Genomic DNA, 72,089 nt, shown 5'->3' with positions numbered 1-72,089 from the left:
ATTCAAGATTGATCCTTGAAAATAATGATTTTTCTAAATTAGGAAATACGATTCCCAGTAGGATGGAGAGAAATTTTTAAAATTTGCCCATTCTATTCTGCAAGATTTGGACATCCATACGATGGATCTCTCATCACTTCAAGGGGTCCACTATGATATGAAAAATATATGATATTTGAAAAACCTCTAACCAATCAAATGGAATCATAGATGTAGTAGCTAATTGAGAAATGTATTTTTTCACATCACATAAGTAGTCATTTTAACTAGAAAATGCTTGATTATGGGTTAATCAAATTTAGTGTCGTGGTAGAAATAACAATTTACATTTATCAACACAAAACATTTCCATTGGAAGAAAAATATATTCTCTCAAATTTGTATTGATTAACCCCAAACATTGCAGGTAGAAATAGAAATGGTACCAACACTACAAGGAAAAAGGTTTAAGGCAGCGGTTTAGAATTGGCGGTTTTAGAGACCTCCGCTACAGCGATAACTTACAAAACCGAAATAGATAAAATTAAAAGTTGGGCGGCGGTTTCGAGCATATGGAACGATGCTTTCTTTTTTGAACCGGATTTGAGTTCTCCTCGACAAATCAACAAAACCCAAAGTGAAGAGAACGATCGGTGGCTCCATTCCATCGTTGTTGGAGTTCTGGTGCATGGTGAAATCGTGAAGCTCAACATTGTTGGAGTTATCGGTGTTGTCAACGAGATCAGTTTATTCATCCTAGGTGAGTCATCTCCCTTAGTTCAGCTTTGATCATAATATTTGATATTGAGTCCGGGGAAGAGAGGGGTCTATCCTGTCAGGCCAAGGAAGGGACTTCGGCTCAAGACTGATGAGGTTATCATAAAAGGGTCTCATCTTCTTGTCAGCCATCTAGGGCTAAAGCACCAGACCGGTTCAGTCATACTAAGCTCTCTATCAAGAACATCTACGAGCTCGTAGCTCAATATAGGGTTCCATATCAGTTTGGATATTCCCTTTCCTTTGGGTAGCACCCATGGGAGCATGATGAAGATGAGGCCATTGTCTTCGAGGAGGCCCTAAAAGAGGTCTCTGGTTCCCCCTTCATCCACTTATTCCTGAGGTGTTGAACTACTATAATATTAGTTTAGATCAATTCCATTCTAACTCTATTAGGACCCTGATCGGCACCATCTCCTTCTATCACCATGTCGGCTTCCCCCTAGATCTTAAGACCTTCGTCGGCATATGCCATATAGAGAAAAATCCTTCCAATACTCTCAAGATATACAATTGCTACTTGTCCTACCGCCTTGGGTGTAAGCTGCTAACAGCTTCCTTGACTGAAGTGGCAAATGGCCGTTCTTGATCACCTGGAGAGAGGGAATGAAGGACATCGGGGATGAAATTCTGAGTGAGCAGATGCAGATGAGGGTACAACTCCTGATAGACTAGAAGTCAATGCTGAGTGAGTACTTGGTCGAGGCTTGGGCATTTCCCTTCTTTTTCTTCTTTACTTTTTCTCTCTTTTTTTTTATAGTTCTGCTCACCCTTAGATTTCTCGTGCCAGAAACTGCCGTGCTAAGTGCTACCGAGGTCATGCTAGTAGTTGACCTAGTCAAGGAAGACTAGTTAGAAAGGATCTCGCTAGAGCCCGAGGTCGCTCGTGCATCCGAGGAGCCCCTTCCACCACCTGGGATCGAGGCAATCGGTGGTTCGAACACTGAGGCCATTCCCGAGGAGAGGCACACCATCATGGACTTTTGGATCGCCCTAGTGAAGAGCAAGGAGGAAATCTTTCCCGAAGAGGTCTTGGTGAATCATGTCCTAGTGAGCTTGGTGGAAGAGGTCTTCCTGAAGAGCTTAGTGAATCATGTCCCGAGTAGAGGCACACCATCATAGCTTGTAGCTTGTTTACATGTAATTAATGACGTTCTCTCCTACTCTGATTTCATTGTTGTATAAGGCTATATTTGGTTTGAAGGAAAAGGTAGGGAAAGGAAGGGAATACAGGGAAACCTAAACAAATCTTGTGTAGATTTCTCTGCATTTCCCTTCCTTTCCCTACTTTTTCCTTCAAACCAAACATAGCCTAATAGTTTCGTGATTCTGATATTATAATTAAGTTTTTAAGACAAGTGATGCAAACTTACATAAAGCAAAGAAATCAGATATCATAATCATTTCAATCAATGAATTTTTCTGCAAACATATATCCCTAAGTTGATGATGGCAGTCAAAACTTTAGCAAATAATCAGATGGTTGGGAAATTTTAATTGGTGAAACTCATGGCTATGATCCTTTCAAAAGGAAATACACAATGTGCATAGTCATATCTGTATCTGTTGTTAACAGTTGAGATTTGGAGAGAATGTGACTATTTTTATTTATTTTTTTAATTGGGTTCATTGAACGTGATGGATAGAACTAGAGGTGTCAATGGACCAGTTTTAGATTGGATTCGTTTAAATCAAAATCAAATTGGATGGACCACTAAGACATTGAATTAGACCAGTCCAGACTTAATGGTCCAAAGTATTTATTGAATTGGATTGGACCTGGTCCATCACTCTATCCATAATAAATTTATATTAGATTGGATTGGACTGAGCCAATATCTAATCCATTGATAGAAGATAAGAATATAGATGTCAATGGACTAGGTTTGGATTAGAATTGATCTAAATTAAAAAAATAAAATTGGATGGTCCAGACATTAAATTGGACCCAGTCCATTTATAATAGACTCACATCGAACTAATATTAAAAAAAAATATAAGAGAAGAACAAATAAATGGAACCAACAAAACATACCTGCGGATTATTATTTTTACATTTCTGGAAAGGGTGGAATGAACCATGCCTTGATACGTTTCAAGATGCAAAAAGGGGTAAGCTATAAATGTAGAACCCTTTACCTGCAACTAACATATGTTATTTTGCACCTGTGACTGTGAAGAAGGGAGACGAGAGAGACCCATTGGGGGAGAAGAAATACATTAGAGATGATAGATTAGGGCTTATATTTGATGAAAATGGTTATTTGGGTGTAAAATTACATAACTACCCACGTTTGATGTAATATATCCACATTTGTTCGTTAATTATTAAGTAATTTAGCAAGAATTGACATTAACCATGGTTTTTAAAACCGGATTGGATCAGATGGTCAGACATTTTTCACCAAAACCAGATTTTTATCAAAAAAAATGTTGGTTTCGTCAACAAACCACTAACCCGGGTGGTTGAAATGTTTGAATCATTCAACGGTTCTGACCTTTTTTTTTATTTTTTTAATTTTTTTTGTCAGAACAGGCTGACAGTTCAACCTGGGAACTGGACCCCTAACCGGTTCGTTATCCGGGTCGATTTTAAAATCTTGGTTTTAACTTTTAAGAAAGACTCGTGCCTTTAGAACAAAAATTATATCCAGAAATGAATGAGAAATTAAAATGGATTGGCCTCAAACAGGATTCTCATCCTAAAAATCATGAGAATTGATTCTTTGGAATGACGCCAAATGGGGTCTTAGATAGCAAGGACAACACCTTTGGAGAATTGATTCTCCACCAAAGATCAAGTTGTTTTTTTATTAACAGAAAAGTAATTTTTTCTTTATTTTGTTCTTTCTTATGAATCCAAAGTGAATGTTATTTATTCTTGTGTTTTTATTTGATTAATAATCATATTTTCTATTCGAGTTTTAAAGAACATGATTCTAGAAAGCTGAGATTTAACCAAAATAAAAGAGAGAGAAAGAATAGGAAAAAATATTTTTATTTTTTGTAATTAATAAAAAATTGAAGTTAACACAAATATGAGATTTGTACTTTGTACCATATTTAGGACTAGAAAAAGATAAACTTTACAAATAAGTCTCAGTTTGGAAGGAATACAAACACAGTATAAATACATACAAAATAATACAAAATATAAGATTTTACTCTCCTTTCAAACTAAGCCTGCATTAATTATTATTCGAATTTTGCTCCAAAATCCTCATTCTAGTAATTATTGTTCTTTGTTTGTTCATACTGTCCCTCATTTATTAACGTCACCAAGTCTGAGGCCACGGCACTGGTGCAGCTATGAAAGAGAGAGAGAGAGAGAGAGGAATATAATGCTTTTAGAAAGTGTGAGCCCAAACAATAAATAGTGCTCTCTCTATTCCTGCTCTCCCCCTGTTCTGATGTCATCCATGGTGAAATTGATTTTGTTAATTTTCTACAAAAGAGGATTTCTGCTCCATGATGATTTTTGCTTTGACTTGATAATTGACTTTTGGATAAATTCATGTTTTAGTTGCTTGATGATGTTGCATGATCTGACTGCTCCTTGCTGGAAGATGATCTGGCTTTCGGTCGGACGGCGAGTTATGTAAATCTACAAAATAGGATCAGAGAACCCGGGGTGGCTAGCTCGGCTAGGTCATTCCGATGCTTAAGTTAGTAAGCTATAGTGAGCTGAGATAGCTTTGAATGTAGAGAGTTAGAGAGATAGAGAGCAGAGAAATCACACGTACCTCATACCATCGGGGTTGGAGCCTTTATATGGTTGAGTAATCGTGGGGCACACGAAAAAGTTCTGGGATATCCCGGATGTGGAGATGGAGTTTGCTCCGCTTCTGAAGGAACAACATACAGGTAAGGCTTATCTTGTTCCTCCTCCAATTCCGGCAGAGTGAGGATAACTGCTATCGTGATCCCGGAAAGGTTGGGGTCTGTTAACTTATCGTGATTTTGAGGGATTCGGGAGTTGTTGGAGAGACCTCTGGAGTTGGTTACGCGGGAGTCAATAATGTGTCTGTTTGAGTTGTTGGTTCCAAACTGGTACTTTGGCCTTTTAGGTCCAAACTGGCTTGAATATCGGGGTGCCTTTATGCCAAGGTGAGACCTGCATCAAGGTGGCTTTGCTCCGAGGTGATCCTTAAGCTATGGCCTTTGTGCCAAGGTGACTGAATACACGAGCTCCATTGTTGCAAACTGAACTTGTCAAGCTGAGTTGTCATCTCTTGGTCAGGTCATGTTCACGTGTCCCCTTTTTACTAGGTTGGGCCAAATCACCCTTCAGCAAATGCCCTCCACTCCCCGAACCAGGGGTCTCGACCCGGTGTGGGGAGTTCATGACGAGTCCAGGTGGATTTGGCCCGAGGTCCAGGTGGCTTGTCGGGCGAATCGCTAGTTGGACCTATTTGGCCACCCAGCTCAACCAAGAATAACCCAGGTTGCGTCTAGTCTACGTGCGGACGTCACGCGATCTATAAACTCTGCGGATGTCAAAACACGCGCTAAACCGATTTCAACCTTGGGGTCGTGTAGTCGGTTTTCCTAGGAGCCATTGGATCACTTCAATCTCGACCATTGATTGTTGGACACAGCGGCTATAAATAGGGGGCCCGAGACTCATTTGCTTCACCACAAGTTCACTAGCCTTCGATCTGAGGTCACGTTCAAGTTCTTTAGCTCGGTCACTTCAGTTCGGTGTCTTTTCGAGGTCATTTTCCTTCAATTCGGTATCTTTTTGTTGAGTCTTCCCTAGCTCTCCTTTTCAATTCCATGTCTTTTCCATGTCTAGCTTTAGTTTTGATAGTCTTTTAGATGGGAGCGGTGGATCCGCTGGAGCCGAGGTGGGTACCTCGGCTTAGGTTGTAGATCACCATACCGAAGAAGCTACTTTGGGTCTAGATGCAGTCCGCGATCCTCTTGAGGTGGAATCACCCCGGGAGGTGCAAGAGGCCTCAGGTGATCTGGCGTCCACCTCGCATTGAGGTCGCATCCATATAAATTTGGCCCATTGATAATGACGGCAGACAGGCTTCTATCCTTAGTAGCTCGGTATAAGCTTCCAGACAACTTGGTCTATAGTATTCCCCTAGGTAACTTTCCCTAGGAGCACGATCACGACGAGATCGTGATCTTTGAGGAGCAGCTCATAAATGGTCTTCGTCTTCCACTTCACCCCTTGATTGTCAAAGTTATAGAACTTTTTAACATTACCATAGATCAGCTGCACCCGAACTCCATTCGTAATGTAGTAGGAACCATCTCTCTCTTCCACGACTATAACCTTCCTCTTGACCTTGATATCTTTTCTTCCATTCTCTCAATAAAGAAGAACTCCTGTGTTTTGCCCGAACACAGGCGAACTGTCCGAGGAGACAACATCTTCAGAGCCCGCCCCTGCAACTGCCACTTCTTTAAGCAGCGATGAAGTAGCTCGGAGCATACTCCAAAGTATAGCCTTCTCAAGAGCCAAAGCACAGTATATGCCAAGGAGGTCACTAGCTGGGTCGAGCTGCTGGTTGCTCAGCTCGGAGCATGAGCGGCTACCCATTGGATGGTGGTAAGTTCTATCTTGACTTACAAGTTCGAGGTGCACCTGAAGCGAGCTCTTCTCTTGGCAGGTGAACTCCTCTATACATGCCATGACTTACAAGTTCGAGGTGCACCTGAAGCGAGCTCTTGCAATGGAGTCTTCTTCTCGCGAGGCTCACGCCGAGCTAAATTTGGTCCACAATAAAGTTAACCAGTTAAAGAAGGATGCACAGGCTAAAAAGGAGTTGGTCACACTACTCATGTTCAAGAAGGAGGAGATAGTGGGGCAGAAAGCGGCGTTGAAGAGAGAGGTGGAGAACCTCAAGGCCCACATAAAGGAGCGAACTGAGATACTCCTTCAAGCTGTGGAGGAGGCCTAAGTCATGGCCATCGAGGAAGTGATCAAGTTGGGGATGGAGAGCTACCGCAAAGGCTTCAAGCATTGTAGGTGGCTGACCCGACGTGAATTCTCTCAGCTCGACATTAACGCCATTACTACTTCGAGGGTCACAGAGGAAATGGCTGCCAAAGCTGCTGAGGATCTGGACTCTGAAGCGGAAAGCGACAGTGAGCTGCTCGGTGACGTCGAGGAGACCAGTGCTGATGAGTGTATGGACCCTCCTACTGAAGCCTCGGACAAGGGCGAAGAGCACCGAGATGAATAGAGGCTTATCTCCTATATTGTATACCCCGGGCCTCCAAGCTCGGTTTATAGTGAATTTCTTCTTTTTTTTGTACTCGAAGTTTGATATCAATGAAATACACTTTTTGACTTATCTTTGTCCAAAAATGTTTCAAGTGTAAATAATTCTTGAATTGATGAACTAAACCAAGTAGGAGTAGTAATGTGTAGGTTACCCTGAACTGTTGAGCTACCGAGTAGGACTACAAGTAGGGATAACTGCAATAAAATTTTTCCAAGTGTAGGTTACCCCAAACTGTTGAGCTAACGTGCTAGACTTGGAGTAGGGGCAACTCCGCATAATGCACGCTGAGGTGAGCGGATGGGCTACTCGCTTAGATGTCAGTTGTCCCTTAGAGCTAGTGAGTCCAACCTATTATTATATGCCGAACTAGGCTAGAAGCCGTAGGGTTTATACCCGATCTGTCCATGACTTGGGCATGAGGGCTGATTTGCCTATGTCGAATAAGTGACTAGGACTTGTCTGCCTATGCTAAAGAGGCGACTAGGATTTGTCTACCCATGCCGAAGAGGCGACTGGGATTTATCTGCTCATGCCGAAGAGGTGACTAGGACTTGTTCGTAGTGTCAAGGTCATGTCCTGGGGGTGGTGACCTAGCGTGGAGAGTTCATGTCATGCCAGGTGAATTTGGCTTAGTTCTCATGCCACCCTATCGGGCGACTCGTTGGCCAGACCGATCTGGCACTCGATTCGTTCGAAAAGAAAACATGGGTTACGTACAACTTACGTGCGGACATCACGCGATCTAGACTTCGTGGGTGCCAAAAAATGCGCTAAACTGATTTTGCCTTGGGAGTCTCGTAGCCAGTTTTCTTGAGGACCGTTAGATTGCTTCGATCCTGGTCGTTGGCGCCTGGGCCCATTGGCTATAAATACTAGGGGACCCTAGTCATTTTCTTTTGCCACTAAGTACCTTTCATCTACCGTGAGCTCGCGTTTGGGGTCTTCAGCTCGGGTCTCCCAGTTCATTCCCTTTGATGTCTAGCGGGGACAGTCTTTTAGACGAACCCGAGGTGGGTACCTCGGGTCAGGGTGACCCTGCCGCCACCCGTCCTTCCCATGAGGCTTGGGTGACTTCGGGTAAACTAGCGTCTACCTCTCGTCGAGGTCAGGTACCAGACCAGCTCAGTCCATCTGTCATGACGCAGGAGAGGCTTCAGCACCTCATCCATCAGTTCAACCTACCCCAGGAGTACTCGTACAGTCTTCCCACCGGCAACTTCCCTTGGGAGCACGGTCCAGATGAGATCGTAATCTTTAGGGAACAACTAGTTGGCAGGCTTCGTCTCCTGCTCCACCACCTTATTCCCAAGGTGTTGAGGCACTTCAACATCACGCTGGACCAACTCCACCCCAATTCTTTTTGGAACCTGGTCGGGACTATCTCCCTTTGTTCCGAACAAAACTTCTTTGTAGATGTAGATATCCTCTACTCCATCCTGTTATTAAAAAAGAGTGCCTCTGGCGCTCCACCCGAGCACGAGCAGACCTACTACCTATCCCCTCGCTCGGGTTTCAAAATGCTACACAAGTTCCCAAGCAAGGTCCCGGCCTGGAAGCGGGACTACTTTGTAATCCGGAGTAGCACGGAGTGGCCATTCCTTACCAACTGGAGGGTGGCCACTCAAGCTCCCAGCATTGCTCTTAAGCGGAAGACGTGGGAGATCTTTCATTCATGGGCTTAGGTTGGGTTCGATCACAAGGACTACATTGCAGAAGAAAATCTCATTCAAGTTGATTTGAGCCCAGGTAGGTCAATTTCCACTTTAGCGTTTTGTTTAATCAGCTTAGTGTCTTCGAATTTTATTGACGTCGAGCTCTATTGCAGGTCCCGTGGAGGAAGAGATGATTACCGATTCGAGGCTCCTCCGTCAAATGAAGAAGAGGAAGAAGTGGGCTGCCAAGAAGGCGCGCATGGAACCCTCGAGGACCCCTACCCCTGAACCTGATCTCCCACAGGTCCCCTCTTCGGGATCCGAGCTCCCTAATGCCCCTATCATGATAGACTTGGAGGGGGACTTAACACCTTGGGGGCCTGAAATGGCAGCAAAGTCGATTGCTGAGCCAGCCGGGGTTGCCGCTGAAGTTCCAAATCCCATCGGGGCTACTGCAGAGGTTTTCGAAGGATTGGCCCATCGTGTCACGGATACGGTGGCATCCAACTCGGGGACTGAGGAGGAGGAAGAGAGCATCATGAATCCTGATGTCAGCCTTGAAAGAAGTAAGAGGGCTGTTGTCACTGTGGAGGTTGTAGATTGGGCCGAACTCTCCCCTAGTCAGCTCAGGGCCCGCACTGCAACCCATGCCATGGTGGTGAGTTCCCTCCCTAATAGCTACCTCTCTCTCTCCTTTCTTCCTTCTTCTTTCTTTAGTACTAACCAACTTCCTTCTGCCAGGTGTACACTGCTGTGCACACACTGACCTTTCAGTCCAACAAACAATTGAGGCATGCTTTGGCTGCTAAGGAGTCATCTCGTGCGGCTCACACTGAGCTAAGGGCAGCTTGGGGCAAGATTCACCAGTTGGAGAGTGATGCTACCACCCAGAAGAGCTTAGTCGAAGCCCTGCTATTGGAGAAAGAGGACCTGGCCCCCGAGAGGGATAGGCTGATGGCCGAGGTGAACGGGCTCAGAGCAGGTCAGGAAGCCTTGAAGCTCGAGGTGGAGAGTCTCAAGGCATGTCAGAGGGCTTTGCAACCTGAGGTGCAGGGGCTCAAGGAAGCCAAGGGGGCCTTGGAGCACAAGGTGGAGTACCTCAAAGCTGACATCAAGGAGAAGACTGAGATCTTCGATGAAGCTCTCGGAGAGGCGAAGGCCCAGGTCATCATCGACTATGTGAAGTCATCTAGGTTTCACGATGTAATGTTGCAGGCCTACCGTAGGGGGTTCAAGCTTGACAGGTGGTGGATGAGGCACTCATACCCTGACCTCGACATAAGTGCCTTCACCACTTATAAAATTACTGACGACATGGCCCATCAGGCCGCGGAGGACCCAAACTCCGACGATGAGGGCAGCAACGAGGAGGCCGATACTACCGACCCAACTGACACCCCTGAGGAGGCCCCTGAAGAGGCCCCGAGTAAGGTTGATAGGCCTTCCAAGTAGTTGTGTGTTACTTGTATTTTCTTTTCTTGTTTCTTTGTACTCGGGATTTTGTAATGAAATTACACTCATGCAATGAGAGTATATATGTATATTCTGTTAAGCGCTTGTGTGATTTATTTCTGCCGGTGTGTTTGCCTTATCCGAGCGGTTGAGTTAGTAAATTTAATTCCTGAGGTGAGCGACCCTTTGCCGCTGTCTTCCTACAATTAGTAGGGGTCGTCATCAGGTTTTAGCGAAGTACGCCAAGGTAGGCATAGTAAGGCGCATGCCTGACCTGCCTGTTTGGCAATTTAGGTTAGCGTTTACCTCTAGTAGCGTATACCGAGGTAGGCTAGGAGTCGGAAAGTTTATTCTCGAGACGCCTTTGGTTTTTGGCGTGCTAAACCCTTTGGTCTTCAGTTAACCGAGTGCGTTGACCCTTAGGCTGGAAGGAGTGACCTGTGGTCACTCTAAACTGTTTTCCTGGAGTCAGCCCCTACTGGGGGAGTGACTGGAGCTCGTGCTGCCGAGGTCGTCGCTAGTTCAGCAAATTGGCCCTAAGGCTAGAAGGGCGTGGCTTGCGGTTCACTCAATTTGGTGGTTCACAGGTAATATAGTCTTAGGTTGACGATATTCCATGCCCGAGGTACTTGTTTCCCTTCTAGGGTTTCGAGTTTGTATGTTCCTTCCCCGAGTACTCGCTTTACTTGGTAGGGCCCTTCCCATTTCAGACCGAGCTTGCCAACGCCGGGCTTAGCCACCATAACCTTGTGGAGAACCAAGTCTCCAACGCAGAGAGTTCGCTTTTTGACCTTGGCGTTATAGTACCGAGCTATCCTTTGTTGGTAGGTCGTGGTTCTAATGTATGCGAGGTCCCGCACTTCATCTAGCTGGTCGAGGTTGGTACGTAGCTCGTCTTCATTTGCTCTGTCTTCGTATGCTTCCGATCTCAGCGAGGGAACTTCAATCTCGACTGGGATGACTGCTTCGGTACCATATGTAAGGTTAAAGTGAGTTTCTTCCATGGCAGTTCTTTTCGTGGTACGGCAGGCCCAAAGTACACTGGGTAGCTCATCCGTCCACAGTCCCTTAGCTGGTTCTAGGCGCACTTTCAATCCTCAAAGGATAGCCCTATTTGTAATTTCCATTTGGCCATTCGCCTGAGGGTGCGCCACTGAGGTGATGTTCTGCTGAATTCCCATGTCTCGACACCAATTCTGGAACTTGATGTCCTCGAACTGCTTTCCATTATCGGAGATCAGTACCTAGGATAATCCTAAAAGAATGGTAGGATCCATCTAATGGACGCCATGAAGGGTGCGGAAAAGGGTGGGCGAATTTCAAAAATTTTCTTACCTTCTTCCAACTGGGAATCATATTCCCTAAATTTAGAATACATTATTCAAGGATTCTACTTCAACCATAATCAAACCAGATCTGAACCAAAAGGAAGCAGGAAAGATTATACCTGATCCGGAGAAACAATATCTCCCAACGTTGGTGTTCACGCCCAAAGAAGAAACCAAGATCCGCTCCTGCTGAAGATGACACACCTGTGGATGGAACGGAACCAGCAGGCTGCGTCCTACACACTGGATTCTTTGCAAGAATCCTCTGGAAACCTTGAACACCGAATCCTTTTTGTCTTTCCTGCAAGACTGTTGTCAAGAACTGATTTCTTGACTTCCTGTTGCTGCAAAGATCCAATCTTCCAATAGGGAATGGCGGCTACTAGAGGAGGAGAAATCCAAGGACGAAGAGGGAAAAACTGTCTCTTCTCTCTGAGGTCTATGAGAGATCAAATCTCAATTCACAGGAGGCATTTCTTGCCTTCACAAAACCCTAGTTCGAAATCTAATATTTCTGTTAGGGTTTTCTCCTCTTTCTTCTTGATCAAGAAACCTCCCAATATTTTGGGAGTTATCCCAATCCAAATCAGTATTTGGATAGGGAATAATCTTAATCATATCTGCAGATTGAGTTAGTTAACTCTTGATCTTATCAGGAGGTTACCAGATTCAAATCTAATTTGAATTTGGTCTCTTAGAGTAGATAAGGTTAAAGACCCAATCCTTTTACTAACATTAATCTCAGATTTGCCCCATGAATAGGTGATCATATCAGCCCAGTTCGAGATGGGCTTTTGGCCCATTAAGTGTTCAGTGTTTAACCAGTTTCCAATCTGTTGCCCAGTTGGGCTTCTTTTTATGGCGTGGGACACAAGCATTGATCTACACACCAGCCACATGGGTTCGGCCTAGCCTTTATTACAAGGCCCAGCCGAATTCATTAAAAGACTCAGAGACCCCCTTGAGCCCATCACATGGACCCTATGGGCCCAACACTTACATTAAGTGGTCCCTGGGCCAAGCCATCTTATAAAAACCCAGGGAATGTGGGCAGGTGCAAGATTAGCCCATAAGATATTATCCTAAATGGTCTTACACTTAACCTCTCAGCCCTTAATGATCAAGCACTGCTCGACAAGAGAAGACCTCTCTCTCGGCTGCAAGGAACAGTGCCACACTCTCCACTCACATGGATCCCGGGAATTAAAACCTTATGCAAATCTTTTGAAATCGTACATATACATATATATATTAATTTTGCAAAACAAAATTCCAACGATTGAAATCAACTGCCGGCAGTTTGGTTTCCATCAGAGAGAGTGCATTCCCAATCATTACCATTGTTCGACAAAGGGGCTGATCATGACACTATGACCACTCACTCAGATGAATTCTCAGACTGCCCCAACATGTCCAGGTTTTTGACCCCCATTAAGGATCCCATTGATTGACACATCAAAGACAACCCGATCCGACACCTAGTGATGTGTCATAATCGAGTCTAGGGGTCAGGTGTAACTTTCCATTTTTGCCCATCTGTGTCCAAGGTCTAGGGCAATACTGGAAATCTGGTCCGGTTCAAGGGTTCAAGCAATCTCATACTGCATGTGCCTTGGGTCATACCCTGATGGCCGAAACAAGCCATCCCAACACTTGGTGGCACATCGGTATCAGCCTTGGTAGGATAAATCTCCCCAGACTTATCCAATGGCTATGAACATTTAAAATTAACACAAGTTTCTATAAGTGTCTAGTTTTAGGGTCTTACACAGAATTATACCAAACAACATGAATCAAACATGCACTTTTAATTTATTTCCACTAAATAACAAAAGTACATCAAATCCGATTGAAGCTAAGGGCATACAAGACTGTCTAACAGCTCCCACTTGCACTTAGGTCCAATCTGGTACAAGCCGGAGTCCCATACTTTCCACGTGTTTCTCAAACACCTTCTATGTTAGTGGCTTAGTCAATGGGTCTACCACATTATCTGTAGATGCTACCTTCTGAATTAGGACGTCCCCTCTACCAATGATCTCCCGCAATACATGGTACTTCCTCTCGATGTGCTTTGACTTCGAGTGGGCCCGAGGCTCTTTAGCTTGGGCGATCGCTCCATTGTTGTCACACAACAACGGGATGGGTGATGTGCTGGATGGAATCACTCCTAATTCGTGTATGAATTTCTTCATCCACACGGCTTCCTTGGCAGCTTCACTTGCAGCAATGTACTCGGCCTTGGTTGTGGAGTCTGCAGTGAACCCCTGTTTGTTGCTTTTTCAGCAAACAACACACGATCCTATCGTGAAAACATACCCAGATGTAGACTTTCTATCATCTGGATCCGACTGAAAATCGGCATCGGTATACCCCAGAACTTGTAGTGAACTACCATCGAATACCACTTAAAACTTTGTTGTCCTTCGAAGGTATTTAAGTATGTTCTTCACAGTAGTCCAATGCTCCTGCCCTGGGTTAGCTTGGAATCTGCTTACCACACTCACCGCTTGAGCTATGTCTAGGCGAGTGCAGAGCATGGCATACATGATGCTCCCTACGGCTGAGGCATAAGGAACGTCTCTCATGCCCTCAATCTCCTCAGAAGTCTTGGGAGACATCTTCTTGGAGAGAGTTACTCCATGTCTGAAAGGAACATTTCCTTTCTTGGAGTTTTCCATGCTGTATCTTTTGACAATTTTGTCAATGTAAGCAGCTTGGGATAATCCAATTATCTGCTTCGATCTATCTCTATAGAGTCGAAGACCCAGTATATATGAAGCTTCTCCAAGACCTTTCATGGAGAACTACTGTGATAGCCATACCTTGACCGAAGTCAACATTCCTACATCATTCCCAATGAGTAGGATATCGTCCATGTACAATACCAAAAAGGTAATCTTATCCCCACTGGACTTCCTGTAAACACAGGGCTCATCCGGATTCTGCTCAAAGTCAAATGTTTTGACGGCAGAAACAAAATGGATGTTCCAACTCCTAGAAGCTTGCTTAAGTCCATATATAGATCTATTGAGTTTACATACCATGTGTTCCTGACCAGTAGCAATGAAGCCTTGTGGCTGCTGCATGTATCTTCACTAAGATCTCCATTTAGGAACGCGGTTTTGACATCCATTTGCCAAATCTTGTAGTTATGGTATGTTGCTACAACTAACAGGATCCTAATGGTTTTAAGCATGGCCATGGGTGAAAAGGTTTCCTCATAATTGATACCTTCTTTCTGAGTATACCCTTTTGCCACCAAGTGAGCTTTGTAGGTCTCAATCCTGCCATCGGAGCCCTTCTTCCTCTTGTAGATCCATTTGCAACCAATTGCTTTTACCCCAGAGGGTGGATCTACTAGAGTCCAGACTCCATTAGTCTCCATCGAGTGCATCTCAGCTCTCATGGCCTCCACACACTTCTAGGAATCTATGTCTAACATAGCTTCCGCGTAAGTCACGGGATCCTCTTCACTAGTCAAGGCTTCCACCAGGTAGATATCCTGGCCATAACCATATCAGACTGGTGGTCTGGATACCCGGGTGGACCTTCTAGATTGGTCACTACCTGGAACTTGTGGGACATCTCCCACTACTCCTGAGCTCTCCTCATGAAGAACTATTTTCTGACGGTGAGTGTCCATGATATATTCGAATTCTAAGAATTGGACGTTCCGACTGCAGAACACTTTCTGCTCACTTGGGTCATAGAATAGATAACCCACTGAATCCTTTGGGTAGCCTATAAATAGGCAACGACTGGTTTTGGATTCCAACTTGTTCGCACTTGTTCTTTTAATGTGTGTATGACAACCCCAAATGTTTAAGTGTCTTACACTTGGCTTCCTTCCGGTCCATAGTTCATATAGAGTTTTCGGAACTGATTTGGTTGGAACCCGATTCAGCACGTAGATAGCAGTCTCTAATGCATATCCCCAAAAGGATGTGGGTAATTCTAAGCATACGAGAAGTGACCGGACCATATCCAACAAGGTCCTATTCCTCCTCTCTGAAACACCGTTGAGTTGAGGTGTAGCTGGAGGAGCTAGTTGTGACACTATCCCATTGTCCTTTAAGTAGTCCCTGAATTCATCAGAGAGATACTCGCCACCTCGATCCGATCAAAGGGCCTTAACTTCTCTCCCTAACTGTTTCTCGACTTCCTGTCTGAACTCTTTGAACTTTTCAAAGGATTCGGATTTGTGTCTCATTAGGTACACGTAACCATATCGTGAAAAATCATCTGTAAAGGTGATGAAGTACACGTGTTGATTCCGTGTCCTAACACTCAGGGGACCACATACATCAGTATGTATTAGGTCAAGTGTGCCTCTAGATCTTTCAGGCTTACCGTCAAATGGCCACATAGTCATCTTACCTTGAAGGCAAGGCTCACAAGTGGGAAGATTTTCTATAGTTAGAAAATCCAAAGGACCATCCTTTACCAATCTTGTGATTCAGTCAACACCGATATGGCCAAGTCGGTAATGCCAGAGGCACGTTGGATTAACTGTATCACGATTCCTTTTCTTGGGGTTTTCGATCGACGTAGTTTCGGTTAGGTTAGTTTCTAGAGAAGGATGTAGAACATAGAGACCATTCTCCAGTTCCCCGCATGCAATGAATTTGTTATTCCGTTTAACAGTAATCATATTACTAAAATAAACAGTATATCCATCAGCACACAGTTTAGAAACAGAAATTAAATTTCTTCTCAAGTTCGGTACATAAAGACAATCTTTAAGTACAATGACTCCTTTTTTAAAAACTAATTCTATGGTTCCTATCGCCGCAGCTGCAACACTTGCTGTCGTTCCCAAAATTAGTGTCACTTTGCCATCACTCAATCTTCTGCTAACTTTGAACCCCTGCAGTGAGTTACACACATGAGTTGAAGCCCTGGAGTCAACACACCAAGACATAGAAGTAACTAACATATTAGTTTCTATGACACAAGTTTTGATCTTACCTTTCTTAGATTCCAGGTAGGTAGGACAGTTCCTCTTCCAGTGGCCGGTTTGTTTGCAGAAGTGACAGACATCAGATGCCTTGTTCTTCTTCTACTTCTTGGGTTTGGTAGCTTTCTTCACGGGCTTCTTTGCCTTTCTCTTTTTCTTGCCCGATTTTTTAGCTTCAGCAAGCATAACCACAGGCTCATCCTTCTTTAAAAGATCCTCGGCCCTCTACAACATATTGCTGAGTTCCTAGACGCTGACATTCAGCTTATTCATATTGTAGTTCATAGTGAACGCATTGAAGGAAGAGGGCAAAGAATTCAGGATGGCATCCACTTACGTGCCAAGATCTAGCCCGGATCCAAGAGCTTTGAGTTCGTTAATGTATCCCATCATTCGAAGACAATGGTCATGAACTTTCTGCCCTTTGGACATCTGCATGGTCATGAACAATTTCAGCAACTTCTGTCGAGAAGAACGGTTATGCTCTTCATACATTGTTCTTAGACTGTCCAATATGTCCTTGGCTAGTTCAATCTGATCGAATTGCCTCTGTATTGAGTTGTCTAATGAGGCAATGACAAAGCAACGGGCTAGGGAGTTCTTATCCTTCCAATCTTGGTAGTCCCTCCAATGGGCCTAAGAAGCCCTATCACATGGACGTTTCGGGGCAGGATTTTTCACCACCTTATCTAACTTTTCAGAAGTTAGGGCCAGCATAAGATTTTTGTACCAGTCGACATAGTTTGGGTCCTTAAGCTTGTTATCGTCTAGAAGCTTTGCAAATTGACCGTTTGCCATTTTCTGATAAAACAGCAAAGACGTTAGTCCACAACCTTAATTTGATTCATGTTATCTACATAGATATGGCTTTTAATCTATGTTCCATTCCCATTTATTCATCTTTGAGATTTTCCCTCCTTTCTCAGTGACGGAGACGACGGAATGTCTCTGGAAATGTGGGAAATCACATAGGGTGTGTGAAGTCAACTGTTTCAGCTACATAACTCCACCACCTTTCTGTCCAGTGAGTGCACACCCATCATATTCAGGTTACGCCAAGGTACCGTGAGAGAGTTCCCATTTTCAGGTGAAGCCCCTCCCACATCGGTCTATGATGCCCCTATCATCTAATGAAACACTCTAACAGATCCAACAACAAATGGATAGCCCAATTTTATGGTGTGTTTCCTCATTACTGATGGACCCATCATTGTGCTAATGACAGAATGCCTTTATAGAGTCCATCATATGGATCTCTCTATCACACGCACTCATATTTACTAGAGGGAACAAAATTACGCCCTAGTTCTAATTTAGGTCAAACCAAAGTGGCTCCCACTAACTTTCATAAAGTCAGATTTCTGGTGGGCCTTAAACGGCTAGGGGTTCCGTACGCATACTTTTTTAGGGTTGTGGGGCCCACCAAGAAGAGAGGGGGTCATCCAATGACCTTAAGGGACACCATGACAATGATGTGCATTTAGCCATTGTGTGCGCAAGAGCCACTAATGAGTCAACATGGGCCAAGTGCTTATGGCCCATGGTCGCAGCACATCAAACATCCAAACATCACATGTAAAGGAAGAATTGATCCAATCAATTAACTACTGTAAAGCCCATCGAATAGCCCATTTAAAAAACTAAAGCATTAACAATTAATGTCTACTAGGTGTATGGGCTGAATTGCAGTTAGCAGTTCGGCCCATACAGCTTTTCTCACAATAATGGGCTTTTGCAGTTTTAACCCTTTAAAACTGGGCTTTACAGGTGGGCCGAATTAATCCATGTAATTGAACATCAGATTTGGAATAATAAGTGTGAGAAAAAAGGACTGAAAAGCAGCCCCTTTCGAATCTCAGATTCGGTCCAAACAATTTTGGTCCAATCTAGTCCGAAATGGTCCAAAACTGATTTTCAATTCAAGAATTAATTCATGAAAGATATGAAATTAATAATTTTGACTTTAGACAATCAAAAATCAAATATGGAATGTTCGTACCACCTGAAAAACAAAGGTTAATCACAAATGTTACAGTTTCATAAACTGTAAATCATAGTAGGCGATTTCTCCATCTGAAAATCTCCAGTGCCGCCATCTTCTTCCTTGTTCTTTAATCAAGAAAATAAATAAAAAACAGAAATCCTATTTCTATTAATTAATTACATTCTTGATCAAATTCTATACATTCAATCTAGAAAAAAAATTATTTACAGACCAAATTGAATAGAGAAAAGAAAAAAAAAAAAGAAAAAGGGTGCACAAACCATCTGCACCAAAACTGCACTGCGATCTCCAGGTTCGAACAGTCCATTAAATCAAAATAAATAAAGAACAATTCTAAAAAAATTTTGGATTTAACAAAATTAATTTCACATCAATCGCCCTTAACAAGAAACCATTTCTTTAAGAAAAGAAAGCAATCTGCGCAGATCTTGGCAAAACATCTTCTGTCCATCTACGCAGGGTCAGATCTGATTTTCTTTTGGTTCAAGATTCGAACCTGTGGCTCTGATACCACTGAAAGAATGGTAGGATCCATCTAATGGACGCCATGAAGGGTGCGGAAAGGGTGGGCGAATTTCAAAAATTTCCCTACCTTCTTCCAACTAGGAATCATATTCCCTAAATTTAGAATACATTATTCAAGGATTCTACTTCAACCATAATCAAACCAGATCTGAACCAAAAGGAAGCAGGAAAGATTATACCTGATCCGGAGAAACAATATCTCCCAACATTGGTGTTCACGCCCAAAGAAGAAACCAAGATCCGCTCCTGTTGAAGATGACACAGCTGTGGATGGAACGGAACCAGCAGGTTGCGTCCTACACACTGGATTCTTCACAAGAATCCTCTGGAAACCTTGAACACCGAATCTTTTTTGTCTTTCTTGCAAGACTGTTGTCAAGAACTGATTTCTTGACTTCTTGTTGCTGCAAAGATCCAATCTTCCAACAGGGAATGGGGCTACTGGAGGAGGAGAAATCCAGGGACGAAGAGGGCAGAACTGTCTCTTCTCTCTCGGGTCTGTGAGAGATCAAATCTCAATTCGCAGGACGTGTTTCTTGCCTTCACAAAACCCTAGTTCAAAATCTGATATTTTTGTTAGGGTTTTCTCCTCTTTCTTCTTGATTAAGAATCCTCCCAATATTTTGGGAGTTATCCCAATCCAAATCAGTATTTGGATAGGGGATAATATTAATCCTATCTGCAGATTGAGTTAGTTAACTCTTGATCTTATTAGGAGGTTACCAGATTCAAATATAATTTGAATTTGGTCTCTTAGAGTGGATAAGGTTAACAACCCAATCCTTTTACTAACATTAATCTCAGATTCGCCCCATGAACAGGTGATCATATCAGCCTAGTTCCAGATGGGCTTTTGGCCCATTAAGTGTTCAGTGTTTAACCAGTTTCCAATCTGTTGCCCAGTTGGGCTTCTTTGTATGGCGTGGGACCCAAGCATTGGTCTACACACCAGCCACATGGATTCGGCCCAGCCTTTACTACAAGGCTCAGCCGAATTCACTAAAAGACTCAGTGACCACCTTGAGCCCATCACATGGACCTATGGGCCCAACACTTACATTAAGTGGTCCCTGGGCCAAGCCATCTTATAAAAACCTAGGGACTATGGGCAGGTGCAAGATTAGCCCATTAGGTATTATCCTAAATGGTCTTACACTTAACCTCTCAGCCCTTAATGATCAAGCACTGCCCGACAAGAGAAGACCTCTCTCTCGGCTGCAAGGAACAGTGCCACACTCTCCACTCACATGGATCCCGGGAATTAAAACCTTTTGCAAATCTTTTGAAACCGTACATATACATATACATATATATATATATATATATATTAATTTTGCAAAACAAAATTCCAATGATTGAAATCAACTGCCGGCAATTTGGTTTTCATCAGAGAGAGAGGATTTCCGATCATTACCATTGTCCGACAAAGGGGCTGATCCTGTCACTATGACCACTTACTCAGATGAATTCTCAGACTGCCCCAACATGTCCAGGTTTTGACCCCCACTAAGGATCTCAGTGATTGACACATCAAAGACAACCCGATCCGACACCTAGTGATGTGTCATAATCGAGTCTAGGGTTCAAGCAATCCCATACTGCATGTGCCTTGGGTATTACCTTGATGGCCGAAACAAGCCATCCCAACACTTGGTGGCACATCAGTATCAGCCTTGGCAGGATAAATCTCCCCAGACTTATCCAATGGCTGTGAAAATTTAAAACTAACACAAGTTTCTATAAGTGTCCAATTTTAAGGTCTTACACTGAATTATACCAAACAACATGAATCAAACATGCACCTTTAATTTATTTCTACTAAATAACAAAAGTACCTCAAATCTGATTGAAGCTAAGGGCATACAAGACTGTCTAACAAATCCGAAGCAGCACACTATGTTCTTCCAAAAGAAAGTTCTACACGTTCCGAGTTGTGATTGTCGTGAGAGGTTCAGCTTCGACCCATTTTGTGAAATAGTCCACTGCCACCACTAGGAACCTTCTTTGCCCTGTTGCTGATGGGAGTAGCCCAAGTAGGTCAATCCCCCATTGTGCAAATGGCCATGGGCTAGTGAGGTATTTCAGATCGGCGGCAGGCCAGTGGTGGATGTTAGCGTGCTTCTAGCACTTGTCGCATTTTCTGACAAGCTCGGTTGCCTCTGCTTTCATGGTTGGCCAGTAATACCCTTGTCGTAGTGCTTTCTGAGCGAGGGCCCTGCCCCCCAAGTGTCCACCGCACAGGCCTTCATGAGTGTCGCGGAGGACGAGCTTGGCTTCCGAGGGTCGCAGGCAGTGCAGGTAGGGGAGCGTGTAGGATCTTCGGTATAGCCGTCTTTCTATTACGACGTATTTGGCTGTCAGGCGCTCTACCCTCCTGGTGGCATTATGGTTTGCGGAGAGGGCCCCGTGTAGCAGAAAGCTCGTGAGTGGGTCAATCCAGCTCGGCTCTGCTTGAACGATGGGAGCGACCTCCTCTGCCCCCTTAAGAATGCTAGGCCGAGGTAAGTTTTCTATATACACAGTCTTCATGGTGTTGTCCCCCGTGCTAGCTAATCATTACAAGAAATTGGCCTCAGCGTTCTCTAATCTCGGGATTTTCTGGATGAAATGTGACCGAAAATTGAGCAGAGTTTCTCTCACTTTGGCTAAGTATGCTACCATAGTTGGTTTGCGGGCTTCGTACTCACCTAGGACTTGATTTTCCAGGGCTAGCTCAGCTAGCAGTGCCTCGTATTTTGCTTCGTTGTTGGATGCCATGAACTCAAAGTGTAGCACGTACTCCTGTTTCACACCACTTGGTCCGTACAGGACAATCCCAGCTCCGCTGCCCTGTCAATTCGACGAGCCATCTACGTGAAGGATCCAGGGTTCTTCATCCCAATTCGGGCTTGGCCAAACTAGGAGAGATTCTGCATTGGTTGCTACTTTGCGGTGCTCGAGTTCAACCGGTCCAGGAACTCTGAGCTCTCCCATACCGGAGGCCTCGTGTTCTACCGGCCTGGGGACTTCGGAGCTAAATGTGCATTCTACAATGAGATCTGCCAAAGCTTGGGCCTTGATAGTGGTTCTCAGCTTATACTAGAGCTCATACTCGCTGAGCTCTATGGCCCACTTTGTGAACCTTCCTGAGACCTCGGGCTTGAGCAAAACTTGCCTCAAAGGCTTATTAGTAAGGACAATGACGGTGTGAGCTTGGAAGTATGGGCGGAGCCTTCGGGCTGCTATAACCAGTGCATAAGCTAACTTTTCTATCTTTGGGTATCTCGTCTCCGCTTCCTACAACATTTTACTAACATAATAGATGGGTCGTTGGACCCAATCTACTTCGCTTATTAGTACCAAGCTGACTGCCTCATCGCTCGTCGAGAGGTACAACTCTAAAACATTGCCCACTTCGGGCCGGGTCAAGACTGGAATGATGGCGAGGTCCCTTTTGAGCTCGTCGATCGCGAGCTGGCATTCTTCAGTCCATTCAAAGCCTTTGCATTTTATGGCCATAAAGAAAGGCAGACAGGGATCTACGGACTTGAATAAAAAGCGACTTAAGACGGCCAATCGGTCGTTTAGCTTTTGGACCTCTTTTAGCTTTCGAGGTGATTTCATTTCTGGGATGGCCTTAATTTTGTCTGGCTTCAATGCCTTGCCGATTGATGATGAACCCTAGGAATTTACCCGAGGTGACACTGAAGACGCGCTTATTTGGATTTAATCTCATATTAAATTTACGCAAGATTTCAAAGACTGAGTGCAAATCTTGTATTAGTTCATGAGAAAACTAGGTTTTGACAACCATGTCATCTACATAACACTCGACCTTTGTGCCAACAAGTGGCTCAAACAACTTATTTACAAGTCTCTGAAAAGTAGCCCCTGCGTTCTTCAGCCCGAAGGGCATGACCTTGTAGCAGTATAGGCCAAATTCGGTTATGAAGGTGGTCTTTTCCTCATCTGTTGGATCCATTTTTATCTGGTTATAGCCTAAATAGGCATCCAAGAAGCTTAACAACTCATGCCCCGAGGTCACGTCCACTAGGCAGTCAATCCTGGGAAGTGGGAAGCAGTCTTTTGGGCAAGCCCGATTCAGGTCGGTGTAGTCGATGCACATGCGCCACTTACCATTTGCCTTTTTCACTAGAACGGGGTTGGTTACCCAGCTCGGGTAATGGACTTCCTTGATAAAATTGGCTGCAAGAAATTTCCTGACCTCCTCGTCGGCTGCCCACCACCATTCTGGGGCTAGGTTGCGCTTCTTTTGTCTAACGGGCCTAACTGAAGGATCAGTGTTAAGTCTATGAGTGACAACATCGGGGTCTATGCTGGGCATCTCTACCGCCGATCATCTACCGAAGTCGGGATGGGGATGGTCTCCTCGGTAGGCATAGCTCACTCCGCGGGCTGCTCTATGGGTCGTCCCAGTTCGAGGTCGTCAGCTACCTTGGTCTTTCCTTTGAGGGCGGTTACATAGCATTTGCGGGACTCGAGTTGATCACTCTGTGCCACTCCGACTCCGAAGCCTGTAGAGAACTTCACCGCTAGGTGGTAGGTGGAGACCACTGCTCGCAAGACGTGGGTGATAGGTCGGCCTACTAACGTGTTGTATGGAGAGGGGGTTGCAACCACCAGGAACTCGTGGTTGAGCCTTACCACACTGGGCCAAGTACCGACCTCCACCGGCACAGTGACTTTCCCTAACGGTCTGACCTCCTCGCTGCTGAATCCCACTAGTGGAGTGCTTGCAGGCTTTAGGCCACCCTCCAGGATCTGAAGTTGATCGAAGGTTGCCTTGAAAAGGATGTTTGCTGAGCTGCCTGAATCTACCAGGACACGTTTGACTTTGAAGTCGTTGACCTTGATCTTGATGATGAGTGCGTCATCATGGGGGTAGTGGACTCCTTACGCATCGTCTTCAGTGAGGAAGATCGGCTCCTCCACCCCTGGCCACTTCAGGGCAGTTTAACTCTTCTCTGGCGGCTTCGCAGGCTAATGACCGAGCTGTTGCCAAGGTGTAGCCCACGACAATTAATCCTCCAACGATTACGTGGATGGTCCCTCAGACTGGCCTCTCGTCTGGAGGCTGTCCCTGCGGCTACTCCGCCTATCTGCTGGACTTGGGAGCTCCCCCGTGTCGACCTGCTATATTATTACTATTGCCATGCTATACAAAATTTCTCAAATATCTACGACGGATGAGCTCTTCTATCTCATCGTGGAGGTTATTACAATTTTCGGTGCTATGACTATGATCTCTATGGAAGCTACAGTACAAGTTCTTGTTCCTAACACTAGGATCAGCCTTGAGGCGAGGTGGCCACTTTACATACGGGGTGTCCTTGATTGCCATGAGGATCTCAGCCCGCTTCGTGTTGAGGGGTGTAAATACCCTTTCCGCTGCTGGAGTTTGAAAAGGCTGGACTGGCTGTGCCCCCCGAGCTTGATCCTCGTCTTTCTGGTTGATCTCATCCTCTGTTCCTATGAACCAATTTGTGAGCTCGAGGAACTCAATCACGGTTTTGGGTTGATTGACGACCACGTGCCATCTGAACTCTCTATGGGTGATACCTCGTTTTACTGCTGTAAGCTGAACTACAGGGTCCAAGTTGGGTATCTGTAGGCAAGCATCATTAAACCTCTTGATATAGCTCTGGATGGAACCCCCTCCCTCTGGACTATGCTGAGGAGGCTTTCTTGGGCCGTCGGGCATCTCTTGCTAGTGACGAACTGGGAGGTAAAGACCTCCACAAACTGCGCCCAGCTCTTTATTGAGCCCGGTGAGAGGTTTCAGTACCAAGTGTGGGCCACCCCTTTGAACATAGTGGAGAAGGCCACGCACATGAAAGATTCGCTTGCCCTAGCCAGATACATTTGGGACTAGAAGACATCGACGTTGTCGTTGGGGTCGAAGGACCCATCATATTTGTCCAACGGTGGGAGCTTGAAGTCTTTGGGCAGGGAGACTACAAGAAGCTCCGAGGACAGAGGAGAGGGGACCGAGAGAAGTGGTGTGGCTCTCCCCTCTCCTGAACTTATTTCTATTTTGCCATTGAGCTCAGGTAGGTTGGGGACGGTGGTAGTCCGGCAGGCCCGATGACATCTTCGCTGCTTCTTGGTCGGCTCAGCATTGGTGCTGCTGGCCTCTGTATTGCTGAGTTCAATGGGCCCAGTGGGAGGCAGGGATGGCTGTCGGTAGCTGCGGACAAAAGGACCTTGCTCCAGGTCATCAGCTAGCATTTCGAACCGGTTCTCTGCTAGTAGAGGCTCGAACTACGAGTGCCGGGGTGACACCGGCCTAACAGGCTGGGAAGCCTCCGACCTGACTATGGGCCGCGTGACGGGGGTAGGGAGTCTTCCCTTCCTTCCATGGGTTGATGCCGAAGTCTCTCCCCATTGGGAAGGGAGTTCACTGCGGCATTGAGGCTTGGTTGGCTGCGTCGTCGGATGTTAGGGAGGGAGTGAAGGGAACTATTGTTGGTATTGGTACTGAGACACTTGGTGCAGCACTTGCTGCTGGTGAAGTTGAAGTTGTTGGAACAGCTGCATTTGGGCCTGCATGGCCTGCATGCACTGCATCAAATCTTCGAGTTGGCCTTGGTCGGCCACTGAAGGGAGAACGGTGGGTTCAGTGAAGGTCATCCCGGCTACAGGGGGCAGCGGGACGGTTACGGGTGCCACTATTACGGGCACGTTCAAGCTAGAATCCCGTCCGCAGAGAGAGGGATGATGAACTACCCGATAAAAATGGTGGGTAGTTGGAGTTGCTCCTCTGGGGTGCTCCGACATTCGGAGTTGCTAGAAGAAGCCATGGGTATCAGTGGTGCTGGTGAGCAAAAGAGGGAAGTTTCGCAGAGATTAAAGGGAGGCTTTTTGAAGTGTTTCCCACAGATGGCGCCAAATGGTGCTACACGATCTGGGCACTCCTAGCTGGTTGTGACCTAGCTTCTGACTGGAAAGAACGTTACATGAGAGGAAGAAGAAAGTGAAGGGTTCCCGGGGAGTAATCCCGGTGGGAACACTCCGATGGCTAAGTTTGAGTTGGGAAAAATCTTAAGGAGAGTAGAGAGTAAGAGTGTTCAAAGTGCTTAAGCTTAAATACCTTTTCTATGTGCGAGTTAGAGTTCTTTTATGTTGGAGCCTGGTCATACTTGGCATAACCGCCACTGCCCTTGCCGTTACTACCAGGGCAGGTGTGGCAAGCGTAGGTTTCTGGCACAAACTATCCTCACCAGGCATGGACTTGACAAACGTGTCATGCTTTCCAGAGGAGGCAAACAGAATGCCACCTGGCGAGGGATCAGAGCCTTGCCACTGGGTCCGGTGGGTATGGATGTCAGACAGGGCTCTCCATAGCCTACCGAGCTACCGTGCACCGAACTGTCTCGGGCAAGTTTGTCCCTGTACTGAGGTGCCAATGTGCCTGCACTAGGGGGAAGGAGGACGGTGCTGTCCCGAGGTGCTCGGGGCACTTAGCTACAAGCCAGGGTGCCTCCTCTTTGGGAAAGGAGAGCTTCGGGCCCCTCAGGGGCAGATCGGGCCCTGGGGGAGCTCGGGAACTTCCACACTTGGTGGGAGTCAAAATTGGCCAAGCTTCAGTCCCTAGCGAGTTGCTTAACTCGCCGAGTGGCCAGCATTGGACTCGGTGTGTCTTGACGTGGCTCATTGTGACACTAGCAAGTGCACAAGTTGTTCAAGTAATAAAGTAGTGAGTGAAGTATCGTTCCCACGAGGATTTAGGAAACAAGTATCAATACTAAATTGAGTACTTATCTGATTAACAAATAAGTCAAAACTTTAATGAAAGCTAAAAATCCTAAACTAAAATCTATCTAAATCATTGGCCCAGTTGCCTTCAAATCATGTTAGAAGAGTAAGCAGTAGATGTCAATCTCAGAATTCAGAAATCTATCAATTTGAATCATTCGAATAAATCATGATTGAGCCTTGGTTTGGTCTGACCCCAAGCTCATGAATAGCCTCTTTCGAGTGCACGTTCAATCTATCCATGAGTGATGATCCTCATATCTCTATCAAAGATCTAATCCTCATGCATGCATTTCTTCAAACACATCTAAGGTATCAATTCAAAACTAAATTGATCACCAACTGAATTGTGCAAGTTATCTCTAATCTTGCATCCAATTCAGTTCTTGAATAGTAGATCTGAATTCCTAAAGTCTCTCTCAAGCACTTTTGGAATTCCAAGCTTTAGATCCATTCGGCCAATCTGAAATTTGCAGATCTGAATTCTCTTTCAAGCAATTCAGATCTTGCAATCTCATATCTGAGAATTCAGATATGAGTTTTGAGGTTAGTTGGCCGAATTAATCTACAATAACACCCTTATTCAAGAAATTCCAAGTACAATTCATGACTATTTGAATGAATAAAAAAGAATTACATTGCTAAACTGAAATTTTACAAGCTGAAATACATCAAGGAAGAATGGAAGGAGAAAGAAGAAAGAAAATATAACAAAGAAACTGAATTCAAATCAAAAGAGAATGAAACTACAATTGATTTATTACAAAAGATCTCTGAATCACAAATCCCCAATTTCGAACTCACCTTCTCTTCTTGTTTGCTTGACTTAAACTTCCTTCAGCCCTTCTTCTTCTTCTTCCTTGCGCCTAGCCTTCTTCTCTTCTCTTCTCTCAAGGTGGCTGAACCTCTAAGAGTGGGAGAGCCTTCCTCTCAAGCAATTGAACACCCCTCCCCCCTCCTAGAGGCCTCCTTATATAGTTTTTCAAGGGGGCTCTTGCCCCTTCTTGGAGACTCTAGAATGAGGTGTATTACACCCCTTTCTTGAACTTTCTAGAGCTCTCTTGAAAGCCTCCTAAGGGCTGCTATTTAGGCTGCACTTAAGCTCTCTTTTAGCACATGATAGCTATACATTGAGCTCTTTTTTGGGCTGAGAATGTGCATTCTTTGATGGGCCAAATTCTACTCTTAGCTAGGCTTTCTTTTCTTGGGTTTTCTCAAGGAATCCACTTGCTCTTCTTGGGCTGAAGTGCTCTCTCTTGTTTCCACAACCAGGCTGGGTTGAATTTGGTCTTTTTAAACATTCTTTCCTCGCCTTTTTCCTTCATTTTCTTGGATTAATTACCCCTGAAACTTATTATTAGCATTAAGCTAAATTAAGGCAAACAATTAATAAAAGTGGCATAAAAATTCATGCTAAAGTCCTCAAAAATTATAGATAAATTGTAGGTTCATCAAATACCCCCACACTTAAGCTTTTGCTTGTCCTCAAGCAAAAACATCAGCCATAAACTGAAAATTCCCCCCTTCTATTCTCACCATTTACCGGGTGAATGTTTAGGATAGAAATGCATTGAGTAGTCGGGGAACTTTTGTAAGTGTTCATCTCTTATTCTTGTAAATTACCATTTAACATATGTATATGATCCAAGGAAAGGAGAATATGAATTTCTTTAAAGTCCATCATTCACTCCCAATCAATATATAAATTAGCTCCTTAATTGTCAAAGTTAATAATCTAATTGCTCTAAGTTTCAAGGAGAATATGAATTTCTTCAAAGTCCATCATTCACTCCCAATCAATATATAAATTAGCTCCTTAATTGTCAAAGTTAATAATCTAATTGCTCTAAGTTTCACATCTGTAATTATATCTTAATGAGAATTCAACTTTAGTATGCCCCTCTGAACCTCAGCTGTCACCAAAATTACTTATTTGTAGGGGTGAGTTCATTTTATGCCCCGTCTCACCCTTTTCTTCTTCTTTTAGTGTGAGTGCATTTTATGCTCCATCTCACACTCTTCTTTTTCTCTCTATTTTTTTTTTGGGTGTGAGTGCATTTTATGCTCCATCTCACATTGGTCACATGCTTGAGGTAGATAACAAGACTCATGTTCTGAGCTGCTAGTTTTACTATTCAGATCAAAATAGCAGAGTCAATTTGGGTTGAATCTCATGTATCAGTAATTCAGATGTGCACTAGCTTCCTTAACCATTAACAATGAAATCAAGTGCTTTTGTACACATGAAATTTTTTTTTTGGTGTGAGTGCATTTTATGCTCCATCTCACACTGGTCACATGCTTGAGGTAGATAACAAGACTCATGTTCTGAGCGGATAGTTTTACTATTCAGCTCAAAATAGTGGAGTCAATTTGGGTTGAATCTCATGTAGCAGTAATTCAGATGTGCACTAGCTTCCTTGACCATTAACAATGAAATCAAGTGCTTTCATACACATGAAAGGTAGTTAAGGCTAATTATGCTGAAAAACATATTCTGCTCCCCCTTTTTTTTCTCATGCATATATGAAGTTGGGTCATTTGCAAGAATAAAAACTTAGTAAATACATTGATCTCCCTCAACTCATTGTATTCCTTCTTAAAAATCACCTAATAAATAGCAATGAACTTGGGGGGTTCCAGTTTACTTGGATATGTCATTGCCTGCAAATGTATGTTGGGGTGAATGAGGTGCATGGCTTCAGCCCCCAAATTCTAGTTCTCAGGCTCATTCCCCCACACTTAAGATGAACATTGTCCTCAATGTTCGTAGTGTTAGGGAATCACACTTGCTAGAGCAAACTGAAGAAAAGAAAAGGATGAATAGTGTCCTTAAAGAATTGGAATTTTGAGAAAGAGATCTTTATTTTGCTAACTAATATTCTAAAAAGATAAATGACAAAAAGATGCCTTAACCTGTTCATGAGCAAGCATAGAAGATCATTGGTTATCAAGATAAACAATGGATGGAGGGGGTGATTTCTATAGCCCCATGGGAAAAAAAACTTGTGAAATGGTAAAGAGTCCAAACCACCTGGATCTCAACTTACCTGGGAACAAGTGAAGATGGGAATTATATAACAATACCTGCTGGCCTACATAAAAATCCCGTCTCAACAAGTTCTTATCATGCCAACTTTTGATTCTTTCTTTATAAACTTTGGCATTCTCATAGGCGGTAAGTCTGAATTCCTCTAATTCATTCAATTGCAACCGCCTTTTAGCCCCAATGGCCTGAATGTCAAAATTTAAGAATTTAAGAGCCCAATAGGCCTTGTGTTCTAATTCAATTGGTAAATGGCATGCTTTACCAAAGACCAATCTGTAGGGGGATATGCCAATGGGTGTTTTAAATGCAGTTCTATATGCCCACAATGCATCATTTAAATGCAGATGCTATGGTCTTTTCTAGCATTCTTTTGAGTTCCCTGTTAGCCAATTCCACTTGGCCACTAGTTTGAGGGTGAAAAGGAGTAGCTAATTTATGTGTAATTCCATATTTCAGCATTAACCTCTCAAATTGGCTATTGCAGAAGTGAGTTCCCCTATCACTAATTATAGCTCGCAGAGTGCCAAATCGGGAGAATAGCTTCTTTAGGAAGTGTACCACCCTCCTTGAGTCATTTGTGGGCAAAGCCATGGCTTCTAACCATTTAGATACATAATCAACTACAACGAGGGTGTACTTATTCCCAAAAGAATTTGGGAAAGGTCTCATGAAATCTATACCCCAAACATCAAAGATTTCACAGATCAAAATATTGGAAAGGGGCATTTCATTCTATCGGGAAATGCTTCCCGATCTCTAGCATTTGTCACATGTGGACACGTACCTATGGGCATCTTTGAATAGTGTGGGCCAATAAAAACATGATTGCAAAACTTGGCTATAGTGTGACTAGCTCCAAAATGACCTCCTGCTTCTTTATCATGACAAAATTGGAGTACCGACTCCATCTCCTCCTCAGGGACACATCTCCTTATTATCTGATCTGCACACAATTTATACAAAAAGGGTTCCTCCCACATATAGTATTTTACATCAGAAAGGAATTTCTTTTTCTGTTGATATGAAAGGTTAGGAGGGAGGACTTGTGCAGCTAGATAATTAGCAAAAATCAACATACCAAGGATATGAGTATTCCTGTATTGAGTATAGTTGTTCATTCGGAAATTCTTCTTGAATGTTGCTTGTTATCTCCTCTTTTGAGCTTACATTGTCCAACCGGGAGAGATGATCAGTAGCCAGGATTGTAGCACCCTCCTTGTCTCTAATCTCAATGTCAAACTCTTGCAATAAAAGGATCCACCTGATCAGTCTTGGTTTTGAATTTTTCTTGGTAAGCAAGTGCCTTAATGCCGAGTGATCTGTGTATACAACAACTTTGGACAATATCAGATATGAACGAAACTTGTCAAGTGCAAATATTACTGCTAGCAACTCCTTTTCTGTGGTGGTGTAATTGAATTGGGGTCCATTCAAGGTTCTGCTAACATAGTAAATTGGCTGAAAATGTTTGTTCATTCTTTGTCCTAAAACAACTCCTGTAGCAGAATCACTCGCATCACACATTAATTCAAATGGGAGGGTCCAATCGGGTGCTACCATGATAGGTGCATTGATTAATTTGTCTTTCAAGATGTTGAAAGCATGAAGGCATTCATTTGAAAATTCAAAAGTCACTTCTTTCTGAAGCAAGGTAGATAATGGTTTGGCAATTTTTGAGAAATCCTTAATAAACCTCCTATAGAATCCGACATGTCCTAAGAAACTTTTCAAAGAACAAACAGATGTTGGGGCTGGAAATTTTTCAGTTGCCTCCACCTTGGCCTTGTCGACTTCTATACCTCTTTGAGAGATTGTGTCCAAGCACTATGCCTTCTTGCACCATAAAATGACATTTCTCCGAATTCAACACAAGATGTGTTTCTTCGCATCTAGTAAGCACCTGTTCCAGATTATTCAAACATGCATCAAACGAAGAGCCAAAAACTAAAAAATCATCCATAAAGATCTCAATAAATTTTTCAACCATATCAGAAAATATAGACATCATGCATCGCTGAAAGGTTGCTAGGGCATTGCATAACCCAAAGGGCATCCTTCAGTATGCGAAGGTACCATATGGGCAAGTAAAAGTGGTCTTTTCTTGGTTTTCTGGTGCAATTGGTATCTGGTTATAGCCTGAATATCCATCCAAGAAACAATAATACTCATGCCCGGCTAGCCTCTCTAACATTTGGTCCATAAATGGGAGAGGGAAATGGTCCTTCCGGGTGGCTTCATTTAATTTTCTATAGTCAATACACACACGCCATCCGATGACAGTTCTAGTAGGGATGAGTTCATTTTTCTCATTTGGAACAATAGTCATACCCCCTTTCTTGGGCACAACTTGCACATGGCTTACCCAAGAACTATCAGAAATAGGATGAATGATCCCGGCATCTAACAACTTAATTATTTCAGCCTTTACCACTTCTTTCATGTTGGGGTTTAGACGCCTTTGGGGCTGAACAAAAGGCTTGCTGTCCTCTTCCAACAAAATTCTGTGAGTGCAGATTGATGGATTAATGCCTTTGATATCCTCTACCTTCCAAGTTATAACATTTTTGTGTTCCTGCAGCACTCTTAATAATTTTTCTCTTTGTAAGGGATTCAGTGCTGCGGAAATTATTACGGGGAGATCCGATGGTTCCTCAAGTAAAGCATATTCTAAATGGGAAGGTAATTGCTTCAGTTCAAGGGTGGGGGTTTCTTGGGATGATGGCTTACCTGATGGTCCAGGCAATTTGCCTAAGTTTTCTAACTTGAGAAACCCCTTTCCCTTGAATTGAGGCTTATCATTTAGGTATGCTATCACGAGGTTTATTTATTCATTTTCTCCTTTTTCAAGTTCTCCCTGCTGGAGGTGGAGTTCAAGAGGATCAGCTAATCTGCTTACTTGGAAGCATCCATCAATTGTCAATTCAATGGCATCAATCATAAAACAAGAATCATCACTAGAGGGTGCATGTTTCATAGCATCAAACATTTTAAAAATTATCTCCTCATCTTGTATCCTAAGGCTGAGTTGTCCTTGTTGGACATCAATCATTTCTTTCCCGGTAGCCAGGAAAGGTCTCCCTAGGATAAGCGGGACCTCTACATCTTCTTGCATGTCTAACACAATGAAATCAACTGAAAAAATGAATTTGTGAACTTTAACTAACACATCTTCTATGATCCCCCTAGGATGTCTAATGGATCTATCAGCCAATTGTAATGCCGCTCTAGTGGGTTAGGGTTCATTCAACCCAAATTTCTTGAAGATAGAATATGGCATTAAATTGATGCTAGCTCCCAGGTCACATAAAGCTTTTTCAATTTTTAAACTACCTATGGTACAAGGAATAGTGAAACTCCCTGGATCTTTAACTTTTTGAGGCAGCTTGTTCAGAAGGATAGCAGAACATTCCTCATTTAAAGCAACTATAGCCACATCTCCTAGTTTCCTTTTGTTTGCCAATAATTCCTTCAAAAATCTTGCATAGTGTGGCATCTGGGCTAAAGCATCAGCAAAAGGAATATTAATATGTAAACTTTTAAATATTTCAAGAAACTTACCAAATTCCTTCTCCATTTTCTGTTGCTTCAGCCTGTTAGGGAATGGAACTTGTGGCTGCTGGTGCATCCCTTGTTGTGCGTCAGGTTGTTCCTTCTTCTATTATCCAGTCCCAAGGCTTGTTTCTGCCTTGGGTTCAACCCAATTCTTCTTTTTTACTTCGGACAACTCTTTTCCACTCCTTAATGTAATAGCTTGCATCTGTTCTCATGGATTCACTTCAGTGTTGCTTGGAAGAGTTCTCGACAGTCTAGAAGAGACTAATTGTGCCAATTGCCCCACTTGGTTTTCCAGGTTTTTGATTGAGGCTTCTTGGTTCTGAAACCTAGTTTCTGCACTTTCTATAAATTTTGTCATCAGTTCCTCCAAATTGGACTTTGGTTCGGGCTGATGATAAGTTTGGTGGAAAGGCTTGGAAGTATGCTGATTTGGCTAGGATTGGTTTGAATGTACCCTCCATCTTGGGTGAAAGGTATGGTGACTCTGGTAACCCTACTATCTTGATGAATTGCTAACATAGTCGACTTGTTCAGTAGATGGCCTGAACTAATTGCCAACTTGGTAGTCAATACTGATGTGGCCTCTCCCACACAACTCACAAGTAAGAGGCTACACATGCATGACAGCTATTTGCATTTCATCTATTTTCTTACTGAGTGCTCCTATTTGTGCAGATAGTGTCGTATAAGTATCAACATTATGCAGGCCTTGCTACTTCCTAGTTTGAGTCCTTTCAGAATGTAATTGATAGTTATTGGCTACCATTTCCTCAATAAGTGCATGGGCAACCTCAGGAGTTTTATTATTTATGGACCCTCTGGCTGCAGCATCTAGTATGGTCTTATTTGAGTCGGTAAGACCATTATAGAAAGTCTGCACTTGCAGCCATATGGGAAGGCCATGGTGAGGAACTCTCCTCAGCAGCTCCTTGTATCGTTCCCGTGACTCGTATAAAGATTGCCCCTCTTACTGGAAAAAAGTAGTGATGTCATTCCTCATTTTAACAGTTTTAGAAGGGGGAAAATATTTAGAGAGGAAACGGCTAGCCATTTCATCCCACGTAGCTATTGATCTTGCCGGTAATGAATTCAGCCATGCTTTGGCTTTATCCTTCAATGGGAATAACCTCAGCCTAATGGCAACATCACTTACCCCATTGTGTTTGAAGGTGTCACATATTTCTAAAAAGTTAGAAATGTGTGCATTGGGATCTTCATGGGCCAAACCATAGAATTGCACCGTGTTTTGAATCATTTGTATGATGGCCGGTTTGATCTCAAAGTTTTTAGCAGTAATATTGGGCCTGATAATGTTGGAGGCAGCCATGGTGAGGGTGGGCTTGGCGTAATCTATCATAGTTCTTTGTTCAGCCATTTTGTGTGCTTCTTGTCTAACTTGCCTAGCAGCTCTCAAACGGACACAGAGAGTCCGTTCAATCTCCGGGTCGTAAAGGATCTCCTCTAGTTCAGGTCTGCTTGTCATAAACTATAAAGGTCAATGCAATAAAAATGCCAATATTCACAAAATAATATAAATAACTAAATTTATTACAACTGAAAATGTATAGTAAACTATTGGAATACAAAAACCTACATCCTAAAATAAATAAATGAAGATAACTATACTAAAAGCAGATCTTAACCAACATCTTATTCAAGGTTCCAATATGCACATCTTATCTGCAGCAACTAAATTCAGATTCAATTCAACTGAGTTCAAACCTACAACTTTTTCTTGGTATTGTTGGTCCATAGATAAAATAACAAAACATAATTCAGATCTGAACTGTATATCTCATATACACTCATTGGTATTGATGAGACTGAAATGAACACTATTTTTGTCCCCAAATTTTCATCTTTTTACATTATTTTAGCACTTAAATGAACTCATTACTCTTGTACTTCGATTCAGGGCAATAAAGAAGGCAATTGGAAGAAAACATGGCAAATCGGATGATTTTGCACAGTTTCGGCGACACTCAGTAATCTTGGCCTAACTCTCAATTCCGGACTCCGAATTGGACAATTAAAGAAGCATTAGAAAGATGAAAGGAATGCCCACTTTTTTATATTTTGGGTTTTCATAGATTCGGCACGCATCGAGTACAAAAACGAGCCTGTAGTCGTAGCAAGTTCGTAGTCAAGCCCATTTCACAACTTAAGCCCAACTCGCAGAAATACCATGAAGCAGCCCAAGTTTTAAATTAGCCCAACTCGAATTCAAGAGTCAAGAGTCCAAATATCGAATGTAATCTCTAAAGACAGAGTCTTATCAGATCTAAAGTCTTGAATGTAATCCTAGAGAGATTGATATTAGATCATTAGATAAGAGATAGGATAGGATTAGTTCAAAGAAGATCAAGACTCCCTAAAGATAAGATGATCTCCAAGAAGGAGTTGGAAAACAACACTCTCCTTGGCTATATAAAGAGGGGGGTGAACCATCTCTGTCATCACTCACTCCAAGATCCAAGAGATCATCAAGAATACCAAGAAGCTCAAGAAGGCAGTTCGGCTATGGAGAAGAAAAGCATGGAGATTGTGCAGATCATGAGCAGCTAAGCTTCTTTTCTGGTTCAAGGGGGGAGGTTCGATTGTGTCATTGTCAGGTTCTGTAGTTAATTTATTTTCTTGCTTTTTAATTCAAGTATTCATTGATTCTTGTGCATATTTTTATTGGATGTTGATATTAATTAGTTTGACAAACTGAATTAATGTTGATTTTCCTACTGCTATCCATGATTTTGGTGATCCGTAATTGTCACGAATAATGGTGCAAGTAGCAATTAGGTTGATATCTTTTTGGGTCAATTGCTCGTGACAGCCTTTGATCAATGTTTTAACATGGTTCAACCTAAAGGAATCGATGGAACAAGATTCAGCAATTGCAGCTATCTCAATTATTGTTATTTTGGTTTAACTGTTTTCATAAATCTTAATGCTATCATTGTTTAATATGGATGCTATCGTACCCAGTTGAGTGGTGATAAATGTTGATCGAATGCTAGGTTTGGTAAACTGAATTAGGAAAACACAAGGTTTATTATGGCTATGCTAATAAATCTCAGGTTAAATGCTTGAATTGTACCTAGGATCGATGGCCAATCGATTCAACCTGAACTCTTGAACCAAAATTCGGTAAGACTGATTTTCCTTTGTTTGTTTAGTTTGTTATTACTTTCTTATTCTTTTAAATTTTAGTTATTAAATTTTCCACTCAATTACTTTATCCATTCGGCTAAGAGACTATTGACTTGCTCCCTATGGGATTTGACCTAGCACCACTTTTACTACAAATATCTTATTGTGGGACTAGTACTAATTTTGAGGGCTTCGGCAAACCCGTCAAAATTTTAGTGTCGTTGCCAGGGAGCAACTTTAATTTCTTAGCTATTACCTTCTCTTTGTTAACCTCTTTTATTTTATGACTCGTGCTTCTCAATGAGGTGAACTCGAGTACAACCCAGAAATTGAAAGAACCACTCATCGTTTAAGGAAGGAGGCTAAGCAAAGGAATGATCGTTCACCAAAAAGGGTGAACTTAGATTGCGAATTGCCCACTTGTGATTTTCCCATCTTTGAAGAAGGAGAAAGAATGGCTGACAGAGAGAGGACATTGAGGGAATTGGTTGCACCGATTATGAACCAACAGCCCTTATGCATCACGTACCCCATTCTTGATGTAGCTTTTGAATTGAAATCTAGTTTGATACAATTATTGCCTATATTTCATAGTTTTTCAGGAGATGACCCTCATAAGCATCTAAAGGAATTCCATGTCGTCTGTGCAAGAATGAAGCCCCAAAGTATGACCAAGGACCAGGTAAAACTCATAGCCTTTCCATTTACTTTAAGAGATAAAGCAAAGGGTTGGTTGTATATTCTTCCTCCCGGTTCAGTACACACATGGGATGAGATGAATAGGATATTCTTGGACAAATATTTTTCTGCATCTCGGGCTGCAAATATAAGAAAAGAAATATGTGGAGTTCGACAATTTGGTGTTGAGACAAGATGAACTTACAATTTATCTATAATTTTTGAGGACTTTAGCATGGATTTTTATGCCGGTTTTATTAATTTTTGCCTTAATTTAGCTTAATGCTAAGAATAGGTTTAGGGATAATCAATCTAAGAAAAGGAAGGAAAAAGGCAAGAAAAGAAGGTTCAAAAAGACCAATTTCAGTCCAGCCCGGTCGTGGAAGCAAGAGAGAGCACTTCGGCCCAAAAAGAGCAAGTGAATTCCTTGAGAAAACCCAAGAAAATAAAGCCTAGCTATGAGGAGAATTCGGCCCAGCAAGGAAAGCCCATTTTTAGCCCAAATAACAGCCTAGAGTGTAGCCCACATGAGCTCAAAAGCAAGCTAAGTTGTAACCCAAATAGCAGCCCAAAGGGAGCTAGGGGCGGCAACTTCTAGGAGTTTCTTGAAGAGAAGGAGGGAGCACTCTAGAAGGTTCATGAGGGGTGTAATACACCCCATTCTAGAGGCTTCAAGAAGGGGCAAGAGCCCCATTGAAAAACTATAAAAGGAGGCCTCTAGGAGGGGAGAAAATTGTTCAATTGCTTGAGAGGAAGGCTCTCCCACTCTTAGAGGTTCGGCCACTTTGAGAGAAGAGAAGAGAAGAAGGCTAGGCGCAAAGAAGAAGAAGAAGAAGGGCTGAAGGAAGTTCAAGACAAGCAAGCTAGAAGAAGAAGGTGAGTTCGAATTGAGGGTTTGTGATTCAAAGATTTTTTGTAATAAATCATTTGTAGTTTCATTCTCTTTTGATTTGAATTCAGTTTCTTAGTTATATGTTCTTTCTTCTTTCTCCTTGTTTCCATTCTTCCTTGATGTATTTCAGCTTGTAAAATTTCAGTTCAGCAATCTAATTCTTTTTTATTCATTCAAATGGTCATGCATTGTACTTGAAGTTTCTTGAATAAGGGTGTGATTGTAGAGTAATTCGGCCAACTAACCTTCAAAACTCAGATCTGAATTCTCAGATCTAAGATTGCAAGATCTGAATTGCTTGAAAGAGAATTCAGATATGCAATTTTCAGATTGGGCGAATTAATCTACAGCTTGGAATTCCTAGAGTGCTTGAGAGAGACTCTAGGAATTCAGATCTACTATTCAAGAACTGAATTGAGTGCAAGGTTAGAGATAACTTCCACAATTCAGTTGGTGATCAATTCAGATTTGAATTGATGCCTTAGAAGTGTTTGAAGAAATGCATGCATGGGATTAGATTCTTGCTAGATATAGAAGAACCGTCACTCATGCATAGGATGAACATGCGCTTGAGAGAGGCTGTTCATGACCTTGGGGTTTCACCAAACCAAGGCTCAATCATGATTCATTCGAATGATCCAAATTGATAGATTGCTGAATTCTGAGATTGACATTTATTGCTTACTCTTCTAACCTGATTTGAAGGCAATTGGACCAATGATTTAGATAGATTTTAATTTAGGATTTCTTAGCTTTCATTAGAGTTTTGATTTATTTGTTGATCAGATAAGAAGTGCTCAATTTAGTATTGGTAATTGTTTCCTAAATCCTCGTGGGAACGATACTTCACTCTCTACTTTATTACTTGAACGGCTAGTGCACTTGCTAGTGTCACAATGAGCAACACATCAAGTTTTTGGCGCCGTTGCCAGGGATTTAGAGAAGCAATATTAGGAAACATTGAGCATTCTTAATCTGATCTCATTCAGCATTGCATTCATAGTTGGGTTAATTTGCTAACTTTTTCATTTCAGCTTGGACTGCAACTGCTGTACTACTGTAGTTATGTTTCTTCTTTCTTAAGTAGATTACTTTCTTTTTTTTGGTTTCAGTTTCATTTTAATAAAGGCATGTTTGATTTCTATTCAATCTTGGTGTTGTTCCCTTCAAAGAAAGAAAAAAAAAAGAAAAAAAATTTACATAAACATGAGTGTTGCAGATCTGAGTTGCATTCGGCACTCAGATCAGCAGATTTCAGATCTGCAGCACTCAGCCGAAAAGAGTTGCTTGTGTTTCAGACTTTATTTTTTTTCTTTCTTTCATTACAAAAAGAAAAAAACAAATTAAAAAAAAAAAAGGGGAGATCTTTTGAACAACAAGAGGAGCAATTGAGAATTCGGATCAGAACTCAGATCTGAGTTCAGATCTGAATTCTGCTATTGCAGATCTGCAACAGTTCAGATCTGAGTTCCTCTGAACTCAGACCTGAACTGATGAAATTTTGAGGGGAATTGGGTGTCATCACCACCCCAATTCACCCTAGAGCACTTCTGCTATTCCCCAAAAACAATTTGGTAGCAATAACTGAAGGTAAGGCAATTGAGAATTCAGATCCAAACTCAGACTTGAGTTCAGATCTGAATTCTGCTGTTACAGATCTGCTCAGTTCAGATCTGAATTCCTCTGAACTCAGATCTGAACCGATGCAAGTTTAAGGTGAATTGGGTGCCATCACTACCCCAATCCACCCTATGATACATCCAACCTGCCTCAAGGGTGAATGGATAGCAAGGAATGAGAGAAATTCAAATCTGAAATGCAGTTGATATGATGTGAGGACTGAACTGGTACAGAGCATACTATGAATTCTGGGTGGACTGAATTCTTGGCTTTACCCACTTGTAACCGAGCTACATTAGCTAAGGAGGTGTATGTTTGGATTGAATAATTGTTATGCCTTAGATATTTAAGAAAAATTAGCACTTTCCAAGTATTTCTTTTAGCATTCAGATCTGTAGCAGGGCTGCTATAGTGCAACAGTTAGCAGACCTGATTTCAGATTTCTACAAAAGTTGTATGGGCCGAATAGCTTGCAATACCAAGCATTGCAGACCCAATTTTCAGGTCTTAGCAAGTGTTTGATATGCATCAGCTATACAGGTTTGAGCTTCAATTGTAGAGTTTAAAATCTTTAACCCAAGCCTAACTCAGGACTGGTTTTAGTTTATTTCAGATCCTTTTAAAATTTTTTTTTTTTCAGATCAGATCTGATTTCAGCCCTAAAGCATCACAGAATTGATTCCAACCTTAATGGATGTATATTGTAGTGTATACCAATGAGTGTGTATGAGATATCCAGCTCAGATCTGAATTATTATTTATTAATTTCTCTAGACTAACAATACCAAAGACTTGTAGATCTGAACTCATATCTAAATTGGGTCTGAATTCAGATGTTGCAATCGATGGATGTAGATAAAGGAACCTTGAATAAGATGATTGGTTTAAATCTGCTTTTAGTATAATCGGCTTCATTTATTCATGATAGGATGTAGATTTTGTATTCCAATAATTCACTTTACATTTTCAGTGTGATAGGATTAGTTATTTATTTTCTTTTGTGAATATTGGCATTTTTATTGCTTTGACTTTAACAGTTTATGACAAGCAGACCTGAACTGGAAGAGATCCTTTACGACCCGGAGATTGAACGGACTCTCCGTGTCCGTTTGAGAGCTGCTAAGCAAGTCAGACAAGAAGCACAAGAAATGGCTGAACAAAGAACTATGATGGATTATGCCAAGCCTACCCTCAGCGGGACTGTCTCTAGCATTATCAGGCCAACTATTGCTGCCAACAACTTTGAAATTAAACCGGCCATAATCCAAATGATACAAAATACGGTTCAGTTTTATGGTATGGCCCATGAGGATCCGAATGCCCATATTGCTAACTTCTTGGAAATCTGTGACACCTTCAAACACAATGGGGTAAGTGATGATGCCATCCGGCTGAGGTTATTCCCATTTTCTTTGAAGGATAAAGCCAAAGCTTGGTTGAACTCATTACCGGCAGGATCTACAGCCACATGGGACGAAATGGCCAGCCGTTTTCTCTCTAAATATTTTCCCCCTTCTAAAACTGCTAAAATGAGGAATGACATCACTACTTTTTTCCAGCAAGAGGGGAAATCTTTATATGAGTCATGGGAACGATACAAGGAGCTGTTAAGGAGAGTTCCTCACCATAGCCTCCCCATTTGGCTGCAAGTGCAGACTTTCTATAATGGTCTTACTGACTCAAATAAGACCATATTAGATGCTGCAGCCGGAGGATCCATAAATAATAAAACTCCTGAGGTTGCCCATGCACTTATTGAGGAAATGGCAGCCAACAATTATCAATGGCATTCGGAAAGGACTCAAACTAGGAAGCAGCAAGGCTTGCATAATGTTGACACTTATACAGCACTAGCTGCACAAATAGGAGCACTCAGTAAAAAAATAGATGAAATGCAGATAGCTGCCATGCATGTGCAGCCTCTTAATTGTGAATTGTGTGGGGGAGGCCACATCAGTACAGACTGCCAAGTTGGCAATCAGTTCAGACCATCTATTGAACAAGTTGACTATGTCAGCAATTCGTCAAGACAGCAGGGTTACCAGAGTCACCATACTTTTCATCCAGGATGGAGGGGACATTCAAACCAGTCCTGGCCAAATCAGCATATTTCCAAGCCGTTCCACCAGACTTATCATCAGCCTGAACCGAAATCCAATTTGGAGGAACTGATGACAAAATTTATAGCAGGTGCAGAAACTAGGTTCCAGAACCAGGAAGCCTCAATCAAAAACCTAGAAAACCAAGTGGGGCAATTGGCACAATTAATCTCTTCCAGACTGCCGGGAACTCTTCCAAGCAACACTGAAGTGAATCCATGAGAGCAGGTGCAAGCTATTACCTTAAGAAGTGGAAAAGAGTTGCCTGAGGTAGAAAAGAAGAATTGGGCTGAACCCAAGGCAGAAACAAGCCTTGGAACCAGTCAACAGAAGACGGAACAACCAGAAGCACAACAAGGGATGCACCAACAACCGCAAGTTCCATTCCCTCACAGACTGAAGCAACAAAAATTGGAGAAGGAATTTGGTGCTTACTAGATGTAAAGAAACACATCTTGTGTTGAATTGGGAGAAATGTCATTTTATGGTGCAAGAAGGCATAGTGCTTGGACACAAGATGTCTCAAAGAGGTATAGAAGTCGACAAGGCCAAGGTGGAGGCAATTGAAAAATTACCAACCCCAACATCTGTTCGTTCTTTGAGAAGTTTCTTAGGACATGTCGGATTCTATAGAAGGTTTATTAAAGATTTCTCAAAAATTTCCAAGCCATTATCTACCTTGCTTCAGAAAGAAGTGCCTTTTGAATTTTCAACTGAATGTCTTCATGCTTTCAACATCTTGAAAGACAAATTGATCCATGCACCTATCATGGTAGCACCAGATTGGACCCTCCCATTTGAATTGATGTGTGATGCGAGTGATTTTGCTATAGGAGCTGTTTTAGGACAAAGAATGAACAAACATTTTCAGCCAATTTACTATGCTAGCAGAACCTTGACTGGACCCCAACTCAATTACACCACCACAGAAAAGGAGCTGTTAGCAGTAATATTTGCACTTGATAAGTTTCGTTCATATCTGATATTATCCAAGGTTGTTGTCCACACAGATCACTCGGCATTAAGGCACTTGCTTACCAAGCAAAACTCAAAACCAAGACTGATCAGGTGGATCCTTTTATTGCAAGAGTTTGACATTGAGATTAGAGACCTGAAGGGTGCTGCAAACCTGGCTGCTGACCATCTCTCCCGGTTGGACACGGTAAGCTCAAAAGAGGAGATAACCAGCAACATTCGAGAAGAATTTCCGGATGAGCAGTTGTACTCAATACAGAAATACTCATATCCTTGGTATGCTGATTTTGCTAATTATCTAGCTGCACAAGTCCTTCCTCCTAACCTTTCATATCAACAGAAAAAGAAATTCTTTTCTGATGTAAAATACTATCTGTGGGAGGAACCCTTTTTGTATAAATTGTGTGCAGATCAGATCATAAGGAGATGTGTCCCCGAGGAGGAGATGGAGTCGGTACTCCAATTTTGCCATGATAAAGAAGCAGGAGGTCATTTTGGAGCTAGTCGCACTGCAGCCAAGGTTTTGCAATCAGGTTTTTATTGGCCCACACTCTTCAAAGATGCCCATCGGTATGTGTCCACATGTGACAAATGCCAAAGATCGGGAAACATTTCCCGACGGAATGAAATGCCCCTTTCCAATATTTTAATCTGTGAAATCTTTGATGTTTGGGGTATAGATTTCATGGGACCTTTCCCGAATTCTTTTGGGAATAAGTACATCCTCGTTGCAGTTGACTATGTATCAAAATGGGTAGAAGCCATGGCTTTACCCACAAATGACTCAAGAAGGGTAGTACACTTCCTAAAGAAGCTATTCTCCCGATTTGGCACTCCGCGAGCTATAATTAGTGATAGGGGAACTCACTTCTGCAATAGCCAATTTGAGAGGTTAATGTAGAAATATGGAATTACACATAAATTAGCTACCCCTTATCACCCTCAAACCAGTGGCCAAGTGGAGTTGGCTAACAGGGAACTCAAAAGAATTCTGGAAAAGACCGTAGCATCCGCCAGAAAAGATTGGTCCATCAAATTAGATGATGCATTATGGGCATACAGAACTGCATTTAAGACACCTATTGGCATGTCCCCCTACAGATTGGTCTTTGGTAAAGCATGCCATTTACTAGTTGAATTGGAACACAAGGCCTATTGGGCTCTTAAATTCTTAAATTTTGACATTCAGGCCACAGGGGCTAAAAGGCGATTGCAATTGAATGAATTGGATGAATTCAGACTTACCACCTATGAGAATGCCAAAGTTTATAAAGAAAGAATAAAAAACTGGCATGATAAGAACTTGCTGAGACGAGACTTTTATGTAGGCCAACAGGTATTGTTATATAATTCCCGTCTCCGCTTGTTTCCAGGTAAACTGAGATCCAGGTGGTCTGGACCCTTTACCATTTCACAGGTTTTTCCCCATGGGGCTATAGAACTCACTCACCCGGTTCAGGGCACGTTTAAAGTAAATGGTCAGCGCCTGAAACCATATTTAATGGGCAGTACTGTACCCCCTCCATCCACTGTTTATCTAGATAACCAATAATCTCTTATGCTTGCTCATGAACAAGTTAAGGAATCTTTTTGTCATTTATCTTTTTAGAATATTAGTTAGTAAAATAAAGATCTTTTTCTCAAAATTTCAATTCTTTAAGGACTCAGTTCATCATTTTCTTTTCTTCAGTTTGCTCTAGCAAATGTGACTCCCTAACACTACGAACAATGAGGACAATGTTCATCTCAAGTGTGGGGGAGTGAGCCCGAGGCTAGGGTATAGGGGTTGAAACCATGCACCTCATGCACCCCAACACACATATGCAAGCAATGACATCACAAAAAAAAAAAGAAAGACTGGAACCCCTCAAGTTCATTACTATTTATTTGATGATTTTTTTTTTTAAGAAGGAATTCAATGAGTTGAGGGAGACTGATGTACTTGTTAAGTTTTTATTCTTGTGAATGACCCAATTTGATATTTGCAGGAGAAAAGGGGAGCTGAATATGCCTTTCAGCATGACTAGCCCTAACTTCCTTCATGTGTATGGAAGCCCTTGATTTCATTGTTAATGGTCAAGAAAGCTAGTGCACATCTGAAGTGCTAATTCTTGAGGTTCAATAATTGCAAAAGAAGGACAAAAGCCCAAATTGACTCCGCTATTCTGAGCTGAATAGTAAAACTAGCAGCTTAGAACATGAGTCCTATTTACCTACCTCAAGCAAGTGACCAGTGTGAGATGGAGCATAAGATGCACTCACACCAAAAAAATAAAATAAAAAAAAAAGAGAGAAAAGTGTGAGATGGAGCATAAAATGCACTCACACCGAAAAGAAAAAAAAAAAGGTGAGATGGAGCATAAAATGCACTCACCCTTAGAAATAAGTAATTGTGGTGACAACTGAGGTTCAAAGGGGCACTCTAAAGTTGAACTCTCATTGATATTTAGTTACAGATGTGAAACTCAGTGAAATTTGATTATTAACCTTGACAATTAAAGAGCTGATTTATATATGAATTAGGAGTGAAGGCTAGACTATGATGAAATTCATATTCTCCTTTCCTCGGATCTGATACATATCTTAAATGGTAATTTACAACAATAAGAGTTGAGCACTTACAAAAGTTCCCTGACTACTCAATGCATTTCTATCTTAAAAAGTTCACCAGGTAAATGGTGAGAACAGAAGGGGGGAATGTTAAGTTTATGGCTGATGTCTTTGCTTGAGGACAAGCAAAAGCTTAAGTGTGGGGGTATTTGATGAACTTACAATTTATCTATAATTTTTGAGGACTTTAGCATGGATTTTTATGCCGGTTTTATTAATTTTTGCCTTAATTTAGCTTAATGCTAAGAATAGGTTCAGGGATAATCAATCCAAGAAAAGGAAGGAAAAAGGCAAGAAAAGAAGGTTCAAAAAGACCAATTTCAGTCCAGCCCGGTCGTGGAAGCAAGAGAGAGCACTTCGGCCCAAAAAGAGCAAGTGAATTCCTTGAGAAAACCCAAGAAAATAAAGCCTAGCTATGAGGAGAATTCGGCCTAGCAAGGAAGGCCCATTTTTAGCCCAAATAACAGCCTAGAGTGTAGCCCACATGAGCTCAAAAGCAAGCTAAGTTGTAGCCCAAATAGCAGTCCAAAGGGAGCTAGGGGCGGCAACTTCTAGGAGTTTCTTGAAGAGAAGGAGGGAGCACTCTAGAAGGTTCATGAGGGGTGTAATACACCCCATTCTAGAGGCTTCAAGAAGGGGCAAGAGTCCCCTTGAAAAACTATAAAAGGAGGCCTCTAGGAGGGGAGAAAATTGTTCAATTGCTTGAGAGGAAGGCTCTCCCACTCTTAGAGGTTCGGCCACTTTGAGAGAAGAGAAGAGAAGAAGGCTAGGCGCAAGGAAGAAGAAGAAGAAGGGCTGAAGGAAGTTCAAGACAAGCAAGCTAGAAGAAGAAGGTGAGTTCGAATTGAGGGTTTGTGATTCAAAGATTTTTTGTAATAAATCATTTGTAGTTTCATTCTCTTTTGATTTGAATTCAGTTTCTTAGTTATATGTTCTTTCTTCTTTCTCCTTGTTTCCATTCTTCCTTGATGTATTTCAGCTTGTAAAATTTCAGTTCAGCAATCTAATTCTTTTTGATTCATTCAAATGGTCATGCATTGTACTTGAAGTTTCTTGAATAAGGGTGTGATTGTAGAGTAATTCGGCCAACTAACCTTCAAAACTCAGATCTGAATTCTCAGATCTGAGATTGCAAGATCTGAATTGCTTGAAAGAGAATTCAGATCTGCAATTTTCAGATTGGGCGAATTAATCTACAGTTTGGAATTCTTAGAGTGCTTGAGAGAGACTCTAGGAATTCAGATCTACTATTCAAGAACTGAATTGAGTGCAAGGTTAGAGATAACTTGCATAATTCAGTTGGTGATCAATTCAGATTTGAATTGATGCCTTAGAAGTGTTTGAAGAAATGCATGCATGGGGATTAGATTCTTGCTAGATATAGAAGAACCGTCACTCATGCATAGGATGAACATGCGCTTGAGAGAGGCTGTTCATGACCTTGGGGTTTCACCAAACCAAGGCTCAATCATGATTCATTCGAATGATCCAAATTGATAGATTGCTAAATTCTGAGATTGACATTTATTGCTTACTCTTCTAACCTGATTTGAAGGCAATTGGACCAATGATTTAGATAGATTTTAATTTAGGATTTCTTAGCTTTCATTAGAGTTTTGATTTATTTGTTGATCAGATAAAAAGTGCTCAATTTAGTATTGGTAATTGTTTCCTAAATCCTCGTGGGAACGATACTTCACTCTCTACTTTATTACTTGAACGGCTAGTGCACTTGCTAGTGTCACAATGAGCAACACATCAAGACACTATATGAATATTGGGAAAGATTTAAACAACTTGTTGCTAGCTGTCCACACCACTAAATACCCGAACAACTATTAATCCATTACTTCTACGAAGAGCTGCAACCCATGGATAGAAGTATGGTCGATGCAGCTAGTGGAGGAACCTTGGTGAACAAGGCACCCGAAGCGACCAGGGAGTTAATCTCCAACATGGTCGAAAATTCACAGTAGTTTGGTGCAAGGACAGATGATACCATTAGACGGGTTAATGAGGTAAGCCATGTAAATTTGGAAAATCAGATTTCTGACTTGACTGCTTTGGTAAGACAGCTTGCTGTAGGACAATTACAAACCGCCATGGTGTGTAGTATCTGTTCGATTCTTGGCCATCCTACGGACATGTGTCCATCATTACAGGATGGATCGATGCAACAAGTGAGTGCCGTAAAAGGATTCCCGGGCCAGCCCCAACGAAAGTATGATTCCTACTCCAATTACTACAATCCGGGGTGGAGAGATCATCCAAATCTAAGCTACGGGAATCAAGGAGGACAGTAGAAATATCAGCCCCAGTATTTCAGTCGACAGCCCCAATTTTCAACACCCATCACAGTGCAAGGCCAACCCCTGAATTCAGGTATGTCCTTAGATGATATAGTTAAGGCTCTCGCTACTAATACTCAACAATTTCAGCAGGAAACGAGAGTCAACATTCAGAATTTGGGGAACCAAATTAGCCAACTTGCCACTTCCATTAGCAAGTTGGAGGTGCAGAACTCCAGGAAACTACCCTCACAAACGGTAGTTAATCAGAAAGAGAATGTAAGTGCGGTGGTGTTGAGGAGTGGAAGAGAGTTGCAGTCCCAACCAAGTTCACCATCGAAGGCAGCCAAGGAAGAGGAAGGACAAGGGTCAAACAACAGCCCCATTGAGGTAAAATCTTACCCCCCTCCCCCTAAGGTTACTAATGTTGTACCACATTTTCCTTGCAGGTTGGCAAGTTCAAAGAAAGAGGAATATGAACAAGAAGTGTTAGAAACCTTCAAGAAGGTGGAGATCAACATTCCCTTACTAGATGCAATAAAACAAATCCCTAAATATGCAAAATTTTTGAAAGAGTTATGAACTAACAAGAGGAGGCTGTGAATTGATGAAAAGGTAAGAGTGGGAGAGAACGTTTCAGCCGTGATCAAGAGGACCCTGCCAGAAAAGCGTGCTGATCCAGGTATGTTTACCCTACCCTATGTGATTGGCAATAAACGATTCGAGCGTGCCATGCTGGACTTAGGTGCATCTATTAATGTCATGTCATACTCGATTTACTGTGCATTGAGACTAGGTCCTTTAAAAGAGACTAGAGTTGTTATACAATTAGTTGATCATTCTAATGCATACCCAAAAGGGATTGTTGAGGATGTATTAGTGCAGGTTAACGATTTGATCTTTCCAGCTGATTTTTACATCCTGAAGATGGAAGAAGACACAGCCATGAGTTCAGCCCCACTTCTATTAGGTCATCCATTCATGAAAACGGCCAAGACCAAAATAGATGTAGACGAGGGTACCCTCTCCGTCGAGTTTGACGGAGAGATTGTAAAATTTAATATTTTTTATGCAATGAAATATCCTAGTGAGTGTCATTCGATCTGCTCTATTGATACTATTGATTCGATTGTGTAGGAAGTCTTTGGAGAGGAGGACATGGATGATGAGCTAGAGTATAAGGCCCAATCGGACAAGGACGAGGAGACTGATGCATCCTATGATACTCTGGAACCAAAACAGAAGGTAAGTACTTCTGAGGTTCAATCAAAAGTTTCTTACACAAGGCTGTTGCCCTCTGTTTTGCAGGCTCCGGAGCTGGAACTAAAGACCCTACCTGATCACCTTAAATATGCCTACTTGGGCGAAAAAGAGACACTACCTGTGATCATTGCAAAAGGGTTGATTGAGGAGCAAGAAGAAAGGCTCATTAAAGTCCTAAAGGACCATAAAGAGGTGATTGGTTGGACCCTAGCCGGTCAACCCGGTAATGAAAGAGGTAGTAATGAAAGAAGTGCTTAAACTGTTAGATGAAGGGATAATTTATCCTATTTCAGACAGCAAATGGGTAAGTCCTATTCATATTGTACCTAAGAAAACTGGGATTACTGTAGTAAAAAATCAAAATAATGAACTAGTTCCCATTAGGGTACAAAGTGGCTAGCAAATGGTAATAGATTTTCGAAAACCCAACTTGACCACTCAAAAGGACCATTTTCCTCTACCCTTCATTGATTAGATGCTAGAGAGGATGGCAGGTAAGGCTTTCTTCTATTTTCTTGATGGGTTCTTAGGATATTATCAGATTGTTATTGCACAAGAGGACCAAGAGAAAACGACATTCACTTGTTCATTTGGCACCTTTGCCTACAAAAGAATGCCCTTTGGTTTATGTAATGCTTCAGGCACTTTTCAAAGATGCATGATGAGCATATTTTTTTATTTTATTGAAAAATGCATTGAAGTGTTCATGGATGATTTTACTGTTTATGGGGATTCATTTGATGACTGCTTAAATAGTTTAAGTAAAATTCTGAATAGGTGTGTGGAAACAAATCTTGTCTTAAACTATGAAAAATGTCATTTTATGGTGAATGAAGGTATTGTTTTGGGACGTGTAATTTCAGATAGAGGAATAGAGGTCGACAAGGCAAAAATTGATTTGATTGTGAGCTTACCCTACCCTACGAATGTTAGGGAGGCTTGCTTCTTTCTTGGACATGCAGGTTTCTATTGCATGGTCATCAAAGAATTTTCAAAAATTGCCCTGCCATTGTCCAACCTGCTGCAAAAAGATGTGCCTTTCAATTTTGATGATGAGTGCAAGGAAGCATTTAACAAGCTTAAAAATTTATTAACCATTGCACCCATCATTTAACCACCCGATTGACCTTTAAGATCATGACTGATGCAAGCAATTATGCAGTAGGGGCTATTCTAGGGTAGCGAATAGATGGGAAGAGGCATGTCATTTACTATGCTTCCAAAATGTTGAATGCTGCACAAAGCAATTACTCAACCACTGAAAAAGAGCTATTAGCTATTGCGTTTGCTTTAGACAAATTTAGGTCATATTTGCTTGGCTCTAAAGTGATGTATTTTCTGACCATGCAGCTTTGAAATACCTACTGGCGAAGAAGGAATCGAAACCGAGGCTGATAAGGTGAATACTCTTGCTCCAAGAGTTCGATTTAGAGATCAAGGACCAAAAGAGTGCTGAAAACTCGATGGCGGATCACCTAAGTAGGTTGGTGAAAGATGAGGACTCCTCACCCATAGATGAGTTGTTTCCTGGTAAACAGTTGTTTCACATGAGAGGTATGGTTCCATGGTATGCCAACATTGTAAACTACTTGGCCACTGGAGTTTTGCCTAATGACCTTAGCAAATCCATGAAGAACAAAATCAGGTATGAGGCAAAATATTATGTTTGGGATGAACCTTATCTATGGAAACTCTATTCTGATCAAATGATAAGGAGATGTGTCCCTGAGGATGAGCAGATGTCGATTCTAATGTTTTGTCATAATTATGCTTGTGGTGGCCATTTTGGGCCAAAGAGGACTGCTTGAAAAGTCTTGGATAATGGGTTGTATTGGGCCACCCTATTTAGAGATGCATACTTGTTTTGTAAAAACTGTGAAAGATGTCAACAAACAAGTACACTATCTCGTAGGAATGAGATGCCCCAAACCCCCATTCTTATATGTGAAATATTTGATGTTTGGGGTATTGATTTCATGGGACCCTTTCCTCCCTCTTGTGGTTTTTCTTACATACTTTTGGCAGTCAATTATTTCTCAAAATGGGTGGAAGCCAAAGCCACCAAAACTGATGATTCTAAATGTGTTGTAGGATTTATCAAGTCTAACATCTTTAGTTGGTTTGGCATCCCTCGAGCCATCATAAGCGATCAAAGGACCCACTTTTGCAATAGAACAGTCAAAGCCCTATTGAGAAGATATGGGGTATATCACCGAATTGCCATTGCTTATCATTCCCAGACTAACGGGCAAGCTGAAATTTCCAATAGAAAGGTAAAGCCCATCTTGGAAAAGATGGTGAATCTAGGAATGAAGGATTGGAGCCTACGTCTAGATGATGCTCTCTGGGTGTATCGAACAACTTACAAGACCCCAATAGGTATGTCCCCTTACAGGTTAATTTTTCTCAAATCTTGCCACTTGCCAGTCGAAATTGAACATAGGGCCTATTGGGCAATCAAGCGATGTAACATGCCAGGTAAGATGCATTCCAGGTGGATGGGTCCGTTTATTGTGACTATTGTTTTTCCTTATGGTGCAGTAGAGATCAAAAATCTTGACACAGGTAAAATCTTCAAGGTGAATGGGCATCGATTGAAGTTGTTCCACGAGGATGCAAATGTCTCCTCTATAGTAGACATCTCGTTGGACATTCCACGGTATTCATTGGATTAAAGGAGCAAAAGGAGGACATCGAGCATAATGACGTTAAACAATTGCGCTTGTGGGAGGCAACCCATTGTGTTTAGTTAATTTTGTTATTTTGTTTGGTTTTGATTTTTTTGTGTTTAGCAGGAACCCAACAAGACAAATAGGGAAGTACCCCCAAATCCTTCTACTTTATCACATATATTGGAGACAATGTATAACTTAAGTGTGGGGGGATTAGGGAAATCTGATGGAAATTTGGGATACCTTACCTTCTTGAAATCTCTGCTCCCTAGAAACTTACCCTTGAATGATTTCAACTTATCAGGAATCATGTGCTTAGGCTAAATATGGTAACCCATGATTTTAATCGATCAATAGGCAAGATGCATAATTGATTTTCACATAATTATCTATCAAACATGGTTTGATTTTTCTAGAACTTGTTGTGTTAGGCATATTGAGACCACGATCAATGAATTCATGGATCAGGCGGCGAGACCCTGTGCTTCTTGAGCAAAATAAATAAATAAATAAATAAATAATTGTGACTAATGTGAGATGGAGCATAAAATGCACTCACATATGAAAACGAATGCAAGTGTGAGATGGAGCATAAAATGCACTCACACCTTTGAAAGAGAAAGCAAGGGGGAGATGGAGCATAAAATGCACTCACCTTAGAACCCCAACTCCTTTTCTCACCTTCAGATCCTTGGAATTTATATTAAGTGGTGGAGATGTGATACATAGCAAGCTTATGGCAACAAGCACACCTTGTTTTGGCTTAAGAAACAAAGAAATGTAAGTGAATCTGGTCGTATTGGTTTGTTAAAGCAATGAGAAACCATTCAGCCAAGGATGCTTCAGCTAGGAAGGCTTGTCTCCTTGACTGTCGATTTAACCCGGGACCATGAGGATGGGTGATTTGCGATCACTCTTGGACGAGAAGAAGGGGAGAAAGAGATGAAAGAGGGAAGGTTACCAAGTTTGAACTAAAGCATGAATTGAACCAGGCCTCTTGTAGAGAAAAAGAAAGATTGAAAATCAATAGTTAGTCTCTCTTGTGTTATTTGAGTTTTTGCCTTGCTCGAGGACGAGCAAAGTTTAAGTGTGGGGGGATTTGATGAGACTAAAAGGAACACTATTTTTATCCCATAATTTTCATCTTTTTACATTATTTTATCATTTAAATGAACTCATTACTCTTGTATTTCGATCCAGGGCAATAAAGAAGGCAATTGGAAGAAAACAGGGCAAATCGGGTGATTTTGTATAGTTTCAGCGACAGTCAGTAATCTGGGCCTAACTCTCAATTCCGGATTCCGAATTAAACAATTCAATAAGCATTAGAAATATGAAAGGAAGGCCCACAACTTTTATGTTTTGGGTTTTGACAGATTCAGCCTACATCAAGTACGAAAACGAGCCCGAAGTTGTAGCAAGTTCGCAGCTAAGCCCATTTCACAACTTAAGCCCAACTTGCATAAATACCTTGAACCAGCCCAAGTTTTAAATTAGCCCAACTCGAATTCAAGAGTCAAGAGTCCAAATATCGAATGTAATCTCTAAGACAGAGTCTTATCAGATCTAAAGTCTTGAATGTAATCCTAGAGATTGATATTAGATCATTAGATAAGAGATAGGATATGATTAGTTCAAAGAAGATCAAGACTCCCTAAAGATAAGATGATCTCCTAGAAGGAGTTGGAAAACAACACTCTCCTTGGCTATATAAAGAGGGGGGTGAACCAGATCTGGCATCACTCACTCCAAGATCCAAGAGATCATCAAGAAGACCAAGAAGCTCAAGAAGGCAGTTCGGCTATGGAGAAGAAAAGCATGGTGATTGCGCAGATCATGAGCAGCTAAGCTTTTTTTTCTGGTTCAAGGGGGGAGGTTCGATTGTGTCATTGTGAGGTTCTGTAGTTAATTTATTTTCTTGCTTTCTAATTCAAGTATTCATTGATTCTTGTGCATATTTTTATTGGATGTTGATGTTAATTAGTTTGACAAACTGAATTAATGTTGATTTTCCTACTGCTATCCATGATTTCAATGGTCCGTAATTGTCACGAATAATGGTGCAAGTAGCAATTAGGTTGATATCTTTTTGGATCAATTGTTCATGACAACCTTTGACCAATGTTTTAACATGGTTCAACCTAAAGGAATCGATGGAACAAGATTCAGTAATTACAGTTATCTCAATTATTGTTATTTTGGTTTAACTGTTTTCACAAATCTTAATGCTATCATTGTTTAATATGGACGCTATCGTACCCAGTTGAGTGGTGATAAGTGTTGATCGAATGCTGGGTTTGGTCAACTAAATTAGGAAAGCACAAGGTTTATTATGGCTATCCTAATAAATCTAAGGTTAAATGCTTGAATTGCAAGAATGCTGAATTGTACCTAGGATCGATGGCTAATTGATTCAACCTGAACCCTTGAACCAGAATTTGGTAAGATTGATTTTCTCTTGTTTGTTCAATTCGTTATTGCTTTCTTATTCTTTTAAATTTTAGTTATTAAATTTTCCATTCAATTACTTTATCCATTCGGCTAAGAGATTACTGATTTGCTCCCTGTGGGATTCGACGTAGCACCATTTTTACTGTAAATATCTTATTGTGGGACTAGTACTAATTTTGAGGGCTTCGACAAACCCATCAAGTATACACTGCAATATACATCCATTAAGGTTGGGATCAGATCTGTCATGCTTTAGGGTTGGTATCAAATCTGAACTGAAAAATATATTAAGTGGACCTGAAAGAAACTGAAACCAATCCTGAGTTAGGCTTGGTTTAAGGATTTTAAGCTCTACAATTGAAGCCCAAACCTGTATAGCTTAAGCATATTAAACACTTGCTAAGACCTGAAATCAGGTCTGCAATGTTTGGTATTGTTAACTGCTGCAATTCAGATCTGATGTGAGTAGTTTTATAGAACAAAACTCACTCCATATATAATTCAGATCGGATCTCATATCAGTCCAATTAGAAAATAGAGCTGGTCATCAAAAACTTTAAGTTTAGTAATGGACATCCAAGCCTGTGTGGCTCATATTAAGTGATTGCAGAAACATGAAATCAGGTCTGCAACTTTATACTGTAAGCAGACTTGATTCAAATCTGAACGCCAGTACATTACAATAAAAAATATGAAGCTCTTTTTTTTTTTTTTTTTGGACCTTTCAGGCATTACCAATTTCAGTCCCAACCAATCAAAGCATCAGTCTTCAGAAATTTCAGATTGGGTGCAAGTGATCTAAAACAAAACATCAGTCCACCGAGATTTTAGATCTCATACTACCTCAGATTCTCATGAACTTCAGTTCTGATTTTACCATTCCCGGCTTACACTTTCATCAATGAGGCAAGTCTGATGCATCAAATTGTGAATTGGGTGTTGTTACTACCCAAACTCACATCAGAATAGAGTGGGTTCAGGTCTGAGTTCAGATGAACTCAGATCTGAACCCAAATGCATTCAGACCTGCAACCAGATCTAAACTTAGATCTGAACCTAGCAGATCTGCAACCAACTGAACTCAAATCTGACCCCAAGTTTGAGTTCACATCAAATTTATTTCATTCTTTGCTACATTTTCAGCCATGAGAAAAGAAAAAAAAAATATAGAAAGGAAAAGAAAAAAAACAATGAAAGAATAGCATGAGAACTTTCAGATCTGAACTTCAAATCTGACTTTCAGATTTGAAACTCAAATCTAAAGTTAAAATCTGAGTTCAGCCGATTGCAAGTCTGCATTCTGCTAGGTTTAGACCTGAACCTACACATTTCTGACTGATATTTTTTTTTTGGATGAGTGTAGCTCTGATTACTGAATGCAATTAAGATCTGAACTCATTTTGAGATTTAAATTTTGTTTTTCTTTTTGGAGGTAATAGAATCACAAATAAGAGAAATCAGATCTACTTCAGCTACACTAAAACTAAAACAAAGGATGGAACAATCAAATATCAATAGAAGAAACATGACTCCATCAATGCAGCCGTTGCATTCAAGGCTGAAATGTAATATGAAAATTTGAAAACCAGCCATGAATGCAATGCTAGAAACCAGATTAAAAATGATCAATAGTTCCTAATATTACTTCCATAAATCCCCAGAAACGGCACCAAAAACTTGACGTGGCTCATTGTGACACTAGCAAGTGCACTAGCCGTTCAAGAAATAAAGTAGTGAGTGAAGTATCATTCCCACGAGAATTTAGGAAACAATTACCAATACTAAATTGGGTACTTCTTATCTGATTAATAAATAAATTAAAACTTTAATGAAAACTAAAAATCCTAAACTAAAATCTATCTAAATCATTGGCCCAATTGCCTTCAAATTAAGTTAGAAGAGTAAACAGTAAATGTCAATATCAAAATTCAACAATCTATCAATTTGGATCATTTGAATAAATCATGATTGATCCTTGGTTTGGTCAGACCCCAAGCTCATGAATAGCCTCTTTCGAGTGCATGTTCAATCTATGCACGAGTGATGATCCCCATATCTCTATCAATGATCTAATCCTCATGCATGCATTTCTTCAAACATCTAAGGTATCAATTCAAAACTGAATTGATCACCAACTGAATTGTGCAAGTTATCTCTAATCTTGCATCCAATTCAGTTCTTGAATAGTAGATCTGAATTCCTAGAGTCTCTATCAAGCACTCTAGGAATTTCAAGCTTTAGATCCATTCGGTCAATCTGAAATTTGCAGATCTAAATTCTCTTTCAAGCAATTCAGATCTTGCAATCTCATATCTGAGAATTCAGATCTGAGTCTTGAAGGTTAGTTGGCTAAATTAATCTACAATAACACCCTTATTCAAGAAACTTCAAGTACAATTCATGATCATTCGAATGAATCAAAAAAATTAGATTGTTGAAATGAAATTTTATAAGTTGAAATACATCTAGGAAGAATGGAAGGAGAAAGAAGAAAGAAAATATAACAAAGAAACTGAATTCAAATCAAAAGAGAATGAAACTACAATTGATTTATTACAAAAGATCTCTGAATCACAAACCCCCAATTTCGAACTCACCTTCTCTTCTTGCTTGCTTGACTTGAACTTCCTTTAGCCCTTCTTCTTCTTCCTTGCACCTATCCTTCTTCTCTTCTCTTCTTTCAAGGTAGTTGAACATCTAAGAGTGGGAGAGCCTTCCTCTCAAGCAATTGAACACCCCTCCCCCCTCCTAGAGGCCTCCTTATATAGTTTTTCAAGGGGGCTCTTGCCCCTTCTTGAAGCCTCTAGAATGGGGTGTATTATACCCCTTTCTTGAACTTTCTAAAGCTCTCTTGAAAACCTCCTAAGGGCTGCTATTTGGGCTGCACTTAGACTCTCTCTTAGCACATGATAGCTATACTTTGAGCTGATCTTTTGGGCTGAGAATGAACATTCTTTGATGGGCTGAATTCTACTCTTAGCTAGGCTTTCTTTTCTTGGGTTTTCTCAAGGAATCCACTTGCTCTTCTTGAGCCAAAGTGCTCTCTCTTATTTTCACAACCGGGCTGGGCTGAATTTGGTCTTTTTGAAACTTTTTTCCTTCATTTTCTTAGATTAATTACCCCTTAAACTTATTCTTAGCATTAAGCTAAATTAAGGCAAAAATTAATAAAACTAACATAAAAATCCATGCTAAAGTCCTCAAAAATTATAGATAAATTGTATGTTCATCATGTCTCTCCCGTCGAGTTGCGGTCGTGTTGTCAGGCTGAGTTGTTCACTGGGCCAGGTCATATACACGTGTCCCCAGCCTACGAGGTCGGGCCAAATCACCTTCATCACTTACCAACACCGGGCTCGGGTACCATAACCTTCTGAAGAATCAGGTCGCCGACACGGAAGTGTCGCTTCTTGACCCGAGCATTATAGTACCAAGCTACTTTCTATTGGTAAGCTACAGTCTGGATGTATGCCAGGTCTCGTACTTCTTCCACCAGGTCTAGGTTGGTATGGAGCTCGTCATTGTTTGTCTCTTCATTGTAGGCCTCTAAGTGTAGCGTAGGCACCTTGATCTCTGTTGGGATCACTGCTTCTGTGCCATAAGTGAGATTGAAGGGAGTCTCACCCGTGGCAGTCTTGATGGTGGTCTGGTAGGCCCATAGCACACTAGGCAGTTCATCTACCCACAACACTTTAGCTCAAGCTAAGCGAGCTTTCAGTCCATGGAGTATTGCACTGTTGGTGACTTTCGCTTGCCTGTTTGCCTAGGGGTGTGCCACCGAGGTGAAGTTTTGTTGTATTCTCATCTCAGCACACCAATTCTGAAACTAGATGTCCTCGAATTGCTTTTCGTTGTCAGAGATGAGTACCCGAGGTAGCCCGAAGCGACATACTATATTCCTCTAGAAGAAGTTTTTTATGTTGTAGGCTGTAATCATTGTTAGGGGTTCTGCTTCCACCCACTTCATGAAATAATCCACTACTACCACCAGAAACCTCCTCTGTCCTGTCGCAAGCAGGAATGAGCCAAGTATTTTGATTCCCCATTGTGCCAAGGGCCATGGGCTGGTGAGGTATTTGAGGTCGGCAGCAGGTCAATGGTGATTGTTGGCGTGCCATTGACACTTGTCGCACTTTTTGACGAGCTCGAGTGCGTCTGCCTTCATCATGGGCTAATAATAACCTTGTCGTAGTGCCTTCTGGGCAAGAGCTCTACCCCCCAAGTGTCCGCCACACAAGCCTTCATGGGTGTCGCAGAGAACGAGTTCGGCCTCTGAGGGTCGCAGGCAGCGCAAGTAGGGAAGCGTGAAAGATCTCCTGTATAGTCATTCGTCTATGATGACGTACTTAGCTGACTGGTGCTCTACCCTTCGGGCGACATTGTGTTCTGCAGGGAGAGTTTCGTGAAGCAGATAACTCACGAGCAGGTCAATCCAGCTCAACTCTGCTTGTTCTATAGAGCGACCTCTCCTGCCCCCCCCCCCGAGAACGCTGAGGCCGATGCCTTGTGCTAGCTAACCGGAACAAGGCATCGGCCTCAGCGTTCTCGGATCTTGGAATCTACCTGATGAAATAGTATGATGAAGCCGCGCAGTATCTCCCTAACTTTGGCTAAATAGGCTGCCATGGTGGGATCGTGGGTTTCATATTCACCATTGACCTGGTTGACCACAAGCTACGAATCGCTACATATGACAAGATGCTTGGCCTTTACTTCCTTTGCTAAAGTGAGACCAGCAACCAACACTTCATACTCTACTTCGTTGTTTGATGCTGCAAACCCAAACCGGAGTGCGTATTCCAACTTCACCCCGCTTGGACCGTACAGAATTATTCCCACACCGCTTCCTTGTTGGTTGGATGAGCCGTCAACATGGAGGATCCATGGCTCCTCGTCCCAGGTTGGACCTACTCTAACCGGGATTAGTGTCGCACTGGTTGAAGTCTTCTTCATGTGCTCGAGCTCATCCAGCTTGGGGATTGCAATGCTAAACGTACATTCTGCCATGAAATCGGCCAAGGCTTGGGCTTTAATTTCCATCCGAGGTTCGTACCGGATATCGTACTCACTGAGTTCGATGGCCCATTTCGTCAATCTATCAGATACCTCGGGCTTGAGCAGGATCTGTCTCAGAGGCTTGTTGGTGAGGATGACGACGGTGTGGGCTTGGAAGTATGGACGAAGCTTCCAAGCTGCTATGACTAGCGCGTACGCCAGCTTCTCGATCTCCGGATACCTTGTTTTAACATCCTGCAAAACCTTGCTAACATAGTAGATGGGTCGTTGAACCCGATCTACCTCTTTTATCAATACCAAGCTAACTACTTCATCACTCGCAGAGAGGTACAACTTGAAAATATCCCCTTTCTTGGGTCGGGTCAAAATCGTGATACTAGCTAAGTATCCTTTTTAGCTCATTGAAGGCGAGCTGACACTCTACGGTCCACTCGAAGTCTTTACTTTTCTTTATAGCCTTAAAGAAAGGTAGGCAGCAATCTGCTGACTTTGACATAAAACAGCTCAGAGCGGCTATGCGGCCATTCAACCTCTGAACCTCTTTTAATTTGCGAGGTGGTCTCATATCTAAGATGGCATTTATCTTTTCCGATTTGACTTCGATGCCATGTCGGTTGACTATGTAGCCTAAGAATTTACTCGAGGTGACACCGAAGACACATTTGTTGGGATTTAACTTCATGTTGTACTTTCAAAATTAGGTCTTAACGACCATATCATCTACATAGCATTCAACTTTGTTGTCGATTAACGGCTCAAAAATCCTACTTACAAGTCTTTGAAAGGTTGCCCCGACATTTTTTAGTCCGAAGGGCATAACCTTATAACGGTATAGTCTGAGCTCGATTATGAAGGCCGTCTTTTCTTCATTGGCAGGGTCCATCCTGATTTGGTTGTAACCCAAGTATGCATCCGGAAAGCTCAACAACTCATGCCCTGAGGTCACATCCACTAGGCGGTCGATCTTGGGCAGCGGGAAACAATATTTTGGGCATGCTCTATTCAAGTCGGTATAATCAACGCACATGCACCATTTACCGTTGGCCTTTTTTACTAGACTTGGGTTAGTTACCCAGCTCGGGTACTGGACTTCCCGACCTCTTCATTAACTATCCTCTAGCGCTCCGGGGTGAGGTTGCATTTTTTCTGTCTAATGGGCCTAACTAAGGGATCAACATTTAGTTTGTGAGTTAGAACTTTAGAATCTATTCTGGGCATTTCTGCCACTGACCATGCAAATACATCTAAGTTCTGAAGTAAAAAACTTACCAGTTGAGAGCAAAGTGGTTTCTCGATCGAAATGCCAATTTGGAGGGTTTTAGCTGGATCATTAGTCGAGACCGGGATGTGAACAGTCTCCAATGTCAGTGTAGCTCGCTCCTTGGCATACTTCGTAGGTCACTCGAGCTCGACCTCAACCGCTAGTTTGGCTTTCCCTTGAGGGCGGCTACGTAGCATTTGTGAGATTCGAGCTAATCTCCTCGTGCAACCCCTACTCTGTAATCCGTAGGGAACTTCATTGCTAGGTAGTAGGTGGATACTACTACACGTAGGGCGTGTGTAATGGGCCGACCTACTATGGCGTTATAGGAAGATGGAGTTGCAACTACTAGAAACATGTGCTCAAACCTCACTATGTTCGACCACGTGCCGACCTCCACAGGTACTGAAACGCGCCCTAGGGGTATGACCTCCTCACCGTTGAAGCCTACTAGGGGGGTATCCGTTGGTTTAAGATTGCTTTCTTGGAGCTGGAACTTGTCGAAGACGTCCTTGAACAAAATGTCGGCCGAGTTACCTGAGTCAACTAGGACGTGCTTGACTTCGAAATCGTTGAGCCTCAACTTTATCACTTGGGTGACATCATGGGGATACTGGATCTCGCGTGCATCATCTTCCGTGAAATAGATCGGCTCTTCAATTCTAGGTCGCTTTGGCGGGTTCTGCTCCTCGCTTTCTAATTCGCGAATTGAAGTTCGACCTGCTGCAGAAGTGCAGCCTACAATGATGGACCTGCCAGTAATCATATTGATTACTCCATAGATCGGTCTCTCTTCAGGCAATTGCCGTGGCAGCTGCTCATTCTATCTGTTACTGGCCTCGGGAGCATTTCTTTTCTAGTCCCCTGCTAATCTGCTTGATTTCTTTCTTTTCTTTGAATAAAATTTTTGAGAAACCCGCGACGGATGAGCTCTTCGATCTCGTCGCGGAGGTTCCTATAGTTTTCTATACTGTGTCAGTGATCTTTGTGAAAGTGACAGTAAACGTTTCTGTTCCTAGTGGCGGGATCTCCCCTCAACCTAAGAGGCCACTTGACAAAGGAGGCATCTTTGATAGCCACCAGGATTTCTCCTCGGTTGAAATTGAGGGGTGTGTAGTTCGTTCGTTCTACAGGTGGGGTTCTGGATCGCTGACTTGACTTGTGAGATCGCGAAGGAGATCGGCTCTCAAACTTGTTTCCTCCTCTGATCGGGGACTTACTCTTTCTTCTCTTATTCTCGTCATTACCTGTGTTATCACCTTCTCTTTTTCTTTTCTCTGCTGAATTATTAGTCCTCTGATTCATCTCTTCCTTGGTCCCAATGAACTGGTTGGCGAGTTTGAGGAATTCTATGATATCTTTCATCCTGTTGTCTACCACATGCCACTTGAATTCCCTATGTGTTATGCCCTTCTTTGCTGTTGTGAGTCTCACTGCTGGGTCTAGGTCGGGGATCTACAGGCATGTGTCATTGAAGCGCTTAATGTAGCTTCTGATGGGCTCCCCTTCTCTCTGATCTACATTAAGGAGACTCTCTTGGGACCTCGAACACTTCTTGCTAGTGATGAAGTGCAAGGTGAATAGCTCCACGAATTGCACCTAACTCTTGACTGTTCTTGGTGCAAGGTTTCGATACCATGTGCGAGCTACTCCTTTGAATGTGGTGGAGAAAGCTACACACATGCAAGACTCGTCAGCCCTAGCTAGGTGCATCTGGGATTGAAAGAAGTCCATGTGGTCATTGGGATCAAAAGATCCGTCGTACTTGTCGAGGGGAGGCATCTTGAAATCCTTGGGCATCGGGGTCGCCAAGAGCTCGGGAGACAGAGGGGACGACCCGGAGAGTAGAGGGACGGTCTTTGTTGCTACCGAGCTCGCCTCTTCTTTACCTTTAATCTGTTCCTACTGGTTTGGTCTCGCGAGTTGGCTATTCTGAGTTGGAGTTCGGCATGCCTTGCGACTCCTTCGTTGCTGCTTTTTCATCGGCTCGACATTGGTGCCGCTAACCTCTGTATGGTATGGTACTACTCTGTTGTGAGGTAGTTCTTGGTTCCTTGGGTTTTGATGCTAACTGTCATGGATAGAAGGGTCTTGCCTTGAGTTTGCGGCCAACACCCCGAACCGGGTACCTACGAGCGATCCACCTTCCTGATGTGAACGCTAAGGAAGAGTAGCTCTATTGGGTTGTGTGTCTCCAAACCTGTTTCCGATATTGCCTTGTGAAGTGGGCGGAGTGATTTGCCCATCTCTCCTACCACGAGGTGAGACTTGGCTCCCAAGAGGAAGCGGGACCTGGGAAGTCTCGTCGCCTCGGTGGGGAGATCGAGTGTTCTAGACATGAGGTTGGTTCTGCTGAGTTGTTGAGTGTCGGGGTGGAACCGATTGCTGGCTTTTCAACAGTGGAGGGAACTGCTGCTGGTAGTAGTGGTAAAACACTTGTTGCTGGTATTGTTGGAACTGCTGGACTTGCTGCATTTGGACCTGAATGGCTCGCATGCAGTGTACCAGGTCATCGAACTGGGACTGCCCGACTCTGGGGGGAACCATAGACGGTTCAGTGAAGGTTGCGCCCACAACTGGAGGGAGTGGGGCGTTTACCTATGCAATGCTTTGTGGCATGGTCAGTGTCGGGATCCCAGCCGTAGTGAGAGGTATGGTGAACTGACCAATGCACATTGTTGGAAACTGAGGTTGCCCCCCAGAGACGTTCATTTCAGTGCTCTGTCCGGCGTGACTGGAAGTTGCCATTGATTTTAGATGAGTTGTTGATTGTGGAGAAGGATTTTTGTAAAGGTCCCCACAGACGGCGCATTGATGTTGCGCGATCTAACTGCTCCCTGCTGGAGGATGATCTGGCATCCGGTCGGACAGCGAGCTATGTAAATCTGCAAAATAAGATCAGAGAACTTGGGGTGGCTAGCCCGGTGAGGTCCCTCTGATGCTTAAGTTAGTAAGTTGTAGCGAGCTGAGATAGCTTTGAATGTAGAGAGCTAGAGAGCTAGAGAGCAGAGAAATCATGCGTACATCATGCCATCAGGGTTGGAGCCTTTATATGATTGAGTAATCGTGGGGCACACGAAATAGTTCCGGGATATCTGGGATGTGGAGATGGAGTTTGCTCCACTTTCGTAGGAACATCATACAAGTAAGACTTATCTCGTTCATCCTCCGATTCCGGCGGAGTGAGGATAACTGCTTATCGTGATCCCGAAAAGGTCAGGGTCTGTTAACTTATCGTGATCTTGAGGGATTTAGGAGTCGTTGGAGAGACCTCTGGAGTTGGTTATGCGGGAGTCAGTAATGTATCAATTCGAGTTGTTGGTTCTGAACTGGTACTTCGGCCTTTTAGGTCCGAACTAGCTTGAATACTGGGGTGCCTTGATGCCGAGATGAGACATGCATCAACGTGGCTTTGCTCCGAGGTGACCTTTAAGCCGTACCCTTTGTGCTGAGGTACTGAACACGCGAGCTCCATTGTTGTGAACTGAATTTATCAGGCTAAATTATCATGTTCGTGTCCAGGTGTCCCCTTTTTAAATCACCCTTCATCACTTGATTTGATTATTTGATTTGGCTACGTGGGATGATCTGTTAGAATCCAATACGCAAGTGGTAACACAATATAAGGGTGGAGTAGATGCTGAAATTTAAAAGGAATTTGATTGTGAAAGAGTTAGAATAATACAATGAATCATAAAATGAGTGGCTCACAGACAAAGACAACAACCGATCGAAAATTACCTCACTCCTCATTTCTACTGCAACGAAACAATTACATCATTGTAGTCAGTCCGTGCCCAGCCTGCCCTACTCATGTTGGGCAGTGGGCACATGTCCTACCGACGATGGGGTTCGGGTTCAGGTTCGGGGAAACAGCCTGAAACTCGCGAGTGATTTTTTCCTGGAGAAATAAAAAAGAGAAGTAGGTATACGTTACCGGAAGTGGAAGGTAGAAGCATAAAAATTGTTTTGTCAAAGTGCATATATATATATATATATATGCGGCATGGGTCACCACTCACAAGACGACTTTTCCGTTAAAAACAGATCTAGTAACGTACGTGTCTTTGTTTCACTCTTTTTTCGTGTTTTGTCACCTCATGAATTAATATGCATTGGTTTAATTTGGAGGTTGGACCACACGCATTAATTCTTCATTCTTGGATCCGAGTTTAGAAGAGTGGGAGTAGTTATGAACATACACAGCCGCAACAGGAATCGGTGATGGCTCAGGGTCTCATTTTGGATTAAAAAAAAAAAAAAAACATTTGATCGGTGTTTAGACAAGATGGTCAGACTATTTGACCAGCTACCGGTGGTCAAATGCTTTCATTATGTAATAATATAGTATATAATATATTAATAAAATAAATAATTATTTTCTATTTTATTATATTAATTTATTTAATTATTGTATATATAAACAATTATATACAGTAAAATTCATATAAAATTAAAATTTTAAGTTTTTTCTTCGATTTTTTAAATAAATAGCTTTAATCCGATTCACAGCTTGGCTTGTTCCATCAGCCAGCTTGTACTGTGGCACGGCACGGGCCCGCACAGGCTTGGGTCGTGGGTTGTACCGGGCCAACCCTCCAAGTTATCCCAAGGGAGAGCGGTACAGCCTGTTTTACACCTCTAGGAACCAATGCTAATTTACTTAAAAATGGTGTCAACATTAGCATCATGTTTGAAATTCGTTTTTTTGAGACGATGCCTAATGTTTGGGTACATGCTTTTTTTTCCATATATATATAATATTATATAAATCATAATTATGTAGTAATATAGTATATAATATATTAATAAAATAAACAATTGTTTTCAATTTTATTATAGTAATTTATTTAATTATTTTATATATAAACAATTAATTACATAAAAAATCATATAAATAGCTTTGGCCCATTCCTTGGCCCAACCCGGCCGTGGGCCGTGCCGGAACGATCCCCCAAGTTATCCCAATGGAGGGAGGCACAACCTGTTTTACACCTCTAAGAGCCAATGCTAATTTACTTAAAAATGATGTCACATTAGCGCCATGTTTGAAATCCATTTTTTGAGGGGAGAATGACTGATCACTCCAGGTCAGAATTTTGTAGCCCCACCGTAATGGGGAATGAATCCTAACCATGAATTGATGCCATATTCATGGGCAGGATGCGGTTTATAGAGGGGGTGTTACTAGTAGACTATGGGGGGCCATCATTCAGAATTCTGCATTGAGTTGCAGAGTACTTAACCCTTTTTTTAGACCATGTCTGGTGTTCGGGTACATGTTTTAAAAAAAAATGATTCATCAGACCATGCCTTGAAAATCGGGAAAGATGTGGTATTGTTTTCTTGTTTCTGATGTGGCATTGAAAACTGTATGTGGAGTAATAGTTCAAAAATAAACATTTTTTGAAAAACGGCATACCAACGTAACACCATTTTCTCAAAAATAAAAAATAAAAAATCTCAAGAAACGAATCAAACGATATTGGTTTCAAACATGACAGGGTTTTTTTAATTTAATTTCCGTTTACTAAATAAACATTTTGTACATCATCTTTCTTGAAAAATGAAAAAAGTCGTTGAAAATCATTTTTTAACATATTTTGATAACTAGGAGCCATTAGGCACCACATAAACTGAGGCCCCGTTTGGTTCATGGGAATAGGGGTCTAGAATCGGAATCGGAATCGGCTTATTCCGATTCCAACCATTTGGTTGGGCAGAATCGGAATCCCATTCTCATTCTTGCTGGTATGACATTCCCCCATTTGAGGGAATAGTCATTCCCTATCCCTCTCTTGGGAATGAAATCTCATTCTTGCTAATTACAATTCTCATTCCCATTTCTATCTGAACCAATTTATGGGAATAGACCATTCTAATTCTAATTCCAAAGGATTTCGATTCCAATTCCAACTGTAAACGAAATAGACACTGAGAATATGTTTGGTTCGTAGTCGGAATTGAAATCCTCCAGAATCAAAATCGGAATGGTCAATTTCCATAGTCTGTTTGGTTCAGATAGGAATGGAAATGGGAATTAAAATCAGAAGGAATGGGATTTCATTCCCAAGGGAGGGGCAGGGAATAGCCATTCCTCTCAAATGAGAGAATGTCATTGCAACAGGAATGGGAATAGAATTCTGATTCCACCCAACCAAACAATTAAAATCGGAATAGCCCATTCTATTCCAATTCCAGACCCTATTCTGCAAACCAAACGGACCCTGAATAGTGAAAAAACGCCTAAATATTGAAATAAACATTAAAAAGATCTTCACTGACGCATCTTTTCATCCAACTAACAATTCTGCTTACGGTTATACTATATTTATCATTGTAGCGGCATATATATAAAAGGTGAAAAGTTTGGGGAAAGCTATAATGAACTAAGGAGATTAGCTCAAGCCCTCAAAGTAGCATATCCATTCGGATATAAACTGGTCACTCTTTTAGCTGATGCATAGACTATATTAGACAAATAATTGGGAAGAGACAATCGGTACACCTTAGGCTGGACCTTTTATATATAGATCAGATGCAAGATATTGTGAATTATATGGAAGATGTAAAAATTGTGAATAATATTTTAATATTCTTATGTTTAGGTAAACTCAAAATTTTGTTATTTTTAAACGTATTATATTAATATCTTAATGTCAAACTAATGGAGGGATCTCTTTTTAGGGTTTGACATTGCTATCGAAAAAACTTATAATCAATCAATCAGTAAAAGCGGTAACCAATCAGGTGGTTTTTTGTCAAATTTAAGACGCAAGGGGTTGGTGAAAGCCCTTCAGATATCATACCTTTCCACCATTATCCTTAGCATAAGATTAAAAGCATTATTAAATTCAAAACACAATACCTAAGTTCATATGCCTTATAACAATAATTTAATTATAAAATCCCATGAGTACTTCAGCAAATTCATTGTACAGGTCGGGTTTAGCATAATACCTATACAGGTTCCTACCCCAAAATCCATTTTTAAAACAAAAAATGTGAGTAGAGCCTATTTACAACATACTCAATGATATTGAGTTCGAGTTAAGCTTGACTTGAGTCATATAATTGCTCAAATCGAGTTTTAGCTTCAAAATACCCAGTTTGATTGGCTTGTGATTCTAATTGACTAATTGAGTGCATAATAAAATATTCACAGATACAATACCATTTTTTGAGAAAATGATTTCTTTATTTTCTGTTTGGAAACGTTATTGTTAAGTAGGACATTTCTTGGAGCAACAACACTTTCTATTTGGTAACAGTTCTCTATGTCTGTTTTCAGCACTAATACCTATTATAGGAAGTTTATGTCACTGCTACATCATGTTCTCATTGACAACAATGAACTGCAATCTGAAAAAAAAAAAAAAAAAGACAAATTCAGTATTGTTCCAAACCACACCTTCTCGATTTCCAAAGTATGACTTAGAGCACCATTATTTATAAAAAAAACAATTCCAAACAAACAGACATTTCTTGAAGCACCATTTTTTCTGATGTAGCGTTGATGTATCATCATTTTCTGGAGCAATGGCGTCAATGCAAAACAGACGCTATATATTTTTAGTCAAGATCGAGCTAGAAATACTTTAATAGCTCCAACTCAATTACACTTGTAGGGTCTTTTAACTCAATCGAAATTGCCACCAATATCCTTTTATATTCCTTGTAAAGGAGATAATGCTTATCCTCCCACCAACCCAGTATTGTGATAAATTCAACCACATCACTTGTATTCTAGATCATCTAGAACTCTTGTTCGGTAGCTTATCACTTATCCTCTATAACTCTGTAACAAACCTATCTCTTATCTGTATTATAATCCATATCTTCTTATATCTATAAATACATGACTTGGGTATCACATTGGCTGTGTGCTTGTGAACCCATTCTTTCACACCGGCTGAATGGCAATTGGCCATGCAGGCCGAATATGATGCCTTGATGAAAGATGACAGTTGGTCATTAGTGCCAGCTCCCTCTCATGTAAACATTGTGGATTGTAAATGGATTTTCAAGGTGAAAAAGAACTTTGATGGTTCCCTAAACTGTTATAAGGCCCGCTTGGTAGCCAGAGGCTTCACCCAGCAATATGGGCTTGATTATACTAACACTTTCAACCCAGTTATCAAGCATGTGACCATACGGACTATTTTTTCCATTGCTGTCTCTCACAATTGGCCCATTCGATGGCTAGATGTTCACAACACCTTCCTTCATGGTGTCTTGACTGAAGACATTTACATGGCCCAACCACCTGGCTTTGTTGATAGCTGCCACCCCAATTATGTTTGTAAATTGCGCAAGGCGCTATAAGGGCTCAAACAGGCCCATAGAGACTAGTTCTTTCGACTGCGCTCTCACCTATTTAAGTTGGGCTTTCAGGGATCTTCCTGTGATCCTTCTCTGTTCTTGTTTCACTCTCATGAATTTACCCTTTATGTTCTTGTATATGTCGATGACATTATTGTCACAAGTAATCAGCTCTCGATAGTCCAAAAAATTATTGTTGATCTCTCACATAGCTTTGCCATTAAAGATCTTGATGATCTTCATTACTTCCTAGGTATTCAAATTCAGCGCACCTCTTCCAGCTTATTCCTCTCACAACGGCAATACATCCTAGAGCTCCTTCAAAAGGCACAACTTACTGAAGCCAAACCCATGTCTACACCTTTGGCTCTCAACTGTAAACTTTCTAAGAGTGATGGTGATCCTCTTCCTGATCCATCTACCTACAGGAGCATAGTTGGCTCCCTCCAATATGCAACTATTACCCGACCTGATGTAGCCTATGCAGTCAATAAGATCTACCAGTTTCTCGCAGCTCCCACCACTTTTCATTGGAGTGCAGCCAAACGCATCCTGCGCTATCTGAAAGGGACTCAACTTTGGTCAATGTTTGAAGCCTTCTCCCTCATCTCAACTACATGCATATATAGACGCAGATTGGGCTGGGTGCCCGAATGATCGCAGGTCAACTACCAGCTTTGCTTTCTTTCTTGGATCCAATCTTATCTCATGGAATGCCAAGAAGCAACACACCATTGTTCGCTCTAGCACAGAAGCAGAACTCCGTGCTCTTGCCACTGTAGTTACAGAAGTAATTTGGACTCAACATCTCCTGAAAGAGCTCCACATCTCCTTGGGATCCCCCCCGGTTATCTGGTGTGATAATATTGGAGCACTTTGCCTTAGTGCTAACCCACTTTTCAAAGTTTGCACCAAACATGTGGAAGTTGACTTCTAGTTTGTTCAAGACCTAGTACTCAAGCGAGCACTTTCACTACGCTACATGCTAACAGAGACCCAGCTTGCTGATGTCTTCATCAAGAGCTTACCTCCCTCCCACTTCAGTATTTTTCGAGACAAGCTGAACGTGTGCAACCCGGATCAGCTTGAGGGGGCGTGCAAAAGAGATAATGCTTATCCTCCCACCAACCCAGTATTATAATAAACTCAACCACTTCACTTGTATTCTAGATCATCTAGAACTCTTGTAACTTATCAGTAGCTTGTCACTTATCCTCTATAACTCTATAACAAACCTATCTCTTATCAATATTATAATCCATATCTTCTTATATCTATAAATACATGACTTGGGTATCACATCGGTTGTGTGCTTATGAACCCATTCTTTCATATCTTGTGTTATATATATATATATTAAAACTGGTCCTGCCATGTCACCATGTCTCTCCTTTCAGAGAAGCTATTTATCTATTTTGTCTTTTTTTTGAATTTTTTATTTTTTTAATTCCATGTCATTTTTGGAACAACCAATGAGATGCACTTTCCTAATAACCTAAATAATCTATTATCCTAAAATTACTCCAAAACTATCGCCCCCACTTTCTCCAAAATTATCTCTAATTCCTATTTATCTACAAAATTATCTCTAAATTAGTAGAGAGTTTCTCTCCTAAATTATTTCTAATTCCTATTCTAACAAAATTATAAAATAACTTTAAAATATTTATTAAAAACAAAAAATAATTTTATATTTTTACAAAATATATCACAAAATTATGTACTAACAATTTAAATTATGTTTTTATGGATTATCAATTTAAAAGTTTTTTAAATATTTAATAATATGTAATAGTTTTAAATAAATAAAATTCAAATAACAAAAATTTAAATATTTTATAGATTATTTAAATATTTAAATATTTATCATCACTAGATTTTAAATAGTTAAAATAACGAAATTATGTAATAAATTTAAAAAAATTTCTTCAAAGTAGAAAAATAATTATAACATAATATTTAATTTAATAATAATTTAATATATTACAAATTTAATAATGAAATTATGTAATCATAGTATAAATTATGATTTTATGGAAAATTAAATTCAATAAATAATTAATATTTTAAATAACAAAATGTTTACATAACTAGATTTTAAATAGTTAAAATAAATAAATTATGTAATAAATTTAAATATATATATATATAAAGTATAAAAACAATTATAACATAATATTGAAATTAATAAAAATTTAATATTTTTACATAATATTGTAAATAATTAGTTTCACTTATATCAAGAAATAATTTGAGAAAATAATTTTAAAAAATAATATTTATTAATAATAATTTTAAACTCTTAATCTATATTTATTATATAATTATATATACTAAAATTAATATTTATTGTCTTTTAAATGTATTTTAAATAAGTATGTATAAATTTATTTTGTTAAGTTATTTAATAGAAAATTTTCAATAATTATTGGAGATTAAATTTCTATTATTGAAAATTTTAAATTTAATTTATCGTACTTATTGTATTTATTGTGTTTTTGTTATAAATTATTGATTAATATTTAGTAGAGATTAAACTATTATTTGAGATTATACTATTTATTGACTAAGTTAATATATTTTTAGTACTTATTGTATTTTTGTAAATTTTGTAATTATTGTAGTTTTCATTATCAATATATTTTAAAAAATTATGTATTTTTGCTATAAATTTTCAATAATTATGGGAGATTAAACTATTGTTATTTATTAGAGATAAGACTATTAATTTAGCTAAAACTATGAGTGTTCATGAGTTGGTTCGGTGCAGTTATAGGATATTTGGCCAACTAAATTGACCTAGTCTGGTTAGGGAGTTGGTTAGCTAAAACTGACCCACTCAAGTTGTATTGGTTTGAGTTAATTTTTTGGTTTGGTCAGTCTGTTCAAAAGATTTAAACTTAAAAATTTAATTTAATTTTAAAACCTATAGTACAATTATTAAATAATAAATTTAAAAATTAGATTTATGATATAAAACATTTTAGACTAAGAAATATGGGAAAATTCCCACTTTTTCATATTAAAATTTATATTTAAAATATATTAATATATATCCATGGTTAGGTCATTCGATTTTGGTTGGTTTACAAATGGCCAAAGTGGAACTGATCCAACTTGGTTGAATTGAGAAATTTTTGAACCAAAGTCAACCTAAAATACTAGAAAACTGACCAACTCGGGTCGAGTTAATTGGGTTGGTTGGTTTCATCAATTTGATAAATAAACATAACTGAAATTAATTATTGGTATTTTTGTATTATAAAAAAATTGTTAAAAGTAATATATAAAATATGAATAATTACTAATTATTTAAAAAGTTAAAAATATAAAACAATTGTATACTCTTATGTGTTTCTATTAGGGTCGTTTATTAGAACACACTTTTAGGGATGACAATTTTCCCTATCCCTAGCGGGGACCTGACTTCCCTGATCCAATGGGGCTAGGGATGGGGATTGTTTTGGCGGGGTGGGGGCGGGGGCGGGGACAAGGATTAATAGGAATCCCCGATTAAGG

At 41.2% G+C, this 72,089-nt stretch overlaps 2 non-coding genes and 1 pseudogene across 2 annotated transcripts; 2 read left to right on the top strand and 1 right to left on the bottom strand.

The window, feature by feature from the left end:
* The first annotated feature begins 25,285 nt into the window (after positions 1-25,285).
* On the top strand, positions 25,286-50,251 carry LOC148881146 (uncharacterized; annotated as a pseudogene).
* LOC148881148 (small nucleolar RNA R71) lies at positions 34,176-34,282 on the top strand. Its single transcript, XR_016106392.1, has one exon. It is a non-coding gene; the product is annotated as a small nucleolar RNA R71 (small nucleolar RNA).
* Positions 41,140-41,246, bottom strand: LOC148881147 (small nucleolar RNA R71). The gene has a single exon (XR_016106256.1). It is a non-coding gene; the product is annotated as a small nucleolar RNA R71 (small nucleolar RNA).
* Positions 50,252-72,089: the final 21,838 nt, after the last annotated feature.

This window comes from Nelumbo lutea, chromosome 1 (assembly GCF_056320005.1).
Source record: "Nelumbo lutea isolate HS-2025 chromosome 1, American lotus-T2T, whole genome shotgun sequence".
In the NCBI taxonomy this organism is placed as follows: domain Eukaryota; kingdom Viridiplantae; phylum Streptophyta; class Magnoliopsida; order Proteales; family Nelumbonaceae; genus Nelumbo; species Nelumbo lutea.
This window is presented reverse-complemented; position numbering and strand designations above follow the sequence as displayed.